The 69,072-nt window shown below is 57.9% G+C and overlaps 2 protein-coding genes across 2 annotated transcripts; both read left to right on the top strand.

Moving 5' to 3' along the window:
* The first annotated feature begins 8,483 nt into the window (after positions 1-8,483).
* CATIP (ciliogenesis associated TTC17 interacting protein) lies at positions 8,484-24,623 on the top strand. The gene is made up of 9 exons (XM_065413842.1): positions 8,484-8,565; positions 14,669-14,869; positions 15,799-15,854; positions 16,793-16,879; positions 17,618-17,788; positions 19,476-19,600; positions 20,524-20,600; positions 21,289-21,377; positions 24,411-24,623. The coding sequence occupies exons 1-9, from the start codon at positions 8,484-8,486 to the stop codon at positions 24,621-24,623; spliced, it is 1,101 nt and encodes a 366-aa protein (XP_065269914.1).
* Positions 24,624-32,299: 7,676 nt separating this feature from the next.
* On the top strand, positions 32,300-54,248 carry SLC11A1 (solute carrier family 11 member 1). The gene is made up of 15 exons (XM_065413374.1): positions 32,300-32,318; positions 35,283-35,410; positions 40,970-41,092; positions 42,238-42,357; positions 43,993-44,099; positions 45,007-45,077; positions 46,856-46,923; positions 47,899-48,054; positions 48,696-48,854; positions 49,484-49,573; positions 50,020-50,139; positions 52,517-52,666; positions 52,787-52,860; positions 53,359-53,512; positions 54,135-54,248. The coding sequence occupies exons 1-15, from the start codon at positions 32,300-32,302 to the stop codon at positions 54,246-54,248; spliced, it is 1,653 nt and encodes a 550-aa protein (XP_065269446.1).
* Positions 54,249-69,072: the final 14,824 nt, after the last annotated feature.

The raw sequence follows: 69,072 nt of genomic DNA, 5'->3' as shown, positions 1-69,072 counted from the left end.
CGTTTGGGGGCTTGGAGGTTCTTGTTAATGTCAAATGTTACCAATAGCTCACTTTACCTGTCTGCGACAGGGGAGGCAGGTGAGTCAGGTGAGTAGAGGACAGAGAGCCAGGACTCCTGGGTTCTATTCCTGTCTTTACTGTTGATTCCCTTTTGGGCTAGTCACTTCCCACTTCAGTACCTCAGTTTCCCCCCCTCTGAAATCACAATCCTACTTCCCAGTCTCCCAGGGACGTCACGCGTTCGTGACTCCGTGTGAAGGGTTTTGGAGACGTAAAAGCCCTACACGCTGTAAGCACTAAGTGGAGCTGGGTTTCTCCAGGGGGTTCTGGTGACTCTACTTTGGCTCTCAGGGTTTATATTGTTACCAAAACTCCCTTGATTAAAAATCCAGCCGCATCGGGGAGGAAAACGTGCTCTAGTGGCTAGAGCACAGGATAGCCGGGTTCCATTCCCAGCTCTTGCTGGGTGACCTTGGACAGGTTGCAGCACTATGTGCCTCAGTTTCCCCATCTGTGAAATAGGGCGAATACCTGCCTGACCGTGGTTGTGGGGCTCCCTCTTGTCTGTAAAGTGCCCAGAGGCTGCTGGCTGGGCAGTGCCGCAGAAGCACAGCGTTAGAGATGATACACTAGGTCGGGATTTATTCCATCTGTTTTTTTTCCCCCCTCCCTTTCTCTTACCGTTGGAAATAGATCGCCACTAACGATTCCAAACTGTGAGGCTTTAGCTGAGCCAGGCAGCACTGGAGGCAGTGGGTGTGGAGTAGGGTGCTCGGAGATGGGCTGGGAGCATGAAGCCTCTTGTATTCAGTGTTCTGTGTTCGCTGTGGATTGTAAAAATGCCAATAAATCAACCCTTTGGTTTTACTGTTTTTTAGTGCAATGGGCCTGTCGAGAGACAGAGAACTTTGTGCTCATGACAGCAAGGGAGTAATAGCGCTGGCGTAAAGCAGGCCCGGCCTGGGAAACCGCCCAGCACAGCTGTGCCAATGCATCTCAGCGCCAGCCCCCAACCTGTGCCTGCTATTCGTGGCACAGATTCCCTGGTCTGCGGACCCACTCAGTCCTAGCCTGGGGCATCTCCGTTACTCTCCTCTGCCTCTCCCGACGTGAGGCTGCCAGTCATGCTGAAGTGGAGTGTGTGGGGGGGGGGTTCCTATGGCCAGACTCCCCATTGGGATGATCCCATCAAGTTGAACAGAGGAACTGAGCAGAGAATTCCAGCCCATGCTCTCCAATTCTGTAGAGTGGGAGGGATAGCTCAGTGGTTTGAGCATTGGCCTGCTAAACCCAGCGTTGTGAGTTCAATCCTTGAGGGGGCCATTTAGGGATCTGGGGCAAAAATCTGTCTGGGGATTGGTCCTGCTTTGAGCAGGGGGTGGGACTAGATGACCTCCTGCGGTCCCTGGTATTCTATGATTCTATAAGCCGGGCTCTGGCCTAGGCTATAGGACTGCAGCCTACCTTCTAGCCCCCTCTGGGCTTCACCCCCCCTTGAATCCCATCTGGTTTTCCTGTATGCCCAGTCTGAGGCCAGCACATTCGCTTCACTGGTGCCTTACAGCAGGGGCCGATTCCTGAGCTCCAGAGAGAAAAGGTGAGTTTAACCCTTACACTCTGCTCCCCCCTTCCCTCCCTCCGCCCCAGAAGCTGCATGCGTTGATTGAATGAGAAAGAACAGAAACGCAGGCAAAGCCCATTCTCCAGGGTCCTTTAACGAGGCACCTGCCCCTCCAACCCTGTAACCAGCGGGTTGCTGGATCTTCCAGCTTGGGATCGATATTCCAACGTCCTGCTCCTTCTACCCAGCCTTCATGCAACTTCACTGGCCTCTGCCTGTCCCTGCGGATCACCCAGGCCTGTTTTCTGAGAGGGGGTGAAAGGGGCTCTCTCTCTACAGGGAGCCGATATCCAGGGGAGGGGGATCCTTCACCCCCGCCAATGCCCTGGTGGGAAAACTCCTTCCCGGTGCCTGTCATCGACGTTCTCCCAGCTGGCTGGGCTCCTTCGTGATCTAACCGTGCCGCAGGGCAGGGGTTAGCATAGGGTCTTCAGCATTCTCTCTCCCTGTGGTGCGGGGCTGGGCGGGATCCCAGGCTAAGGGGGGAAGACCCCCAGGGGCTGAGGGTGCAGGGTGGGAGGGATCTCCAGCTGGCAGAGCACAGGGGGGGCGGAGCGGAGCGGAGGGGCACAAAGCCCAGAGATGAGCCACAGGCCAGGGCAGATTTGTGCAGGACGGTGAGGAGGCCCCACAAGCACTGGGGGCAGCCAGCGGCGGGGTGGGCCGTGGGGGCAGAGCAGAGAAGGGGGGAAGATGGTTGCGGTGGGCTGGTGATTCTTGGTGGCATCCAGTGCCCCTTGGTCCCCCAGGCTGGAAGGGGGGGTGGGCTCCAGCTGGTCCCTTTGGCCTGCGTTCCAGGGGAGGTGAGCGCCCGTTAGCATCAATGGAGTTTGGGGGTTGGGTTGCTAGTGTTCTGCTCCGTGCAGAGAGCCAGGGCCATGCATGAGCCAGGCAGACCAGCCTCCCCAATCCCACGGGGGCTGAGGGAAATTGACACACACACACCCGACCTCGCTGGATCTGTGCAGTGGACCCATGACCTTCGCCTTCCGTGGCTGTTTAAAATCCAGCCCCTTTAACCGGCGTGAAATTCCATCCGCTGAGAAAGTCGGCCAGGTAACTGGCCCCTGGATCCTGTCCAGACAACTCCCTGCCAGGCTCCAGTGGGGCTAGAGATACGGGGTTAGCTGTCCCCGGACTCCACTCCCAGGGGTCAGGCTCTGGGCTTCTGCCCTTTGGCCTGTAGCCACCTGCACAGAGCTGCGGCGCGTGTATCTTCAATCCCAGGTGTGTCTGGCGGCCCCGGCCCGACCTAACCAGCAGCTCTGACCCCACAGAGGCTGCCTCTTCCGGTTAACCCGGGGTGGGGGATCCCGCCTGCGGCACAACCGTTGTTGTGTTATTGTTTAACTGCCAGCAGGTAGAGACCTGCCCAAAGGTGAGCGCGGGCCAGCGCAGGCCTGGGTAGTGACCAGACAACGGGGATGAAACAACTGAGGAAGTAGGAGGGGTGGGAGTAGGTGTGTGTAGACTGGAGAACGGAGATCACCACCTGCCTCGCCAGGACCAGCTGCCAAGGCTCTGGGGGTGTCGTGCCAGCCGTGAGGCTCGGGGGCTTTGGCGGAGAAGGCTGCGGCTGTCTGACTTGGGGGATGGAGTTTGTGCCATGCACAAGGGGCAGCTTGGGAGATGGCTGGGAGAGCTCATGGAGAAGGGGACAAGGGGTCACTCGAGGCTGGCACGGGGGGCAGAGCAGAGGCACGAGGATAACGTAGCTGATGGGTGTGGCAGGGCACCGTCAGGCAGGGCCTCGGAGAGGCAGCAAGTTGTAGCTGATGCAATGGAGAAGAGGGAACAGCGGGAAAGGGGTCTCGACAGCAGCATCTTGCATGGATTTGGGGGTGAGGGTGCAGCAGCCAAGCCACCCATTCCCCGGTGTCAGAGGTTCTCGGAAGTCGCAAGGCTGGTGTTCCTCGGCTCTGGGCGAGGTGGGGATCTCAGGGCAGAGTGGAGGCAGAGGCCTCCGCATTGGCTCTGCCTGGCATCCCCACAGCTCGGGTAAACTTCGAACAATCGACTTGGCCGCGTGCCGCGCCTTGGGGGAGGGGGCGTTGGGTTCGTCTCAGCCCAAAGCAGTGTATATCCACCAGCACAGCGCCCCCTAGCCCCCTGCTTGGGGTCACCCCCTGCTCAGCCCCACACATCCCTCTCTGGAGCACAGCCCCCCCTCCCCCCCCCCCCGGTACCAGGGCGGGGTATTAGAATCGTCACGGGCCTGGGGAGGAGAGTGCCCCCTGCTGACTCACAGGTCTCATTCGCTGCCATGTACCGTGGGTTTTCCCCTGGGAGTCTCCCATCCCAGTACTGATCAGCCCAGACCCGGTCTAGCGTCGCCCTCACGTCTCTTGCCGGTTGTTTACAGCCTAATTGCGGAATCGTGGAAATGTGGTTTTGTTTTTAATGGTGCTGAAGAAGCAACTCCCCTGTGCTAAGCTCCCCACCCGAATGGCTCTCTCTTGCGAAGGGGAGTCATTGCCCGGAGCGCTGGAGAAGGCGTCCAGGTCTCCCAGTGGATTCTCCCGAAGGGTAAGGCCCTTGCAGGGGGCTAGACCATGCTTGGCATCGGGGGGCCGAAAGGATCAAGAGCACGGTGCAGCAGAACAAAGGCGGCGGGCGGGCGGGATTGGTGCAATGTGTCCAGCGAGGAACAAAGGCTGCAGCCAGACGTACAGGATGGGGGGCTCTATCCTGGGAAGCAGAGACTGAAAAGGACCTGGGGGGTGCAGGTCGTGGTGGATAATCAGCTGAACACGAGCTCCCAGGGCAATGCTGTTGCCAAGGGGCCGAACGCGAGCCTGGGACGGATACCCGGGAAGCGTGAGTAGGAGAGAGGTTATTTTATCTCTGGATTTGGCTCTGGTGCGACTGCTGCTGGGATCCTGTGTCCAGTTCTGGGGTCTGCAATTCAAGAAGGATGTAGATAAATTCGAGAGGGGTCAGAGAAGAGCCATGAGAATCATTGAAAGGGCTGGAAAACCTGCCTTGGAGTGAGAGATCCAAGGGACCAAGCTGTGTAGCTGAGCAAAGGGAAGGTTAAGGGGTGTCTTGATCCCAGTCTAAAAGTACCCATAGGGGGAACAAATATTTGACAGTGCGCTCTCCCGTCTAGCAGAGGAAGGTCTAACACGATCCAATGGCTGGAAGGTGAAGCTAGACAAATTCAGACTGAAAATAAGATGTCCATTTTTAACAGTGAGCGTAATTAACCATCGGAACAATTCACTGAGGGAGGGGCATGGCGGATTCGCCATCACTGGCAGTTTTAAAATCAAGATGGGATGTTTTCTCAAACAGATGTTCTAGGGGACGGTTCCTGCTGGCCTTGGAATCTCTGAATCTGTTCAGCGGGTCCCTCCCTCCCATTCACGGGGAGCGGCTTCCCCCTTGTGACGCTCCCCTCTCCCTGCAGCCTCTTTAGCGCCGGCTCTGCTAGGATGACTGCAGGGTGGACTGAGGCCGCCGTCTGCCTCCCTGGGGTGTCCCAAGGCTGAAGCTGGGCCCAGTGCTTTATTCAAAGGCCAACAATCTTTTGTTTTTAAATGTCCTCCGTGTAAATTACATTTTTCGTAATTTCACCAAAATGAACATGATTGTTATAAAATTCAATCAAATTAGTAATTATTTGTTAATTAACTAGCGGAATAAGGAGCTAGACTATAAGTGACAAAATATTTTTCAGCCCCCCCCCAATGACATCTCTGTGACTGTTAGCCTGTTCTGAAGTAGCTGGGACATGGCAAGGCAGCCAATTGGCTGCCCGGTGCTTTATACGTGTCTATTGGAGGGTTACTAACAAAGAAAATGCCCAGTGGAAAGGGGGGTATGAGACTCGGCAGTTTGGGCCAGAAATGAAGCTTCAGCATTGGGAGGGGCATGTCCTTGTCTCTGGATAATGGCGGCGTGGAGGCAGGGACGTGTCAGTCAGGAGCCCCGGGAAGTGCTTCCTCACGCAGAGCCAGTCAAAGCCCAGGGCCTTCTTGGAATTTTTTTTAAAGATTTTGGCTTTTGAATAAGGAATTGGGAACCACAAATAACTGGGCCTAAGAACATAAGAACAGCCAGACTGGGTCAGACCAAAGGTCCATCCAGCCCAGCGTCCTGTCTACCAACAGTGGCCAATGCCAGGTGCCCCAGAGGGAATGAACAGAACAGGGAATCATCGAGTGATCCATCCTCTGTCGCCCATTCCCAGCGTCTGGCAAACAGAGGCTAGGGACACCATCCCTGCCCATCCTGGCTAATAGCCATTGATGGACCTATCCTCCAGGAACTTATCTAGTTCTTTTTTGAATCCTGTTATAGTCTTGGCCTTCACAACATCCTCTGGCAAGGAGTTCCACAGGTTCATTGTGCGTTGTGTGAAGAAATACTTCCTTTTGTTTGTTTGAAACCTAGTGCCTATTAATTTCATTTGGTGACCCCTGGTTCTTATGTTATGAGAAGGGTTGAATAACACTTCCTTATTTACTTTCTCCACACCAGATTTTATAGACCTCTATCATACCCCTCCTTAGTCGTCTCTTTTCCAAGCTGAAAAGTCCCAGTTTTATTAATCTCTCCTCCTACAGAAGCCGTTCCATCCCCCTAATAATTTTTGTTGCCCTTTTTTTAACCTTTTCTCATTCCAATACATCTTTTTTGAGATGGGGCGACCACATCTGCACGCAGTATTCAAGGTCGGCGTACCTTGGATTTATATAGAGGCAATATGATATTTTCTATCCTATTATCTATCCCTTTCCTAATGACTTTTTTTTACTGCCACTGTACATGGACCAGATGTTGTCAGAGAACTATCCACAATGACTCTCTCTCAGGTGGTAACAGCTCATTTAGACCCCATAATTTTGTTGACATCAGCTCCTGCCTCATCATCAGCCCTGAGCAAGGTGAGGTCTTAGTTTTGGCAAACACACCCCGAGTCATCTCCTCCAATTCCGCCTACATCTGAGGTGGGAAGGAGTGGAGCGTTCTGGGCCTGTGAAATAAATGCCACCAAACACAGTATAAAAGGAGGGAGAAATTTAACTTTCTGCATCTTAATCTCCCTTCCCACCCCCCAGCCCAGCAGTTCTCCCACGTTACTCATTTAGGACTGGCTGCTAGTTTATGGGTCAGGGAAGCCGAGGGGCACGGGGTGTTCACCAAGAAACTCTGGGCTGATTTGGGGGGCTGCAGGGTGTTATGCAAAGTTGGCATAAGAATGACCATAGTGGGTCAGACCAATGGTCTATGCAGCCAATCCTGTCTTCCGACAGTGCCCGGTGCGAATGAACAGAACAGGCCATCATGGAGTGGTTAATGAGCCGTGGAGGCACTTGGAGGGGAGACCTCAACCTGTATGCATGACACCCTCACCTTCCTCCTCCGGGGATCCTACGTGGTGGTGATTGAAAAAGCCTCTTGGATTGCTCTGTCTGCATCTGCGATAGATCCAGTATCTATTGCCGCAGATCCGGGGGAGTGGGGGGAACAGCCTGCTGGGAGCTGTAGGCTCCAGGGGCTCCCGGCTCAGAATTTGAAGGGAGGGTGGCTGTGACCTGTTCTGTTGGGGAGGCAGCCCCGAGGTTCCTGGGGGTCCGGCAAGGGGGAATGTTGGCCCCCCTGCCACGGAGAGCCCAGGGCTCGTCCCTGGCGAGGGGAGAAGTAAAGCTGAACTGGGAGCTCGTGGCAGAGAGGGGGCAATCGCAGTGGGATTGCAGCGGAGCAGCACAAGGGGGCTCCTAGCCCGAGGGCCAAGGGAGGGAATGGCCAGGTGGTCTCCTACGCTCGAGTAGCCCCTGGCTACTGGGGCGAGAGCTGGGCTGTCCCTGGGTTAGCCAACCGCTCTGCCAGACGTAGCACCCGGATAGCCGGGGCTGAGCCTTGCTGAGTTACCTGTCGGAGAGTATCGGGGCCTGCCTTGTTCTCTTCTGAACAGCAGGGACAGTCAGATCTTTGTGGGTGTCCACGTGGACAGAACACCTGCCCTAAAAGCACAGGAGGCCCCTGCCAGCTGAGCTGAAAGAGAATCTCCCTTGGCTGCCAGCAGTAGGGGGCATATGACACACAGTTGACCAGTTCTGATACCCACTTCGCAGAAGGTAGGGAACACACCATGCACATCGCCCCCATTAGTTTATGCAAAGCAACCCAAGTCCCTAAGGGAGGACAGTGTCCTGCACAAGCCAGGCCAGAGGTCGCAGGCGGGCTGGGAATCCAGCCAGACCCCCCTGTGAACAAAGCGGGGGGCTCTGTAAGCCATGGAAGCCCAGTGAAAACCAGGAGGCTGCGGACCCCGCCCCGCGAGACCATGACCCGCTCCCGGCTGTCCTGTCCCTTTAAGAGGCGGGGCGGGCCCGGTTGCTGCGGAGACCGTTGGATACATTGCAGGCGAGTTCTGCGCGTGGGGTGGGGGAGACTCCCAAAGCCACGTGGGGTTCCCCCTGGCCAGGGGTTCCGGGGTCACCCCGGGCGCTGCGTGCGGCCCTGGGGGGCGGGCTCCTTGTGAGCCCTGAAGGGAGGGTTAGGGGCACTCCCCTGGGGCGGGGCTGGGGGAAGGGCCCGATCTGGGGCTTGCATGGAGGGCTGAGGGGGTGGAGGCCTGGATGGGGGTGTCCTCCCCCCCCCAGGGGCGTGCACAGAAGGCTGGGGGGCTGCTCCATTGGGGGGCTGGATAGTTGGGGAGAGGGCTCCATCTGGGGCTTGCATGGAGGGCTGAGGGGGTGGAGGCCTGGATGGGGTGTGTGCCCCCCCCCCCGGTGCTGTGCACAGAGGGGTAGGGGCGATTCCCCTGCTGCCAGGCACAGGGGTCTCACTGTTTCTCCCGCACAGGGCCTCCAGCTGTGGCTTTGGAAGTGTCGCCTGGTCTTTCGCCAAGGGATGGATGACGCCGACTCGCCAGCGCCGGTGCAGAGGGTCCTAGCGGCCAGCGAGGGGGCCACTGAATTCCTCTCGCTCATCGGTGGGTGCCACTCGGGGTTCCGTTATCCGGCGGGGTGAGGGGTTCGCTGCTCAGCCACGGTCGCCCCCCGTGATGGAGGGGAGCCTGTGAACAGCAGCCGACGTGACCCGTTTCCAGCCGCTCGCCTGGCCCCCAGTGGCCCCGTGCACAGCCGTGGCTGCTGCCAGATGGGTGCGGGAGGTAATCTTGCTGAAAGAGACACACTTTCAAGCACCACGGCGCTCATCCTCGGGGCTGGGTACGTGTATGTGTGACTTTCCTGGCAGAGTCGTGTCTGGCCGTGAGCATCTGACGGCAGAACTGGTGTGCCAGGGGTCTCAGGCCGCGGCGTATTTACTGGCACCCGTGATTCCGGGATGACGCGGGAGTCTGGTGCATGCCATGTGCTTAGCGTGTGTGTGAGACCATGTCGTTCTCTAGTGACTGGGCCCAGGGACTAGAACAGCCTGTGATTTACAGCTAACACAGCTACTCCATGGCACAAAGGGTAGAGGCCTGTCTCTGGTGCAGACCATCCCAGGCTGCTCCAGAATGTCACCGTCTAACAAGCTAAACTATTACTGCATTCCTTTAAAAGAACATTCGGTGACGCACTGAAGAGCCAGTCTCCTGTTTGGCCTCCCATCTGTAAGGGATCTTTGCTGGGCTCCCCAGCCTGCCTTGACTCCCCCTAGTCCCCGCTGTGCTCTGCAGAATAATAACAATACTTTGCACTTATGTTGGAGGATTGCAGGGCCCTTCCAGCAATAATTAACCCTCAACAGCCCTATGAGTGAGGGGTTTGGGATGCAGGAGACTTGGATTCTGTTCCCAGCCCCACAGACTCACTGGGTGGTCTTGGGCAAATCACATCCCCCTGCTGTGCCTCTGTTTTCCCCATCTGTGAAATGGGAGTAATGAGACTGCTCCCTGGCACCGAGGGATTGTGGGGAGAGTTGGTCACAACATGTTTTTTTCCCCCCCTATGGAAAATATCTGTCAAGGTTTTGGTGAGACATTGGAATCTGACCTGCTGCTGCAGTGTCTCTGGGGTGTTGTAGTTCGGATGCGTCCTGCTCCTATTCTCCTCTAGTGTCTGGGCTCTCTGGTCAAACTACATCTCCCATGATGCACCATGTCTCCCCTCTCAGGGAGGGGCGCATCAAGGCGAATAGGAGCGTGAGTCTCCCAAACTACAACTCCCAGGAGGCACCCCAGGAAAGGAACTACTTCAGTTTTCAGGAATTCCGTTTTTTGATAAAGAATCAAAAGGTGGGAAGCAGCAGGCACTTTTCGTGAAAAGTCAAACACTGAATTTTCAGTTTCCATGAAAAATTTTTCAACTTGCCCTAGTTGTGAGACTCAGCTAGTTCCAGTTTGAGACCCTGGGGTGGAAGCTGCTGCGTGAACTCCGAGTATTATTATTTTATTGCTATTTTGCTAGGGAAATACTGTCATCCCATTTTATGGTGGGGTAAACTGAGGCAGAGAGAGAGAGATCAGATGGCAAGACAGTTATAGAACTAAGAACAGATCCCGGGACTCCTCGCTCTCAGAGCCCCCTCCCTCACCTCAACATCACACTCCCTGTCAAGAGTCAGGAATAGAACCCAGGAGTCATGACTCCCCACGCCTCCTCCAGCTGCCACAGATGCTGGAGTCGATCACATTGCTCAGCATCCCACGGTGTATTCTTCTGGTTTCACTTCTGCTTGAGATGCTGCTGTGGCTGATACCCCATCTCTTGAGGTTGCTGTGATTTCGATTTCAATGGCGCATTTGTTGTGGTTTTCGCTAAATGCCAACTTCCCTCCGGTTGCCGCGAGGGATGCCGACTCGCACCTGCGTCTTTCGTAGATTTCAAAGATAGGGGAAGGCTGGGTTGGGACCATCCCCAGGGGTCAGGGCAGGATTGTCCTTCACAGAAATCTCAGTGTTAGCAAATATTTCCTGCTAGCCTACCTGTCCCTTTGCTTTGCCCCATCCCAATCAATTTACAATCACTGTGAAGATAATAAGGTGATAAGTAATAGCATGGATTTGTCAAGAACAAATTGTGTCAAACCAACCTAATGGCTTGTTACCCTGTCAAAAAAAAGCTTTGTGGATGGGGGGGAAGCGGTACACATAGTTTATCTCGACTTTAGTAAGGCTTTTGATACTGTCTCACCTGACCGTCTCCTAAACAAACTAGGGAAATACAATCTAGTTCGAGCTACTATAAGGTGGGTGCATAACTGGTTGGAAAACCGTTCCCAGAGAGTCGTTATCAGTGGTTCATAGTCTGGAAGAGCATAATGAGTGGGGTCCTGCAGGGATCAGTTCTGGGTCCGGTTCTGTTCAACATCTTCATCAATGGCACAGAGAGGACACTTGTATAGTTTGTGGATGATACCAAGTTGGGAGGGGTTGCAAGTGCTTTGGAGGACAGGCTTAAAATTCAAAATGATCTGGCCAAACTGGAGAAATGGTCTGAAGTAAATAGGATGAAATTCAATAAGGACAAATGCAAAGCACTCCACTTAGGAAGGAACAATCAGTTGCACACATACAAAATGGGAAATGATGGCCTAGGTAGGAGTACTGCAGAAAGGGATCTGGGGGTCCTGGTGGATCACAAGCTAAAGGAGTCAACGGTGTCAGACTGCTGCAAAAAAAGCAAACATCATTCTGGGCTGTATTAGCAGGAGTGTTGTAAGCAAGACATGAGAAGTAATTCTTCCGTTCTGATTAGGCCTCAACTGGAGTATTGTGGCCAGTTCTGGGCACCACATTTCAGGAAATTAAAAGGTACAGTACCAAAAGTGAAATCCCGGCGAGCTGCGTGGAAACTTTTTAAAGACACCATAATAGAGGCTCAACTTAAATGTATCCCCCAAATTAAAAAACATAGTAAGAGAACCAAAAAAGAGTCACCATGGTTAAACAACAAAGTAAAAGAAGCAGTGAGAGGCAAAAAGGCATCCTTTAAAAAGTGGAAGATAAATCCTAATGAGGAAAATAGAAAAGAGCATAAACTCTGGCAAATGAAGTGTAAAAATATAATTAGAAAGACCAAAAAAGAATTTGAAGAACAGCTAGCCAAAGACTCCAAAAGTAATAGCATATATTGTTTTAAATACATCAGAAGCAGGAAGTCTGCTAAACAACCAGTGGGGCCACTGATGATCGAGATGCTAAAGAAGCGCTCAAAGACGATAAGGCCATTGCGGAGAAACTAAATGAATTCTTTGCATTGGTCTTCACTGTTGAGGATGTGAGGGAGATTCCCAAACCTGAGCCATTCTTTTTGGGTGACAGATCTGAGGAACTGTCCCAAATTGAGGTGTCATTAGAGGAGGTTTTGGAACAAATTGATAAACTAAACAGTAATAAGTCCCCAGGACCTGATGGTATTCACACATGGGTTCTGAAGGAACTCAGATGTAAAATTGCAGGACTACTAATTGTCATCTGTGACCTATCATTTAAATCAGCCTCTATACCAAATGACTGGAGGATAGCTAATGTGACGCCAATTTTTTAAAAGGGCTCCAGAGGTGACCCTGGCAACTACAGGCCAGTAAGCCTGACTTCAGTACCGGGCAAATTGGTTGAAACAATCATAAAGAACAAAATTGTCAGACACATAGATGAACATAATTTGCTGGGAAATAGTCAACATGGTTTTTGTAAAGGGTAATCATGCCTCACCAATCTACTGGAATTCTTTGAGGGGGTCAACAAGCATGCAGACAAAGGAGATCCAGTGGATATAGTGTACTTAGATTTTCAGAAAGCCTTTGACAAGGTCCCTCACCAAAGACTCTTAAGCAAAATAAGCAGTCATGGGATAAGAGGGAAGGTTCTCTCATGGATTGGTAAATGATTGAAAGACAGGAAACAAAGGGTAGGAATAAATGGTCAGTTTTCAGAATGGAGAGAGGTAAATAGTGGTGTCCCCCAGGGGTCTGTACTGGGACCAGTCCTATTCAACATATTCATAAATGATCTGGAAAAAGGGGTAAACAGTGAGGTGGCAAAATTTGCAGGTGATACAAAACTACTCAAGATAGTTAAGTCCCAGGCAGACTGTGAAGAGCTACAAAAGGATCTCGCAAAACTGAGTGACTGGGCAACAAAATGGCAGATGAAATTCAATGTTGATAAATGCAAAGTAATGCACATTGGAAAACATAATCCCAACTATACATATAAAATGCTGGGTCTAAATCAGCTGTTACCCCTCAAGAAAGAGATCTTGGAGTCATTGTGAATAGTTTTCTGAAAACATCCACACAATGTGCAGCGGCTGTCAAAAAAGCAAACAGAATGTTGGGAATCATCAAGAAAGGGATAAATAATAAAACAAAAAATATCATATTGCCTCTATATAAATCCATGGTACGCCCACACCTTGAATACCGCATGTAGATGTGGTCGCCCCATCTCAAAAAATATATATTGGAATTGGAAAAGGTTCAGAAAAGGGCAACAAAAATGATTAGGGGGATGGAACAGCTTCCATATGAGGAGAGATTAGTAAGACTGGGACTCTTCAGCTTGGAAAAGAGGCGACTAAGAGGGGATATGATAGAGATCTATAAAATCATGAGTGGTGTGGAGAAAGTGAATAAGGAAGTGTTATTTACTCCTCCTCATAATACAAGAACAAGGGGCCACCAAATGAAATTAATAGGTAGCAGGTTTAAAACAATCACAAGAAAGTATTATTTCACAACGCACTGTCAACCTCTGGAACTCTTTGTTGTGTTGTGAAGGCCAAGACTATAATGGGGTTCAAAAGGGAACTAGATAGATTCATGGAGGATCGGTCCATCAATGGCTATTAGCCAGGCTGGGCAGGGATGGTGTCCCTAGCCTCTGTTTGCCAGAAGCTGGGATTGGGTGACAGGGGATGGATCACTTGATGATTACCTGTCTGTTCATTCCCTTTGGGGCACCTGCCATTGGCCACTGTTGGAAGACAGGACACTGGGCTTGATGGACCTTTGGTCTGATCCAGTATGGCCGTTCTTATGTTCTTATGAAAGATGTGGACAAATTGGAGAAAGTCCAGAGAAGAGCAACAAAAATGATGAAAGATCTAGAAAACATGACCTGTGGGGGAAGATTGAAAAAACTGGGTTTGTTTAGAAGGCTGAGAGGGGACATGATACTAGTTTTCAAGTACATAAAAGGTTGTTAGAAGGAGAGAGAAAAATTATTCTCCATAACCTCTGAGGACAGGACAAGAAGCAATGGGCTTCAATTACAGCAAAGGAGGTTTAGGTTGGACATTAGGAAAAACTTCCCAACTGTCAGGGGAGTCAGGCACTGAACAAATTGCCTAGGGCGGTAGTCGAATCTCTGTCAGTGGAGGATTTTAAGAACAGGTTCGACAAACACCTGTCAGGGATAGTCCTGCCATGAGTGCAGGGGACTGGTCTAGACTGCTCGAGGTCCCTTCCGGTCCTACATTTCTATGATCGTTCTGACTGCAGTACTGCCTTCCCCCTGCAGCATGTCAGAGAAGCCATCTCACCTCTTGGCATTTACATCCTTGAGATATTTGCGGACCCTTCCCCACAACCCCTTGGCCAAGCGAGACAGAGCTTGTTAAATCTCTCCTCCAGTCCACTGATCAGCCCCCTCACTCTTCTCTGAACGCCCTGTCACGTAAACACACTGTTGTTGATGTGGGTGCACCAGACAGACTTCCATCTCCGTGGCGTTACTTAGGAGATGGGCGGCCTTGTGGCTAACGGACAGGACTGAGAGTCAGGACTCTTGGGTTCTCTTCCTGGCTCTTGAGGGGAGCAGGGTCTAGTGGTCAGAGTAGGCACTGGGATTCAGACCTTCTGCTCTATCTCAGCCTTCCTGTGTGACTTTAGGGCAAGTCCCTGCCTCCTGCTGTGCCTCAGTTTCCCCATGTGTTACATGGCACCGTAACACCGACCCTGCCTTGTGGGTCTCTGAGGCTTTACTAATGGATGTTTGAGACTCTTGGTCAGGCAGCAGGAGGGAGGAGTAGGGTTGAGTTTTTGTCTGGGAGGAGGCATCTGGCCATTCTGGGGGGAATGGATGGAGCCCCCGTCGGTCTGCGTGTGGCAGTGATTTGCTGTCGTCGTGTCCTGTCTCCCAGGCGCGGAGGAGCTGAGCCCCTGTCTCTTTGCGGAGTCGCTGGTCATGGTCTCGGAGAGCGGCCAGCCGCTCGGGCACTTCTCAATCTCGGTGCAGCCGGCCTGCTACGAGGAGCAGGGCGGGCAGGAAGAGGACTGCTACCTGGTCCATGCCGCCAGCCAGGGCACCATCAACGAAGTGCCCTGCAGCTCCTCCATCACGGGTAGGCCGAGGAAGCACCGCTGAGCTGGTGTCTGCAAGGGGGAGTGGGCTGGGGCAGAGAGACACCTGCTATGAGATGCCAGATGGGCCCCGATTCCCCCCCCCCCCGGCCCCTCTTGCTCTGGTGAGGTCCCTCATCCCAATCCTCTTGGCCCCATGCCGAGAAGAGGAGCAAGTGCTGCCCAGTCTTGGCCTGGCAAGAGGCAGAAGTGGCTGTAAGGGCCTGGGAGGGAGTAGGAGGGGGGGTTGCTCCTGGGGATCGCTGTCAGCCTCAGCACCTCCAGGCCTGACCCTCGCCAGCTGGCCCACACCTCCTTCCAGCGGTGTGGCCTGGAGCCCTGCACCAGCGCCCCTCAGATCACCAGGTGACGGGCGTCTGTCACGGGCGCGATAAGACCTTGCACCTACCAGCGCTCCCAGCCCCTGCCCGCCTGTGGCCGGGGGACTGGGGGACCACACCCTTGCCCCCTCCAGCACGGAGCAGGCAACCATTAGGACACCCCAGGAAACTCCCTGCATTAGCCGCCAAGAAGGAATGACAAGTGAAAATGGGCCGGGCCGGGCCGTGGCATGGAGATCCGGATACACAGTTCTGGGCCTGAATGTGATTGGCTCCCACCAGCGCAAACAGATCATGGGTGCTTCCACCGCCAGCTGGAGCAGGTGGACAAATAGTCCCTCCCTGATGGTCCTGTTATTCTAGCAGGGACATATCTCCGCTGGGATCCACCCTGGAGCGCCCATGTGCAGGGGCTGGGCAGCGGCAGGCAGACGGGGTACTGGGACTCCATGCAATACTGGGGTAGCCCTGGGCTCCCGGGACATTTCCAAGGCACCTGCAATCAAGGCCGGAGGGACCAGGCCGGGCCAGCGGGCGGGGAGAATGGAGCTGATCTGGGCTGAGCGTAGCTTTTGTTTCCTCTCCATCAGCTTACATATCAAAGCGGCTGGAAACCCTGGAGCAGCATCAGCAGGAATACGTGAAGGTAACTGCCCGCTCCCCTGCGGTCGCCGGCAGAGGGCAAGATAAACCTGCTGTTATCCGGCTCCTTTGCAGCCTTTTCTTCCCGAGGTAGATCTCCAGACAGTTCTCTGGCCCCTCTCTGGGTTGGAAGGAGCTGTCATGGGACTTACCCAGTGAGTCAGGGTTCAGCTGGGATTAGAACCTGGATCCTGCCTGCTCCTAGCCCCCGTGCTCCAACCACTACACGGCACAACCGCCTCGGTGTCCTGCTGCTGCCCCCTGCTCGGTGTTTGTATGTTTGTAGGCAGCGCTGCTGGCAGGGTGTGTTTCTCTCTCCCTGTTCTTTACGGGGTCGCTGGCTCCGTTCCCCTCCAGGCGTCACCGGCCCCTGCTGCCCACGGCCAGTCTCCGGGCAAAATCGTAGTGTTCGCAGTGGTTCCTGCACTGCGGATGATTGGCAGAAGAGACCTCTGGGCCCAGCAAGCCTGTCCCCTGCTGTCCTGGGTCAGATCGCCGGTCCATCCTGTCCCCAGACACCCTGGATCTGGTCATCGCCCCGGCTTCTCTGCCAGCACCCCTCCTTGATCAAACCATTGGTCTTCATGGCCTGGCACCATGCCTTGGGCCATGGCCAATACCTGTATCTTCAGAAGGTGGAACCTCCCATGATGCACTGGGCCAGTCATACAGTGCTGCCCATGGAAGCATCCTTCCTGACCCTTGCAGCACTGAAGCATGAGGGTTGGTCCCCCTCTCGCTGGGCGTCTGAGTGGGGAACAAGCAGGTGAGCCGCTCTGGCTCCAGACTTTACTGAGAGCAAATAGATGAGACCCCAGGAGGCCGGATTGTCCCCCGAGGGGATATGCCCCCAACACCCCTGGCCATAGCAGCCTACGCCCTGCCAGGTCCTGCACCCCTGCCCTGCATACCTCACTCTGCTGTATTTGCTCCCACTTGCAGTTCAGAGCCCACCCCCTGGACAGAAAGACCCACGTAGTGAAGCGCGGAGGCAGGCTGGTTGTCACGAAAATCATTGAGGAAGGAGAGGTGAGGCTGGAGGCAGGGGGGTCACGTCTGCAGGGATCTGAAAGCCTGGCTGGCCCCTTGTCCCCATCTGCAGAGCCCTGGGGTGGGGAGCTCCCTGTGGGGCTTCCCCTCACCCCCATCCCACACACCAGTTTGTCCTGAAACGCTCTCAACCCTGCTAAGCCTGTTCCACGGGCTGTGGCTGTCCCATGGCCAAACAGCAGGGGGCGCCATTGCCCGCGCCAGTCCCTGGCTCCCATTGCTGGGCTGGCGGAGATGGGGGGCGGAGATGGGGGGCAGGTCTGGTTGCACTAACAGGGCAGTCTCGGGGGCTTGCGGGGGGGGGGGGGGTGCTCTGAGTCAGCAGCCGGGGTCGGGTTCGTGGCCCCCAGCCTCGGAGTGGGGATGGCAAGTCTCACTAGGGGCGCAGGTTTCTGGGGGGAGAGATGGGGGCAAACCTCAAAGCACAGGGCCCCGCTCATCCTAGGGCTCCCTGCCTGGGTCCCTTAGCAGGAGGGGGCCTCACCTCCCAGCAGTGGTTCAGCCTGCATCATGTGCAGGGCCAGCCGGGGGTCTCGGGAGCTGAGCTGCCCCCTCCCTGGGGCACAGTTGTTGCCAGTGAATTTCTTTCTCCCTCTTGTTCCCGTGGCTGGGGGTGCAGGCTGATTGCAGAGCCGGCCTGGGATGCTGGGTCCTGAGGATCCCACGGGCCAGGCTGGGTCCCCGTCAGTCCCCTCCCCACCCCCCATCTCTCTGCAGCATGAGGTCCAGACCCAGAGCGTCTCCTACAACTGCGCCTCCCTGCACGGCCTCATCTCGGAAGCTGCCAACTTGCTGGTGCTGCGGGTGCTGGCCAGGCGAAGGGCCGTGCCCCAGAACACCACCTTCCTGGCCTTCGACACCGAGGCCCACGTCTGCACCTCCACTTACGTGAGTGCTGCCGAAGCTGCCCTCCACCCGGGCACAGCCGCACCCGAAAGCATCTGCCCCGGGGTGGGCGTTCGCCCTGCCCTGGGGGCAGGGACTAGGGGATCCTGGACCCTGACGGTGGGATCTGGGTGGGGAAGGGGCTCCTAGACAGTGGGGTGCAGGGTGGGTGAGCAAACTATGGCCTGGGGCCCACATCCGGCCCTTCAGACATTTTAATCCAGCCCTCGAGCTCCCACTGGGGAGTGGGCTCAGGGGCTTGCCCCCTCTGGTGCTCCAGACGGGGAGCAGTGTCGGGGCTTGCCCCATTCCACACGGCTCCACACGGCTCCCGCAATCAGCAGCATGTCCCCCCTTCCAGCAGCCAATGTGTAGGGGCAGCCAGGGGGTTCGGCGCGCTGCCCTGCCCCAAGCACACCCCTGCAGCTCCCATTGGCAGGGAACCGTGGCCAATGGGAGCTGCAGGAGCGGCGCCTGCGGATGGGGCAGAGCGCAGAGCCGCCTGGCTGCGCCTCCGCGTAGGAGCCGGAGGAGGGACATGCTGCTGCTTCCAGGAGCTGCTTGAGGTAAGTGCTGCCCGGAGCCTGCACCCCTGACCCCCTACGCCAGCCCTGATCCCCCTCCTGCCCTCTGAACCCCTTGGTCCCAGCCCGGAGCACTCTCCTGCATCCCCAACCCCTCATGCCCAGCCCCACCCCAGAGCCCGCACCCCCAGCTGGAGCCCTCACCCCCTCCCATACCCCAATCCCCAATTTCGTGAGCATGCATGGCCCACCATACAATTTCCATACCCAGTTGTGGCCCTCAGGCCAAAAAGTTTGCCCACCCCTGGTTTAGGGGGATCCACTGGGGAGGGGGTCTGGGTGTGGGAGGAGAATTGGGGGTCGTGGTGGGTTATCAGCTGAACACAAGCTCCTGGTATGACGCTGTGGCCTAGAGGGCTAATGCCATCCTGGGCTGTATAAATGAGAATTGCAAGGAGAAGCAGAGACGTTCTTACCTCTGGATTGGGCACTGGTGCGGCCACTGCTGGAATCCGGTGTCCAGCTCTGGGGCCCTCCGTTCAGGAAGGAGGTTGATAAATTGGGGAGGGGTCAGAGAAGAGCCAGGAGAATGATGGAAAGGATCAGAGAACCTGCCTTGTGGTGACAGCCTGAAGGAAGAGAAGAGAAGGCTAAGGGGGGACATGAGCCCAGTCTGTAAGTATGTACGTGGGGAACCCGTATTCCATACTGGGCATGGGGCTGGCAGGGACCGGTCAAACCCGAGCCAGTGGCTGGAAGTTGACGCCAGACACATTCAGGCTGGCAATAAGGCGCCCGTTTGTAACAGCGAGAGGAATTCGCCACTGGAGCAATTTCCCAGCCGTCGTGGTGGATTCTCCGTCACCGACAATTTCTGACTCAAGAGGGGCCTGCCCAGGAATAAAGATTTGGCCGCTTTTGGAGGGGCACTTTCTGTGCCCCCTGTAGCCAGAGGAGCTGGCTTCCTCCCCTCCCCCGTGGCTGGAGGAGCTGGCCTTGGAATCTACGAATCTGTGACCTTCCTCCATGTCTTCCCCCCCTTCCCCCCCCCCCCCGCAATATCTCCTGCCTGTAGCAGCTGGGGGGGGGGGGGGGGCACTGCCCAGCCTGAGGGTTAAAAGGGCTTGTCCTGCTCCTTGCTTCTCTCACAGTCTCTTCCTCTGCAGACCGCCATGGGCTTCCAGAAGCAGCTGGTGGGCATGACGGAGGTGGAGGTGTTTGTGATTGAGAGGGCCGTGTGCCCGGACGAGGGCATCCCCATGACCTGGCAGTTCTACTTCCTCTCCGACGGGTAGGAGAACCCAGCGGCCCATCACCCACCCGAGCCCTGCTCGGCTCCCGGGGCCCCTCCTGAGCTCTCGCTCTGCGGTGGCAGTCCCTGGCCGTCCGCCTCTGCCCTCCCTGGGGCCTGGGAACAGCCTGCCTGTGTCCCTTGAACGCTGGGCCCCATCCTGGCCCTATCCCTCCCGGGGCCTCGGCAGGGGGAGCCTTGCTCCAGGGATTTCCAGAGGTGGGCTTGCTTCCTGTCACTTATCTCCCAGGGCAACGGCTTCAGATTTAGTCTATGGGGGGGCGGGTGGGGGGTTCCAGATCCTGTCCCCCAGCCCCGGAGCCAGTCACCCCCTTTGTTTCTAAAAGGACATGGGCTGTTAAACCTCCCTGGATCCACGCTAGGGGAAGTGCAGTTCCCTGGGCCTCTCGCCCCGCTCCCGCTGCCAGCTCCCCTGCAGCCTTTGTGGGCCTGTGCAGACGGCAGCGGGAATCAAAGCCGGGACCTTGTCGCCCCGCAATCTCCGGTCGCTGTAGGGCTGCCGTCTGCCATGGGAGCCCATCCCTCCCTTGGGCTGCTCTGAGGGCAGCTGAGCCGGAGGGCGCCCCGGGCCGTGCAAGGCGTCCTGGCGCTTGCTCGCCCTCCGTCGACACGAAGGGGTGACGGCGGCGCAGCCAGGAGCCAGCCGCATTTGGCCCCTTGGCCGGGGAGGAGACCCCACGGCAGAGAAACGTCTGGCCACACAACTCCAGCTGCCCCCAGAGCGGTGGCGCCCGCCCACGTCCCTGTACATACAGGGGAATAACGAATCCCCGGCACCCGTCTCTGCACCAGGCGCAGGGACTCCCAGGTGCCCGTGGCGGGCGGCCCCACAGCCAGGCACGGGGAGGTAGAAGGTAACGGTGTATGACCAGGTCCTTCACCCGCTCCTCTCCATCACCCAGACATTTGGCCCGTCGTGTCCAGGTTGGGTCCCCGGCCACCATGCTGCTCCAGCAGCTGCCCGTTCTCATCGATGTAGGTAAGGAGCCTGGAGGCGGTCTAGGGGTGGGGATAGCGTCATGGGCCGGGGAAGGGGGTCCCATGGTACGAAGGGTACCTGGGTCTGTGCCGCAGCTCTCTGAAACAAGACTCCTTCTGATCTGGTTCCAGCAGCGGCTAGTCCCTCCCCAGGCTGCGGATGTGCTGTCAGACTGGGCGTCGGGGGGGGGTGTGTCACAGAGCGTGGGACACATGGGTGTTGGGAATCGCAGACACTCACCCTCTTCTGCCGTCGCTGACCCAGGCACCGGTGGGACCGGCTTGTGGCAGCACTAAGAGAGCTGGCCAGCGTGCGTCCCCGCTGCCCTCTGTGGCGAGAAATTGGAACCACCCCACTGTGTGTCAGAGGCCCCATACTGCCAACAGCTAGTGGGGACTCCTTGAGCTCACATCTTGGAGCAGGAGGCTCTGGGGCCCAGACCCTCAAAGGTAGATAGGCTGCTTACTCCCGCTGATTTCAGTGGGGCCTGGGCTCTCTCCCTGCTGCTGCCGTGAGATGGCGCAGGGCGTGCAGAATAGCGGCGAAGCTGGGAGAGGGGCCAGGGGATTGGTACAGCGGAGAGAGCCGGGTTAGCCCCTCCGGGTGCTGCTGGGCACGAGACACACGCTGGGCTCCCTGAACCCCGTTTTCTGAATCCCGTATCGTGAGACCTGCCTGCTCTCCCCAGATGAAGTGGAGCCCCGGCCCGTCTTCGAGAAGAAGCCCCTGGACTGGGAGGAAGACGTGCAGCTTTACTCCCAGTTCCTGGACAGGAAGGTGAGTTGGGGGCTGTGCTGAGGTCGGACCAGCCGCCCCCAGGATGCAGCTCCTGGCACGAGGGGGGCGGCCGAGGGGATGTTACTGGTCCAGCCTGCAGTGGAGATGCCTGAACGCTGGGACCTGATAGTGCCGCAGCATGGGAGAGGTGGGACCAGATTTGCCCGTTAGTTTGGGGTACGCTCCTTTATTCGGTAAAAAGCAACAGAGGGTCCTGACTTTAAGTCTTAAAGGTGCCACAGGACCCTCTGTTGCTTTTTACAGATTCAGACTAACACAGCTACCCCTCTGATCCTTTATTCGGGTTACTCTTCGGGGGGAGGGGGGGTGTTTCTGTACTGCTTGTGTCACGTGTGTTTTCATATGGAGCTCTACTAGGGTTACCATATTTCCACAAGCAAAAAAGAGGACACTGGGGGGGGGAGGAGCCCCGCTCTAGCCCCGCCCCTGCCCCACCCCCATCCACTCCCTCCCACTTCCCACCCCCTGATTGCCCCCCTCAGAACCCGCAACCCCCCCGCTCCTTGTCCCCTGACTGCCCCCTCCTGGGACCCCTGCCACTAACTGCCCCCTAGGACCCCACCGCTTATCTAAGCCGCCCTGCTTCTTGTCCCCTGACTGCCCCCTCCTGAGAACGCCCTACGACCCTACCTGTCCCCTGACTGCCCCGACCCTTATCCACACCCCCACCCCATATTCACACCCCTGCCCCCAGACAGATCCCCGGGGACTCCCATGCCCTATCCAACTGCTCCCCGCCCCCGACAGGACCCCCAGAACCCCAGACCCATCTAACCCCCCTGCTCCCTGTCCCTGACTGTCCCAACCCCTCTCCACACCCCTGCCCCCCTGACAGCCCCCCCAGACCCATCTAACCCCCCCGCTCCCTGTCCCTCCCAACCCCTCTCCACACCCTTGTCCCCGTGACAGCCCCCCCCAAAACTCCCGACCCATCCAACCCCCACTCCCTGTCCCCTGACCAGGGCCGGCTTTAAAGAGCCCAGGAATCGGGCTGCGCTCCGGACGGGGTTGCGGGGCTTGGGGCCGGGCCGGAGGTGCTCGGCCGGAGGTGCTGGGGCCCGAGCCGGGCCGGGTCCGGGCCGGGGGTGCTGGGGCCCGAGCCGGGCCGGGTCCGGGCTGGGGGTGCTGGGGCCCGAGCTGGGCTGGAGGGAGCCGCTCGGCCAGGGCCGCACCTCCCCGGAGCTCTCCTCCTCGCGCCCCCCCCACCGCCCCAGCTTACCTGCTGCTGCCTCCCGCTTGCCCCTACTTCTTTTCAGACTTCCCGCGAAGATCTGATTCGCGGGAAGCAGGGGAGGGGGAGGAGCAGGGGGGCGGAGCGTTCAGGGGAGGGGTGGAGGGGGAAGACAGCTGCGGGCCGGACAGCATGGTAAGGCTGCAGGGGATGGGGGGAGCCGGGAAGGGGCTTTGGGTGCCCGGCGGCGCTTGACCGCCGCTTTTCTGTCTATAAATAGCCGACCGGGGGGAAATCCCGGACATTTTTAAAAATCCCCCCCCGACGGCTATTTATAGACCGAAAAGCCGGACATGTCCGGGGAAATCCGGACATATGGTAGCCCTAGCTCTACTTCTCCCTTCTGCAAGTCCCCTCCCAATGGAGCTGTCCTGCAGGGCCTAGGTTCCCTAGGGCTGGGTTTCTCCGGCCCCAGGAACGGATGAACCCCCACCCACACGTACATTAACAGAGCAAGTCTGAGCGGACCGGGTCAATCAGCACTGTCAAGCTGACCTTTTATCTGTCCCTGGACTCACCGGGCTGGAGGAAGCAGCACTTTCAAGCTGTTACCCTTATGGGTCCCAGATTCCGCACGTCCCTATCCCCACTCTCACACCACAATTGTACTGGCAGTAACCTACTCGATGAGCAAACCCCACAGTATTTTGGGCGCTGCAGGGATCTTTAGCTTAGGTAGAAGAAGCGTTGCTGCAGACTGAATGGGGGAAGCTAAAAACACCAAAGAGTAAAGTTCAGCGAGAGAGAGAGAAGCAACCAACTTAACCATAAAAGTTATTTATTGAATAAGGCCTTTAAATCAACCTGGGGCTCCCAGCTGCAGAGGTGGCTGTGAGCCGCCGGGGCTCAGGGGCAAATTAAAGGGCACGGGGCTCTGGCCGCCGCGGAGCTCCGGGCCCTTTGAATCCCCGTCCCCTGCCGGGCTGGAGCCGGGATTTAAAGGGCCCGGAGCTCCCGCCACTGCGTGGAGCCCTGAGCCCTTTAAATCCCGGCCCCAGCCCAGCCGCTGGAGCCGCGGGTGGGATTCAAAGGGCTCTTGCTCCATGCAGCGGCGGGGAGCCCAGAGCCCTTTAAATCCCCGCCGCGGAAGCCGGTGCGGTCTGGCACGGCGTACTAGCTTTTGCCGATACGCCGTACCAGACCGGACCGGCTTACTTTCACCTCTGATCTTGTTAGGGTGACCAGATGTCCCGATTTTATAAGGACAGTCCCGATTTTTGGATCTTTTTCTTATATAGGCTCCTATTACCCCCCACCCTCTGTCCTGATTTTTCACATTTGCTGTCTGGTCACCCTAGATCTTGTCACCCTTGTCAGGAGGGCTCTAGGTGTGTCTCCCAATGCCCTTCACTGCTCTCTGCAAGTTTTTTTCCCCCTCTGATGGGTTTTTAGTTTAAGCAGAAGCTGAGGCGGGGCGGGGGGGGGTGTCTTTCATGAGTCAGGCTGGATACTGCACCCTGGTTCCCCAAGAACGCACAGCTGACTGGGATCAGAGGGAAGAGCAGGGACTGCGGGGGACAATGGGGGGAAGCAGGGGTCAAAGCAGAACCAGGCTGGGTGAGGGCACCGCGGAGGGTTTGCCCCAGCCCCAGGAGCTTTGGAGGGGCAGCCGAAGGCTGGATTGCGCGTCTAGCCCGGCGTGGGGGCGGCTGTTGCCAGCTCTGGAGCCGGGCCTGCCTGATCGCCGGTCTGCCTCGAGAGTGCGGGTTCCCTCCCCCGGCGCGCTACCCCGAAGCCGCCCGCGTGGGGCTGATGGAGGCGGGGCCTCTTTCCCGTTGCAGGAGGAGCTGCAGGCCGGCCACGCCTCCTACGCCCGGCGCCACCCGGAGCTGCGCACCCTGCTGGCCGACTTCCTGCAGCTCCTGCTGCTGCACAAGCCCGACGACGTCCTCACCTTCGCCGCCGAGTTCTTCGCCCCGTTCGCCAGGCAGCGCCCGCCGGGCAGCAGCTTCCAGGCCTCCGGCAAGCCCAGCCCCTTCCGCGGCCGTGTCTGAAGGGCCGGCCGCCTCCGGGCATTAAACTGGCGGGCAGCAGCTTCCAAGCACTGGGCTCTGTTCATTTAACCCGGGGCGGAAAGGGAGTCCGTGTGGGGCGGGGGGAGTCACTCCCAATGGGGTTGGGGCATCCTCCGGTCAGTTACATGGGAGGGGCTTAACCCCCAGACCCTCCGGCCTTGGACCACGGTCTGCCACATTCGGGGCCGGGATGGGGAGAACTTGCAACGGCACGGCTACGCCCCGGCCCCTTGGCTAGCGAAAGCCCGTTGAGCGTATCCACACCCAGCGCTGCCTCCATTCATTGCAGGACTGGTGCAGTGTGGGTAGCCGTCCCCCAGGCCCCTAAAGCAGGGGGTTGTGGGTGCAGTGCTCCCCAGGGGTGCCGCGACCGCACTGTTTACAGATGTGAGCTGGATAAACGAGGGGATTTTGGTAACGTGTAAAAGACCAGATGAAGTGAAACGCCTGGCTGTTGCGTCCGGTATTCGTCCGTTGGAACAAGACAGGCCCTGAGATCGGCCGGCCGGCCCGTCCCCTCGCCCCTGGCTTTATAACACACGGGAAACCACAAGTCAGCTGTGCTGTGCGATTTCAGCCTTGACTGGCTGTGAGCCTGCGGGAGGCGGGTGGAATGGAAGCCAGAGGTCTCTGACTCCGGCTGCATGAGCGGGTTAGGAGCCTGGAGCTGACTCAGCCCAGAAGGATCAGGCAATTGACCTTTCCTCTTGTAATGGGGGGAGCGGCTGCTGCCTTTGGCACGAACATGGGCGGCCCAAACTTCTGCAGGGTTTTGCAGGACGCAGAATTGCAGGTACAGGAGTCTACCCCGGCCATGCCCCTTTTGGTCCCCAATCCCCCTCTCCCTTCCCAGGGCTGCCCCTAGCAGAGGATGGTGGGAAGGGTCTGAGACAGGGTGAGGATAAGGGGGCTGCGGGCTGTAAGTGTCCCCCTTCCACCGTCACCACCGCCTGGGTAAACTGAGGTAGGCCAAGAGACCTTCTCATAATACCCATCTCTTCCAGCCCAGCTCTCAAGCCACTGGAACAGAGCTAAGTTGCATTCTCCCCAGGGGGTGGGGGGAAACTGAGGCACAGAGCGAGTCTGATCTGTCCTGTGTCACCCTGCAAATCTGTGGCAGAGGGTGCAATAGGTCCCAGCCCAGACCCTGAACCACATTCCTCCCCCGCAGAGCTAGGAACAGCCCCCTGGAGCGGAGAGTCCCCCCTCCTCTGCTCTAACTGCTAGACTGTGCTGCTGTTCCAGTGCCAGTGGGGCTCTCATGGGCTGGAGCTGGGGACAGGCCTCCTATCCATGTACAGGGAGGACAGAGAATTGAGCCCATTAGCCCAGAGCAATGGGCTGGGTCCAGCCCGCTGTCTCTGCTTGCCCTTGGCTTTCCCGAGACGTGGGCTGTAGCCCATGAAAGTTTGTGCTCTAATAAATGTGTTAGTCTCTAAGGTGCCACAAGTACTCCTGTTCTTTTTGCGGATACAGACTAACACGGCTGCTACTCTGAAACATGCCTGGAGGGTGATTCACCAGGACCGGACAGGAACCCAGCTTCCCGGGCGAGCAGTTCCCGGTTACTGCAAAATGTGGCAATCACAGACTTCCCCACAGAGCTCATGTGGCTGGGGGGGAGGCTGGTCTGGTGACACCCCCCCCCCCCGCAAGCTTGCTCAGGGGGCCTTTACAACACCCCAGCAGGATTAGCAGCGCCCTGGTGTGCCTGATCCCTGGGGCTGTGGGAGATGCTGCCAGGTGAGGTGCATGGAGGGGTGCTGCACCAGAAGCAGCCGCTGGAGGTGTCGGCTGCAGGGTGACAAGCGTGCTCAGGAGCAGTTCTGCCTCTCCACGCTGGCACTGGGCAGCCAGCCTGGGGGGGGTCCCTTTGGAGGGGTGTAGAACTGCACTCTGCAGGGGGGTCCCTAGACTTCCCTCCCTCCACCCCCGCTTGTCCTTGCATGGAGGCAGCCCCTTCCCCCCCGCCCCCCAGCAGATCCTGAATGACCCCTCGTGCAGCTTGGGTAGTGGGGGGGGGGGGGGAATTCAGCACATTTCTCCTCCCCTCCCCCTCGTTCCCCTCCCAGCCCTACAGCCCTCGAGCCGTTCGAGGCTGGGTGGGAGGGAGCTGTTTTCAGCTGAGGCCCTAGCCCCAGTACAGGGTGACGGGTGAGGTGAGCTGATGTGTGTGTCATACCCCCCGTAAGTGCCCACCTCCCCCGAGTCAGCCAGAGCTGGCTGGGAGGCAGCAGGTCACCGGGGCAGAAATGTTGCCTTGTCCCGACGATGGAGCAATCCAGGGAATCCCCCTGGCAAAGCTACTGCGGCCTCAGCTTCCTCCAGGGCGAGGCTTCCTGCTCCCAGGGGAAAGCAGTGTCCGACCCACAGAGCCTCCCCATATGGTCTAAAGAGCCCTGCGGTGGGGGGCTGGGGCAGGGCGAGGGGCTGTGGGTCCAGGGGCTCTTCCCACACACTCGATAAGATGCAGAACTTCCTCCTGCCCTGGGCTAGCAGCAATCCCAGGTCTGTTCGACCCCTTCCACCCCTACTCGTGCCCCCTTGCCACGTATGCCAACCCCCACCCACAACGGTGCCAAGTGCAACCCGCATGCGGCAGCCTGGAGACCCCGGTCTGGCTACTGCCAGGACCCGGCTGGGCCACCTGCCTCCGCCCCTTGGCTGCCCACACCAGTGTCAGCCGTTCCCCATTGTCTGGCACCCTTCGGGCGCTGGCCTGCTCCGCCCCGCCTGGCACAGGGTAGGAGCTTGGGCCATGCAGGGAGAAGGTGGCTCAGTAAAACTTGGGCTTGGCAGCCAGGAGCCTCCAAATCTAGATCCAGCCAGTGCCTGCATTTCTGCTTGAGCAAATCCTCAGCACTTCCCAGCTGAGCCCAGCCGGGGGGGCTGTCTGCAGATCCTGGTTGGAGGGGATCACGCGGCGGGGAAGCCAAGCTAGCTTCGGACAAATGGCAGGTCCCAGCCTAACCCCAAGCTGGTCTCTAAGAGCTAAAAGCAGAACCCGGTTCATCGTCCCACCCACAAAGAGGAAACCCAGCACAGCAGTTCCACTACTTTCGCGGGCTGGACTCGAAGCAAAGAACAAACTCACGGGAGCCATTTGGCTTGAAAGCCAGCGTCATGCGACAGGGGGTGGCTGCCTGGCTCCGGCTGCCTGGCTCCGGCTGCTGGGCTCCAGCCCCTCTGCAAACATGGCTGAATGAAGCCCCAGGGAAGGTGGGTGAGAGGGATTAGCCCTAACCTACCAATGGGGAAACTGAGGCACGTGGCGGGGCCGTCACTTGCCCAAGGTCACACAGGGAGTCGGTGACACCCACATCTTCTGCCTCTCAGCCCTTTCCCTCAACCGCATGGCCACCCATCCGCCCAGCATAGCAGCTGTGCAAACAACCCCAGCACCTACAGCGCTGGTGATTAGCAGCGCAGACTCCTGACAAGGGGGACGCACCCCCTGGGAACTGACAGTTGGGCAGGAAACTTGCCCTCGCCCCCATATCCTGCTGCCTCTTTCGCTGCCGGGGGGGAACAGGTGGGGGCCCAGGGTGCTGGATCCAGCGTGAGCAATAGCAACAGTGGCTGTAAAGACCTGATCCAGAGGGGGGCCAAGTCCCTGCCGGTGTCGGCGCGTCTCGGGGCCAGGCCCCGGGTGAGGCAGGGCCGCTGACTGGCTACTGTCTTGGGTCTGCACCGCACTCTGCAGCGCCTTTCCTGAGTGCTGAGCCAGGCAGATGCTTCGGCCTGGGCTGCGCTAGGAAGTCAGGTCGACGTAAGGCAGCTGACGTCACCCCCACCCCGTCAGTGTCTACACTGCAGTGTCGCTCCTGCCTGTGTAAGTCACCCGCCACATCGACTTCATCACTCCACCCCCGTGAGAGGCCCCGGGCTTGGGGCAACATGGTTAGGGCGATGCGGTGTCTGTAGACACCGTTACTTACATCGCCTGTTGGTTGTCAGCCCCGTTTGGGGCTCACAGCTGGAGCGCCCACACCCCCTGCCCCAGGGCTGACAACGTGAGCTGTCAGCCCCGGTGCAGGGCTCACAGCTGATGACCCTGCCGCATGCCTCAGTTTCCCCACCTGTCGCTCAGGGATAATCACAATGCCCCATGTCAGTGTGCGGAAAGGCTCCTGGTGAGGACGCGCACCGCCAACGGAAAGCAGAGTGTGCATGTGAACCCCTGCTTTAATGACAGCATTGGCTGTACGTTGACTTAACTTAGATTGGTTCAATTGTGTAGTGTAGACAAGGCCCTACCGGTGACCTGGGCAGGGCAGGCTGGGGACCTAGAGCGCCTGAGCGTATCACAGGCCGCTCCCAGGCTCGGCATCGGCAGCTCAGCCCTCAGCGCCTCCTGCACCCCAGCCTGTGCGGTGCACTCCAAATGCCACCCCAGTCCCCTGCTGTCCTGCCCCTCCGCCCGCTGCAGCTTTTCCCCATGCGTCGGCTAGGCCTGAAACCTCCCCCCGACCCGGTCCGGCCTCCGTCTTGGCCTTGAAACCCCTTCTTGAGCCGTGTGTCTTTCAGCACCTTCACTTCTTCCTGCTCCAGCAATCCTGAGTGGCCAACCCCCAACGCTGCCTCTCCCCTGCCACCTCCAGTCCCCACCCTGCCCCGCACCGGTGCAGCATCTCACTTCAATCCTTTGGAGCAGGTCCGTGCTGGTTTGGGTTAGTCTGCAAAGCCTCGTGCACACAGCTCAGGGGTCGTGTCGCACGTAGCGTGCGAGTTCCGTAACCAGACACCCCAGTGTGCACCACAAAGCCGGGGCCAGTGCCTCACCTTCCGCTCCCCTGCAATAATTCTGGGTCTTCACGCCGCAAATAGAGCGACCGGCACCGCACCTTCCTTTGCAACGAAGGCAGTGACCGCGGAAAGGCCCCGACGCTGCTCTGAGAATAGGAGCTGGAGTCAGAGGCTCCCCCCGGTCGGTACAAGCCTGTGGTCCAACATGCAGGGGCAGGATGTGGTCCCAAGCACTTACCCCAAATGGGATGAGATCTTTAACACTGCAATCAACGGGGAGGTGAGCAAGGACTACTCACGTGAGCAGGGTCAGGTGGTAAATTTGACGCTGAGCCAGGGCTGACCAGGGGTGTCCCTGCGCAGGATCAGGGCCTCGACCGTGCGATCGGATCGAAGCTCTTTCCCTGGAGTGTCTATGTCGTGCTTGTATTTCAGGCGCTGGATCACACCCACTGTAGTGACACCGAGACGTTCCTTGTTCTTTATTTGTTTTTCAGCAGCACCTACAATCGCCCATCATGGGGCAGCACCCGCTGGGCTTGGCGTTTTCAGGGCAGAAATCTTTCTCCATAAACTAAGGCCTGATCTACGGTTCAAATGTAGGTTGACATAAATACAACACCCAGGGGTGTTCAAAATCCACCCCCCCTGCATGACGCAGCTCTGTTGACCTAATCCCCGGCATGCAGACAGCTGGGTGGATAGAAGAATGCGTCTGTCGACCTAGCTGCTGTCGCTCAGGGAGGTGCAGGCTGTGTCTATGCTGTGGGGTTATGCCGGCCTAGCCACGGCGCTGTAGCCGTGCCGGTATACTGTAGACACGGCCTAATTTCAAAGCAGAAATCTTGATGTTTCTGAAGAGCCTGCAGCTTCCACTGAAGGAGAGAATTTGTGGTGTGGAGTTCCTAAGCTCACATTCAAGCAGTTTGTGAACTGGTCAAGTCTAAAAGTCCTGGGGGGTTTCTTTCCCTTTTATTTATTTAGGGGGGGGGGGAGTAAGCTACAAACATGTTAATGTAACATTACTGTTATGCATTAAACCAGACAAAATCAGGACGTTAAAGACACATAAAGGACACATAACCTTAACTCTGCCCCCAATCACATCTGCTTTACAATACAGTCCTTGCTAAATAAATCACACACTATTTCTCAGATAATATAATTATTTCTTTCCCCTAACAACTCTAGGGCAGAGACCTGTGAGCGTGTGATTAAGGACTATTTGGTGATGTGTATGCACAAGGGTGGAGGGGGCAGAGTTCAGGTGATGTCTTCAACCTTTGTTTTCTCATCTCCTGATTTTTGGCACATTTAAAGCTGTCATTGAACCAGATGAAAAGGGTCGTGCGTGTGTTTCTGTCTCCCCGCTGCCTCGGATAAGCCCTGTTCAGTGTGTGTCTTTCACAATGGAAATTGGTAAGTAGCCTGGGGTCCACCAAGGATTTGTACTAGGACCAGTGTTGTGCAACATATTCATGTATGATCTGGAAAAGGGGGTTAACAGGTGACAATGTTTGCAGATGATACAAAATCACTCAAGGTAAGTTCAAAGCTGACTGAGATGAGTTACAAAGGGAAAACTGGGTGACTGGGCAAGAAAATGGCAGATGAAATTCACAGTTGATAAATGCAAAGCAATGCACATTGGAAAACATCATCCCAACTGTACATATAAAACGATGGGGTCTAAATTAGCTGTTACCACTCAAGACAGAGATCTTGGAGTCACTGTGGCTAGATCTGTGAACACATCTGCTCAATGTGCCGTGCAGTCAAAACAGCGAACAGAATGTTGGGAACCATTAGCAAAGGGATAAAGAAGACAGAAAATATCATAATGCCACTATCTAAATCCATGGCACGCCCACACCTTGAATACTGAGTGCTGTGGGCAGATCTGGTCACCCCCATCTCACAAAAGAGAGATCAGACCTGGGAAAGGTGCAGAGAAGGGCAACCAAAATGATGAGGGGGATGGAACAGCTTCTGTACGAGGAGCCATTTAAAAGTCTGGGGCATTCAGCTTAGAAAAGAGACGACAAAGAGGGGATATGATTGAAGTCTATAAACTCATGACTGGTGTGGAGAAAGTAAATAAGGAAGTGTTATTTGCTCCTTCTCATAACACAAGAACTAGGGGTCACCAAATGAAATGAATAGGCTGCGGCAGCAGGTTTCAAACAAACAAAAGGAAGTATTTCTTCCCACAACACACTGTCAACCTGTGGAACTCCTTGCCAGAGGATGTTGTGAAGGACAAGACTATAACTGGGTTAAAAAAAAGAACTAGATAAGTTCCTGGAGGATAGGTCCATCAATGGCTATTAGCCAGGATGGGCAGGGATGGTGTCCCTAGCCTCTCTTTGCCAGAAGCTGGGAATGGGCGACAGGGGATGGATCACTTGAGGATTCCCTGGTCTGTTCATTCCCTCTGGGGCACCTGGCACTGGCCACTGTCGGCAGACAGGACGCTGGGCTAGAGAGACCGTTGCTCTGACCCAGTCTGGCCGCTCTCAGGTGTATGTCCCTCTCCGCCCTGCTGCTCCACACGGGACCCGCCATGCACAGCGTCGCTGTGTGTATCTAACGCTGAGGAAGGGCGCTGGATTCAAGTGCTGAAGTCTCCCCCCCCCCGTTTATCCACAGGCCAGGATCCCAGCCCCCCACCCCCGGGACAGGGAGGCACTTGCGGACTTCCCGAGGCTGCTGCGTCCCTGAGCTCAGCGCTGGCGGGGCGGGGGTGGGGAGAGGTACAAAGCTCGGCCCCCTCCCAGCCTGGGGCACTTCCTCCTCGGCTCCTCCGGCCGGCCAGGCGCGCCGGGCTGCTTTCCCCGGGGAGGCTCCGCGGCGCCGGGCCGGGCCCCTCCCTCCTTTCCCCGGATCGGGACCGTCGCACCCCAGCCCACATGGCGCCCCCGGAGCCAGGTGACCCCCCCCCCCGTCCGTTCTCCCTGCCGGACAGCTCCGGGCCCCCCCATCCCCGCTGGGGCCCCTGGGCGCAGCCTCGAGGCTGGACAGGAGACGGCCCCGGGTGGGAGGGTGCCCCGGGGTCCCCTTTTCCCCCGGCTCTCCACGCTCCAGGCTGGGCGCTGCGCTCCTCTGCTGCTCCCCGTCTCCCGACAGCCGCCAGCCCAGCCGGGACTCCTGCAGTCCATCCCCACGGGGCCAGGGCAGGGGCCTTCTCTACAGTCTGTGCCCCGGGTTTGGGTGCCGGACTCCCACCCTTGGGCCGTGTTCGGGAAGAGGCTCTCTGCCTCCCCTGGCACCGGCTAGGAGCCCCCTGGCAGCCAGGAGACGTGGTGTCCAGAGGCAGGGGGCTCAGGGACCAGCCCTGGGTGAAGCGCGATGGGACGTGGGGGTGAATGGAAGCCCCCCAAGAGCAGCCTTTGCGGGCATGACCAGCGGGCTGCCAACCGGCCCGGGGGCCCCGGCGCCCTGGTCTTGGTTCCCCTTCAATCCCTCCTCCCCGCTCGGTGGCAGCTGCAGAGATAGGCATGCAGACAGTGCGGGCAGCGCATGCCACCGACTTCTCTCTTCAGTTTCCCTTCTGAGGGAAACACCAGTGATGTTTCTTCCCCCCTGCTGAGCAGCTGTTTGCACCCATCCCCTCCCTAGCTCTTCACCTCAGCCTCTCCAGCTGCCCCCCATGCCCTGCTTCCTACCCCCTCGCCTCCTTTGGCCTCTGTGAACTGTGGGGCTGGACCAAACCCCGCTGAAGTCTGTGCCAGTCTTTCCAGGATCCAGCAACTCCCCACCCAGAACTAGTACGAAACCCGAAGGAAATCAAACCAGCCCAGCTGCTGGTGGCTCTAACATGCCGTTTGCTGCCCACCGCTCTGATCCGTCCCTTCCCCACTCTCACTGCTCCCAGATTCATAGACTCTAGGGCTGGAAGGGACCTCGAGAGGTCATCGAGTCCAGTCCCCTGCCCGCATGGCAGGACCAAATACTGTCTGGACCATCCCTGATAGACATTTATCTAACCTACTCTTAAATATCTCCAGAGATGGAGATTCCACAACCTCCCTAGGCAATTTATTCCAGTGTTTAACCACCCTGACAGTTAGGAACTTTTTCCTAACGTCCAACCTAGACCTCCCTTGCTGCAGTTTAAGCCCATTGCTTCTTGTTCTATCCTTAGAGGCTAAGGTGAACAAGTTTTCTCCCTCCTCCTTATGACACCCTTTTAAATACCTGAAAACTGCTATCATGTCCCCTCTCAGTCTTCTCTTTTCCAAACTAAACAAACCCAATTCTTTCAGCCTTCCTTCATAGGTCATGTTCTCAAGACCTTTAATCATTCTTGTTGCTCTTCTCTGGACCCTTTCCAATTTCTCCACATCTTTCTTGAAATGCGGTGCCCAGATGCTGTCCTGGTATCCCCAAAGTGCTGGGTGGCACTTTATAGCTCATTGGGGGCTGCCAGATAACCACCACTTCCCGGCAAGAGGCCCAGTCCGATGGTGGGGAGAAGGGGATCCCACTCCCATGGGAATGCAACGGGGGAAAAGCCAGAACTTTGCAGATCCTTGTAAAGAAAATTCTACTGAGCCCCTCTGTATATGTGTAACGGCAGCCAAATCACGTAATAGTTCGAGCCCCCATTCCCCATCTCTAAAATGGGGGTAATGGTCCTTCCTTTGTCTTATCTCTTACTGTGAGCTCTTCAGCTGGGACTGTCTCTTGCCATGTGCATGTACAGCGCCTAGCACAGTGGGCCTGCGAGCCTGGCTGGGGCCTTTTAATGATCTGGGAATATAAACAATAACAATTCCCCAAGTCCTACGCGGCGCGGATGGGCCCTTCCTCTGGGATTAATGGATTCGGTCCTTTTAAAGCCAGTTTTAACAAACTCCGTGTAGCCCCGAGAATCTCTCTGCTCCTTTAAAGAGAAACCCAGAGCCAGGCAGCTCCTCTCCCTTCTGCATTGTTGGGGTCCCCATAGGGCTGCTAGTCAGAGGAGGGGTGGGAGAAGGGGTAGCTGGGTGGGGAGGGGGGCAAGAGGGAGGAATAGACAGGGGCGGGTTCTCAGCCCTATTCGTTCCCTGCCAGCCCCGGGGATAGGTAAACCCTAACAGGGAGTAACCCTGCTCCAAACCAGGCACACACACTGTAACGGGGACTAACTCTAGCCTTATGGCTTGTTCCTCGGAGGTTCCCTGTAGGAGCCCCCCTGATGCAAGCCCCCAGTTCCCTCTGGCACAGAGAGAGGCCCCAACCCCTGCTGTACCCCCGCGTTGATGCTAGTGGGCCCCACATGAGCCGACACCAGAGTGAATCAGCCACAGTAGCTCTACCTGTTTGGAACCTGCCACCAGCCTTCTGCGGCTGGAGATCAGGAAACGTTTATTGGTTACCAAGGTGACTGAATAGCGGTGTACTGATTTTTCCTTGCCCTGGCACCCCCGGGAAGCTGCTGGAAGTTGAGGCGCAAGACACAGGTAGGGGGACCCAGTGGTGCCTGCAGCCATATGCACGTTACCCCCAGTGCGTTTGCATCCCATTGGCTGGGGCGCCATGGGGGGGGACAGGGCTGCTCAGAGTGGGGGGTGAAAGGAGCAGTTTGCCCCTGGCTCCCTATTTGAGAAGGACCCCAAAGTGAGTGGCGTTGTGATCCAGCATGCGAGGTCACATTATGCCCCCCCCTGGGCACTGTGACCCCATGCACCAGGTCGCAACGCCTGGCGCAGGGAGCGGGGCCCAGCCCCACAGCAGAGGAGCCGAGCCACAGCTGCGGGGTGAGTGCAGTTGTGCATATCAGGTGAGAGATTTCTGGAGGCACCCTCCAATATTTCAGGGTGGGAGCGGGGGGGAGGTTATGCCTTCCCACGAGGATGCTAGAGCGAAATGTACATGTTTGTTGATTCTCCTTTGCTTTGGCTTCCCCAGGCAGCAGGAGGTCCCAGCGGCGGACTCAGAAGGGCCAGAACTACCGCACAATGGGAGCCCCAGAATTGCCACCGCGCCAGGATCAGACGTACCTGGATGAGAAGATCGCCATCCCGGATGTGGGAGGGGTAGGTCCCACCAGTGTCTCGGCAGGGAGGCCTGATCTCCCCACTGCCACAAGCAGACCAGGCACTTGAAGTGGGGAGGCAGGATAGGCCAGTCCATTGGGCACCAGGCTGGTCGTCAGGACACCTGGGTTCTATTTTATTGTGGGCCAGTCACAGCCCCCCCCCTCCGTGCCTCAGTTTCCCCTACTGTACACAGGGGATCATGCCGTTGGCTTTCCTTGCTGCAGTGTTTTGAGAGCTCTGTGTGGACAGCTCCTTGTGGAACTGCTGAGCTCTATAACAGTGACCTAGAGCCGCCCTGGTCACTAATAATAATCATCTGCACTTCGTCAATAGCGTTTTTTTACTTCTCAAAGCTGGGTGGCGAGTGGCATTATCCTCACTTTACAGATGGGGAAACTGAGGCACGGTGCTCTGCGGCGACCGGCCCAAGGTCACCCAGCAAGTGAAAAGCAGGACTAGACCCCAGGTCTCCTGCTGCCTGCATTGGAGCATTCCCCACTAGAACACACTGCCTCCCCTCGCTGGCTTTTCCTCGGTCCCTCTGCTGGTCCCCACTGACATCCACGGACCCCAAAGCTCCTCTGCAGTGGGGGGTTCCGGGCACAGGGGATCTCAGGGCAGCATATTGGCCTGTGATTCCCGTCTGAGCCGAGCCCGCAGTGCTGTTCTCCAACACCAGAAAGGCGAAATGGAAGACGTTTCACTCTGGTCCTTCCAAGCCGGTTGCTGGTGAGAACATTGGAGGGGTCACAGTGGACGAGAAGCTGGATATGAGTCAACAGTGTGCTCTTGTTGCCAAGAAGGCTAACGGCATTTTGGGCTGTATAAGTAGGGGCATTGCCAGCAGATCGAGGAACGTGATCGTTCCCCTTTATTCGACATTGGTGAGGCCTCATCTGGAATACTGTGTCCAATTTTGGGCCCCACACTACAAGAAGGATGTGGAAAAATTGGAAAGAGTCCAGCGGAGGGCAACAAAAATGATTAGGGGTCTGGAGCACATGACTTATGAGGAGAGGCTGAGGGAACTGGGATTGTTTAGTCTCCAGAAGAGAAGAATGAGGGGGGATTTGATAGCTGCTTTCAACTACCTGAAAGGGGGTTCTAAAGAGGATGGAGCTCGGCTGTTCTCAGTGGTGGCAGATGACAGAACAAGGAGCAATGGTCTCAAGTTGCAGTGGGGGAGGTCCAGGTTGGATATTAGGAAACACTATTTCACTAGGAGGGTGGTGAAGCACTGGAATGCGTTACCTAGGGAGGTGGTGGAGTCTCCTTCCTTGGAGGTTTTTAAGGCCCGGCTTGACAAAGCCCTGGCTGGGATGATTTAGTTGGGAATTGGTCCTGCTTTGAGCAGGGGGTTGGACTAGATGACCTCTTGAGGTCCCTTCCAACCCTGATATTCTATGATTCTATGATTCTATAACAGCCCAGCGCAGTGTTTTCGCTGACACACCCATGAGAGGCTGCGCTGTGATGGTGACCTGCCGTGCTGAGAACTGGGGCAGGGCTGGCTCTCGTTTGGGGGTTTAAAAGGAAGGGATTTCTTGACATTACAAATGCCGGCCTCGTGTCTCGACTGCGTTTCCTGGGAGCCTGGCGTGGGCTGGGACATCGCCTGCCGTGCAGAAGTGAAACCCGCTTAGCTGGGGGCCGGGGGGAAGTGACTCTTGTTCAGACTGTTTAGTGCTCTGTTGTGTTACCGCCCCTTGAACTCAAATGCCTGGAGGGTAGCTGGGAGAAAGGCTGTCGGGGTGAAAGATTTAACAGCCCAACCTTTCAGGTAAGGCCTCCCGGTGCATCTCTCTGGGTTTCCAGAGAACTTCCCATCAAACCGCAGGGAAGACAAGAGCTGACATGCCTGGGATTGTCTGTGCTTAAAAAAATAAGCAGAAAAAAAACATTGTAAAAAAATCCCTTCGAGCCGTTTTCATCCCTCATAAATGGGCCTGTCCCAGTGTTATCCCTTTGCCCGTCACCTTGACAAACCCCAGCCAGGGACTGGAGCAGGGCTCAGCTGCAGCACGTGGATGGGGACCCCTGCAGCCCCTGCAAAGCAAATGGGGGTTAGGTGCTGGGTTTGCTGGCTTGGCCCCTCTCTGGGGGGAGCTCATGGGGCAGGGCCTGGAGGTGGGCTGGCTCCCGGCCAGGCCAGGGTGGTGGTGGGTGACCCAGAGTTCTCCCCAGGTCCTGGCACTGCACCCATCACCAGGTGCTGCTGTCCTGGGTGACATGAGCTGAGGGATGAGGGTCCTAGTGGCTAGCTTCCAAATCCCAGGGGGAATTAACCAGCCTCCTCACAGGAGCTGCCTTTCTTCTTTCTGGGTGGGTACAACCCCACCCCCGCTTCACCCCGAGGCCCTGCCCCCGCTCTGCCCCCTCCCCCACAGCCCCCCCTCCCTGCATCTCTTCCTGCCCCCGCTCTGCCCCCTCCCCCACAGCCCCCCCTCCCTGCATCTCTTCCTGCCCCCGCTCCGCCCCTTCCCCACGGCTCCACCCTCACTGCACCTCTTCCTGCCCCCGCTTCGCCCCCTCCCTCTCAGCCCCCCCTCACTGCATCTCTTCCTGCCCCCGCTCCGCCCCCTCCCTCACAGCCCCACCCTCACTGCACCTCTTCCTGCCCCCACTCTGACCCCTCCCCCACAGCCCCACCCTCACTGCATGTCTTCCTGCCCCTGCTCCGCCCCTTCCCCACAGCCCCACCCTCACTGCACCTCTTCCTGCCCCCGCTCTGCCCCCTCCCCACAGTCCCACCCTCACTGCATGTCTTCCTGCCCCTGCTCCGCCCCTTCCCCACGGCCCCACCCTCACTGCACCTCTTCCTGCCCCCGCTCCGCCCCTTCCCCACGGCTCCACCCTCACTGCACCTCTTCCTGCCCCCGCTCTGCCCCCTCCCCACAGTCCCACCCTCACTGCATGTCTTCCTGCCCCTGCTCCGCCCCTTCCCCACGGCCCCACCCTCACTGCACCTCTTCCTGCCCCCGCTCTGCCCCCTCCCCCACAGCCCCACCCTCACTGCACCTCTTCCTGCCCCCGCTCCGCCCCTTCCCCACGGCTCCACCCTCACTGCACCTCTTCCTGCCCCCCCTCTCTGCCCCCTCCCCCACAGCCCCACCCTCACTGCACCTCTTCCTGCCCCCCCTCTCTGCCCCCTCCCCACAGTCCCACCCTCACTGCATCTCTTCCTGCCCCCACTCTGCCCCCGCCCCACGGCCCCGCCCTCACTGCATCTCTTCCTGCCCCCGCTCTGCCCCTGCCCCACGGCCCCCCCTCACTGCACCTCTTCCCGCCCCCGCTCCACCCCCTCCCCCACAGCCCCCCCTCACTGCACCTCTTCCCGTCCCCGCTCCCCCCCTCCCCATAGCGTACCCCGCCCTCACTGCACCTCTTCCTGCCCCCACTCCGCCCCTTTCCTTCCCTGCTCTGCCCTCTTCCCCAAGACCCCACCCTCACTGCATCTCTTCCTGCCCCCGCTCCACCACCTCCCCCACAGCCCCCCTCACTCCATCTCTTCCTGCCCCCGCTCCGCCCCCTCCCCCACAGTCCCCCATCACTGCACCTCTTCCTGCCCCCGCTCCGCCCCCTCCCCCACAGTCCCCCATCACTGCACTTCATCCTGCCACCGCTCCACCCCCTCCCCCACAGGCCCCTCTCACTGCATCTCTTCCTGCCCCCGCTCCACCCCCTCCCCCACAGTCCCCCCTCACTGCATCTCTTTCTGCCCCCTCCCCCACAGCCCCCCTCACTGCATCTCTTCCTGCCCCCACTCCACCCCTCCCCCACATCCCCCCCTCACTGCATCTCTTCCTGCCCCTGCTTTGCCCCCACCCCACAGCCCCCTCTCACTGCACCTCTTCCCGCCCCTGCTCCACCCCCTCCCCATAGTGTACCCCGCCCTCACTGCATCTCTTTCTGCCACCGCTCTGCCCCCTCCCCCACAGCCCCCCTCACTGCATCTCTTCCTGCCCCCGCTCCACCCCTCCCCCACATCCCCCCCTCACTGCATCGCTTCCTGCCCCCGCTTTGCCCCCACCCCACGGCCCCCTCTCACTGCACCTCTTCCCGCCCCTGCTCCACCCCCTCCCCATAGCGTACCCCGCCCTCACTGCACCTCTTCCTGCTCTCGCTCCGCCCCTTTCCTCCCCGCTCCGCCCTCTTCCCCAAGGCCCCACCCTCACTCCATCTCTTCCTGCCTCTGCTCCGCCCCCTCCCCCACAGCCCCACCCTCACTGCACCTCTTCCTGCCCCCGCTCCGCCCCTTCCCCACGGCTCCACCCTCACTGCATCTCTTCCTGCCCCCGCTCTACCCCCTCCCCCACAGCCCCACCCTCACTGCATCTCTTCCTGCCCCCGCTCCGCCCCCTCCCCCAGACCGCACCCTCACTCTGCCCCTTCCCCCAAGGCCCTGCCCTCACTGTGCCTCTTCCCGCCCCCACTCCACCCCTTCCCCCAGGCGGGGGTATGTGTCCAGGGCGCCGATCTCCCCTTGGTGCCAGGAGTAGGGGCTGCCTTTGCCTGTAGACCCTAGTGCTGATGGCCTGGACACGGCCAGGCTGGTCCAATCCCCACCCTCTGGTCGGGGCTGGAGATCCTCCGGCCTGCACCATTTCGTAAATCAGAGAAAGTGAGAGACACGAGAGCAGAGAGATGCTGACCTCAGCCAGGGTTAAGAAAGAGGAACTGGCAGACGGGGTGAGGGGGCAGCCTCTTCCCGCACGAGAAGGGATGGAAGGAACTCATGGGTCAGGGAAAAGCAAGCGGGGGTGGATGTGCCACATGGGGGCCACGCACAGGCCTGTGTGACGTAGTTAGCTCGACCTAACCCCCCTTGCGGGCACGGCTCGGGCAATGGAAGAATTCATCCGTCAGCCGAGCTGCTGCTTCTGGAGGGGGAGGATTTGCTACAGCAACGGACAAAGCCGCCTCTGGCACCGTAGGAAGGGTCTATGCCACGGCAGCCGAGCGGCTGTAACACAGACCTCCTCACGGACACCACCGAGCGGCAGTGGGGCTTGAACCCCCGATCGCCAGTCCCGAAAGCAGAAGGCCCTGCCAGCCGAGTTAGATTTGCGGCTACACGGATGGGCGTATGATGGTGCATTGGGAATAGACCCTGTCTGATACCGGGCGTGGGACAGGCCAGCTCCAGCCGCGGGCTATACGGGGACCGCTCTGGGACTGATTCCCTTGGCCAAAGCCCCGGGTGTGGTGCTGCCGTCTCTAGCCTCTGCCGTTATAGCCAGCTTCCTTTAATCAGCTGCTGGCACCTCGGGTAGGGTGGGGGATGTGGCAGGATGCTGCCCTCAGGTGTCACTCAACATGCCTGCGTAGCCCATAACTCCACGCCTGCCCCTCCCCAGCCGCGCCACCCCAGCCTGGGCTGTTAAAGTGCCCGGCGCCCAGCGTGGCACATGCCGGCTCATCCCACCCCTGCCACATAGCGGGATTGATCCTGCCGGATGCTTCGGAGCCGCACGTCCCCTACGCCGAGCAGCCGGGAATCCAGCCCAGGGGGCTCAGACCTCTGCCCTAACCGCCGGTGCAACTTTCCCTTCACAGCCCGGCTTCAGCTTCCGGAAGCTGTGGGCTTTCACCGGCCCCGGATTCCTCATGAGCATTGCCTTTCTGGACCCGGGGAACATCGAGTCGGACCTGCAGTGCGGGGCCGTCGCTGGGTTCAAGGTGAGCGGGGGACGAGGGCGCGTTCGCCAGCGCCACCTGTGCCCACTAAAGCCAGGATGGGGCCCGATAGATGGTGCATGACCTGGAGCAGCACAGGGTGGGGTGCGTGCCACTCAAACCACCCCGGGGGAGATTCTCCAGCCAGTCACAACGGTCCCTTTGGCCACTTCACCCCATTGCTAGTAGCTGGGTCCTTCTCTCCCACCCTAAACACCACACTGAGGATGAAGAACAATTAGAACTTAGGTGGCGCTGGCCATCATCCGTCCATCTGTCCAGCCCATCCATCCCACCGTCACTTAGACTGTCAGCGCTTTGGGACAGGTCTGTACAGCGCCTTGCACTACGGGGCCATGATCCCAGGTCTGGGGTTTTCAGGCTCTACCATAATAACCCCCCAGCAAGCACTGATCATTAAGGTAACGAGCTAGCAGGTGTATGCAGCACACCCAGCCGCCCCACGCAACTGAGGCCCCGGCCCCAGACCCCCATCTCCGCTCACGCTGGCTCTGGCGTGGATTCCTTGGGGTCTGGCTCTACTGTGGTTGGTTCAAAGTCTTGTCTGGGACCTTCCCAGACCCCTAGGCCAGGGGGTTTCAACCTTTTTCTTTCTGAGGCCAACATGCTATAAAAACCCCATAGCCCACCTGTGCCCCAATAATTGGTTTTCTGCATATACAAGCCAGGGCTGGCGTTAGGGGGTACAAGCAGGGCAGTTACCTGGGGCCCCACGCTACAGGGGTCCCCACCAAGCTACATTGCTCAGGCTTCGGCTTCAGCCCCATGCCCTGGGCCCCCAGCCGAGTCTAATGCTGGCCCTGCTTGGAGGTCCCCTGGAAACCTGCTCGAGGCCCCCAGGGGGCCCTGGACCCCTGGTGGAGAACCCCTGCGCTAGGCTACCCCTCGCCGACCCAGAGTCATTCAACCTGCCCCAGTGAAGTCAATGGGAGTTTTACCACTGACTCCCCTGGGGACAGGACCAGGGCTGGTGTGTTTAGGTGACTCAGCCAGCGCTTTGCTGGGTCTGTAGCTTCTGTCTCCTGCTAGCTCCATGGGCTGGGCTGGGCTGGCTCCTGGAGCCCCTGCTCAGAGGCTCTGGACGTGCCCGGTCTGACCCCCAACAGCCTGTCCCTTTATTGCTCTAGTTGCTGTGGGTGCTGCTCTGGGCCACCATCCTGGGGCTGTTGTGCCAGCGGCTGGCGATCAGGCTGGGTGTTGTCACGGGACTGGACCTGGGCGAGGTCTGCTACCAGTACTACCCAAAGGTGAGTGGTGAGCCGCCGTGTGGGCACCACGGGTCGCAGCTGGGAGCCTCACCTTGCCGGGGCGGATCTAGGGGAGCTTTGGCCACTGGGGTCCGGAGAGCAGCGAGCACGGGCTGGGCTGCGGGTGGCGCCCACGGGCTGCTCACGTTGGCATGGGCACGTTGGCTGGCGAGACAGGAGTTCCACAGCCGTTTGTCTGGATTCCTCTGGCCTCGGTCACCTGCCCCACAGCTCAGATTCGTGCCCTGCTTTGCAGCATCAAATGCCTGCTTTGGGGTTTTGAACCCTTGGGTGGATTTGGGGTCACTGGAAAGTGGGGGCGGGGGGGGCTGGCGGTACTGGACAGAACCAGCTACAGTGCAGGACGGTGCTTTACAAACGCACACTCACAGTGTGGGCTCTGGTGATGCCCCTCGGCCCGACCCGCAGCCCCCTGCTAGCCCAGTTCTGCTCCCCCCCACAGCTCTGCGATGCCCCTCACTCCCGACCCGCAGCCCCCTGCTAGCCCAGTTCTGCTCCCCCGCCCACAGCTCTGCGATGCCCCTCACTCCCGACCCGCAGCCCCCTGCTAGCCCAGTTCTGCTCCCACCCCACAGCTCTGCGATGCCCCTCAGGCCCGACCCGCAGCCCCCTGCTAGCCCAGTTCTGCTCCCCCCCACAGCTCTGCGATGCCCCTCGGGCCTGACCCGCAGCCCCCTGCTAGCCCAGTTCTGCTCCCCCGCCCACAGCTCTGCGATGCCCCTCACTCCCGACCCGCAGCCCCCTGCTAGCCCAGTTCTGCTCCCACCCCACAGCTCTGCGATGCCCCTCGGGCCTGACCCGCAGCCCATTCAGTGAACGTGGGGATCATTCCCTGGAGAATTATACAAACGTTAAGGTCACACTGAGCCCATAAGATACGTGGCTAGAGAGACTCCTAATTAACCCTGGGCAAACGGCCCTGGGACACTGAGACGCAGAGCAAGGCCGCGCCAGGTTCTTCCTGGTGGGGGGAGCTGAGCAGAGTATGGGGTTACTGTCAAGTGGAGTAGATGGTTACCTCGCTACGCTCCCAGGTAGCTCCAGTGAACAGCAGGAGCGGACAAGCCCTTTAGGAAGCGGGAGGCTGTTCGCCCGTCAGAGCTCTCTGCAATCGGGGGTGAGGAATCCAACCATATATTATACCCCAGAGGAGAGGGGCTTTATCATGAGGTCGCACCGGCGACTCTAATGATCCCCAACCCCCCAGAAAATCAGACCTGACCCACCCCTCCTACTATCCCTACTTGTAGCAAAGGAGCAGGCAAATGCAAGGAGAACTGTGGGCTTGTGGTTAGAGCAGCAGACTTGCAATCAGGACTCCTGGGTTCTGTTCACAGCTCTGGGCAGGGGTCTAGTAGGGGAGACTGGGACTGGGGACCTCTGGGTCTATTGTCAGCTCGGAGGGGGCACTGTGTTGTTAGAACTGGGAGCCAGGACTCCTGGGTTCTATTCCCAGCTCTGTGCATGGCACTGGGTATGTCTCTGTGCCTCAGTTTCCCAATCTATAACATGGTCACATGGGTGTTGTGAGGCTTGATAGAATGCTCTGAGGTCCCTGGCAATGCGAGGCCGTCAGCCAGTTCCTGACTGTGGCGCTGGCCCTGTTTGCTGCAGGTACCGCGCGTGCTGCTCTGGATCACGATCGAGATCGCCATCATTGGTTCCGACATGCAGGAGGTGATCGGGACGGCCATCGCTTTCAGCCTCCTCTCAGCTGGACGGTAACAAGCCCCCATGCTGCAGCCACAACTCCTGTGTGCTAGGGGAGCCGGGCCTAGAACCCGGGACCTTCAGCCCCCAGTCTGCCAGCTGAACTAAAAGAGCGCACCCTGAGCTTGCAGCAGTAGTGAGTCCCTTATCCTGTCTGTGGGTGACATCCCAGGTACAAACCAAGCTAGCGTGTTACACAATCCCTCTAGCATGCCGGATCCTTGCGTTAGCGGCGCTGATTCCTAACCCCAGCGACCAAATGCAGGACCAGCTGGTTTGAAGCTAGGCAGGATTAGCTAGAGATCTCAGAGCTGGGGTCTGCCTGTTTTCCTCAGCCCCGTGCCTACACTTGGGGACACCAGCTCTAGGCTCAGGCAGTCCTGGGCCTTCTCCTGACACTTCCTGTGGGTTTAGAAGCGGGACCCAGAGACAGATTTTAGTCGCTGTCAAACCAGGCTGCATTCAAGCCAGACCCCTCCAAAGCTGTGTAGCCCTGTTACCAAAGTCCCGAGCCAGCTGGGCTCCATCGCTGGCAATGTTTGACGCAGGATGGGATGTGCTTCTAAAGATCCACTCTAGCTCCACCAGGAGTGAATTCAGGAAAGTCCTGTGGCCTACCGGGTCAGACTAGGTGGTCACAACGCCCCTTCTGGCCTGAGGCTCTACGAATCCAGAGTCCCTCTGCAGCCTGCTCTTAGAGCCAGAGCTCCAGGGCTTGGCTGCACCCCAGCGCGTCGCGTTCCCTGAAGGCTTGTGCGCCGGAGACAGAGTCGCTCAGCTGAGCCTTTCACAAGCAGAGACGACCCCTCCCCTCGCCTTCCTCTAGCAAGGGGGCTGCCTGTCCAGCACAAGACGGCGTCAGGAGTGAGCCTCCCCCGGCTTCGTCATAGCAGTAACCCCTGTGATTTCCCCCCGCAGCATCCCCCTGTGGGGCGGAGTCCTCATCACCATCATCGACACCCTCTTCTTCCTCTTCCTGGATAAATACGGTAAGTTCGGGGGGGGGGGGGGAGCTGCCGGTGCCACCTGCCCGGTTTACATGGAGGGGTTAGGTTAGGAAGCTGCAGAACAAGGAGGTTTTTCCCAGGCTGGTCGGTTTCACGCTCTGTTTCTAGTCAGTTTCCTGCTCCCTTTCCCAGTGCGGCTTGCTGCTCTTCGTAGCCCAGCCCTGGCCGCAACACTTAACCCAACGCCCAGCTCCCCGCCACGCTCCCTGTGGTGCGGCTTCGCTCCTCCGTGGCGTCCACCCAGCCAGGACCCAAGTCAGAGGGCGGCAACCTCCCAGCGGGGCGGGAGGGAGTCACAGGTGGCCTGGTGAGATCTGCACCGTGGGGGCTGCCGGCAGGGAGGGAGCGAGGGGGCGGGAGAGGGGTGGGTCTGACACAGCGTGGCCCATGTTGGGAACCACAGGTCTGCATCACACAGGCTATGATGGATCATGCTGCAAGGGGAACTGACGGGCTGGAGGGAGGTTACTAGAGGACAGCCTTGGGACCAATCTGATTTTAATTAATGACCTTGGCCCAAAAAGTGGGACTGGGCTAATCAAATTTGCGGATGACACAAAGTCGGGAGGTATGGCCAGGATCAGGTGGAAGTGACAGAGGCAGAGAGAGACCTGGGTGTATTGGTCAATCACAGGATGACTGTGAGCTGCCAACGTGACGCGGCCGTGAAAAAGGCTCATGCGGTCGTCGGCTGTATCAGGCGAGGTATTTCCAGGAGACAGGGAAGTGTTAGGACCATTACACGAGGCACTGGTGAGACTCATCTGGAATACCCTGTGCAGTTCTGAGCTCCTGTGTTTAAGAAGGATGAATTCAAACTGGAAAAGGTGCAGAGTAGGGCTGTTAGGGTGATCGGAGGAATGGAAAACCTGCTTTCTGAGAGGAGACTCAGAGCTCGGCTTGTTTAGCCTGACCAAACGCAGGCTGAGGGGAGAGGTGACTGCTCTCTATAAATACATCAGAGGGATAAATACCAGGGAGGGAGAGGAATTATTTAAGTTAAGTGCCAATGTGGACACAAGAACACGTGGATATAAACTGGCCATCAACAAGCTTTGGCTTGAAATTGGAGGAAGGTTTGTTCCAAGTTCTGGAACGGCCTCCCAAGGGGAGCACTGGGGGCAAAACCCTGAACTGGCTTCAAGAATGAGTGTGATAAGTGTAGGGAGGGGCTGGTATGGTGAGACTGCCGACAATGGCATGTAGCCGATCTTCGACTGCTACCAGCAAATATCCCCAACTGCCGGGGATGGGACACTGGATGGGGAGCCCTGAGTCACTCCAGGGAATTCTTTCCCAGGGGGTCTGGCTGCTGGGTCTTGCCCACATGCTCAGGGTCTAACCAATCACCAGATTTGGGGTTGGGAAGGAATTTTCCCCCCAGATCAGATTGGCAGAGACCCTGGGGGGGGGGGGGGGGTCGCCTTCCCCTGCAGCGTGGGGCGCGGGTCACTCGCTGGTTTGAACTAGAGCCAAGGGTGAATTCTCTGTCACTTGAAGTCTTTGGACCATGCTCTGAGGCCTCAGTGACTCAGCCAGAGCTCGGGGTCTGTTCCAGGGGTGGGTGGGCGAGGTTCGGTGGCCTGCGAGGTGCAGGTCAGACAAGATGATCACGATGGTCCCTTCCAGCCTTTGACTCTCCGAGTCTATGAGATTGTCCCCAAGCCAAACGTGCCGCCTGGTCCCAGTGGCTGGCTCTGAGCTGCCTGTCTGAGCATGGCTGCAGCGTGCAGCTCCCATGTTCTCCATTTCCCCTCCAGGTCTCCGGAAGCTGGAAGCCTTTTTCGGTCTCCTGATCACTATCATGGCAGTGACCTTTGGCTACGAGGTAAAGAGACATTTCCTGGCTGCTTTGCCCAGCCCTTGCGTGTGAGCAGGGGAGGAACGGCCCAGAGTTCACACCACAGAACTACCTCGGGCCGTGATCACAGGCTGAGACTCCACAGAGGTCCCCAGTGACCGAGGGAGAACAGGAACATCCGACTGGGTCACTGAGTCCAGTCCCCTCCTATCACGGGCAACCCCATCAGCTAATCCCGCTCACAGATCTCTCGAGCTCCCTCTTACACCCGGTTAAGTTCCTTGCACTTGTGCTCAGCGAGCGGGCAGAGGTGGGGATCCGAGCTGCCCGCGTTATGGAGGGGCCACTTACAGACCCGTCTGGCCAAAGGGAAATCTCAGTGCACTGGGCACGGCTGGAGCCAGGAGGGGCGGCGCTGCTGCTCTGGGAGGCGTTCGGGGGGAGAGCAGACAGGCGCGTCTTTCCCCTCGCCCGGGCAGCCCTTGTGCCACCTCCAGAGGCCTGCTGCCAAGCACAGCAGCTATGTGGGAGTTAGGTCTTTTTACAAGGGTGCATCAGCTGCAAACCCTTCCTTTGACTGGGGTCCCTGTTTGTCCCACAAGCTAAGCCGGGGGATGCCTGGTCAGTATTTGGATGGCAGACTCCCCTCCAGGGAGGACGAAGTGGCAGCAGATGCTTTTCCCTGGGAGGTGCCGCCTTGCAGCTGCTTGCAATCGTTAGAGACCGTGGGCTTCGGGGTGTCGGCCCTGCGTCCTGGCTGGGGCGTGTCTTTGCCCCCCATGGATTGGGGTGGGGATTCGTGTGGCCGTGCGCTGTGATGGAGCTGCCGTGACCTCGTCCGGTCCGGTGAGGACTCCTGTGTCATGGAGCTGGGGAGGGAGACTGCTCGCTCACTGCCGCTTTGCCTGGCAGGCCGGCGTTAGCACTGCCAACAAGGGCAGAGTGGGCCGTGGAGCCAGAGCCATGCTTCTCCTCACTCGCTCTCCCCTCCTCTGTCCCCAGTACGTGGTGGTACGGCCTGCCCAGACGGAGGTGCTGAAGGGCATATTCTTCCCCTACTGCCGCGGCTGCGGGCGGGAGGAGCTGCTGCAGGCCGTGGGCATCGTGGGCGCCATCATCATGCCGCACAACATCTACCTCCACTCCTCCCTGGTCAAGGTGAGGGCTCGGAGTGGGCGCCCGACCCTGCCGTGGGCGCCAATCAGCTGCCTTCCCTCTTCATCCTGGGGGGCACTTCTGTAACCCACAGGGGGCCCGGTGTGCGCATGATGGAGTCACAAAAACAACAAGGAGTCCGGTGGCACCTTAAAGACTAACAGATATTTGGGCATAAGCTTTCAGGGGTAAAAAACCTCACTTCTTCAGATGCATGGAGTGAAAGTTACAGACGCAGGCATGTGGAGTCAGCCATCAGCGGCATTAGGAGGCCATGCGTGCAATACCTTGACCTGCCAGCGGGGGCGATGTTGCACTCCCAGCCCCTGCTCCAGCTGGGGTGGGGATGCTACCGACCGGAGAGCGAAGCCAGGGGGTGGATACTCAGTATGTGGGAGCGTGGGTGGGACCCAGGGCAGCACCCTGGGAACAGGAAACAGATGCTTGGCTCCTCCGCCCAGCTGGGCGGGGCATCAAGCCCCAGGCTGCACCCCACCCCCTGCCCCATGATAGCCCCATGAACCATCTGAGCATGCCATTCCCGCCACGGGCTCAGGGCTCCCCAGACAGCCAGTAGCCCTGTCCCCCCCGCCCTGGCCTAGCCAGCTGCGTGACGGTGCCCCCCGCTGTGTGCCCCCGCCCAGACCCGCGAAGTGACGCGCTCCCAGAGGCAGGAGGTGAGCGAGGCCAACAAGTACTTCCTGATCGAGTCCTGCATCGCCCTCTTCGTCTCCTTCCTCATCAACCTCTTCGTCATGGCCGTCTTCGGCCAGGCCTTCTACCACCGCACCAACCAGGACGTGGTGAGTACCCGCCACCAGGGGGCAGGGGCGGGCCTTCTCCCCTACACCAGGCCCCGCGTCCCACCACCCTCTCTGATGAGCCGCCGGCGTGCCTGCACTTCCCAGCAGCTCCAGCGGGGGGCAGCACCTGAGCCGTACACCCCCCCCACCACCACCAGCAGGGGTGCGAGAGGCTGTGTGATCATCCTCAGCTGAGTTTAAATCTTACTGCCCCACCAGAGCCCCTAGCGACTACCAGCACCAGCTCCCTTGGGGACTAGAACTCTCAACCTTCCGCGCTAAAAAGCCAGGCCTCTACCCCCAGGAGCCAACAGGGCAGCTCCCCTGACCTCCAGCCACATCTGACTCATGGTGGGCACTAGAGGGCAGCAGGGAGCACACCCACCCAGCAGCGATTGGGGCCACCAGCCCCCGGGATCTGATAGGCTCTTGCAGGCGCGGCTGGTCCCCCGTCGCCCGCTCGGCCCCGGGCAGCGTTGGATGCGGGGAGGCGTGGTCCGCTGATTGCTCAGCCCGCTGTAGGGCCGGCCTGCTCCTGTCCCCTGCCAGTGCCCTCCTGCCCCCACCCCAGTGAGGTCATTTGCCAGGCAGCCTCCTGACGGGTGGGCCCCGCGCCCCCTGTGTTTCAGTACAACGTTTGCGCCAACAGCAGCGTCAGCCAGTACGCCCCCATCTTCCCCAGGAACAACGAGACGGTCTCCGTGGACATCTACCAAGGGGTGAGTCGGGGGCACAGACACCCCCCTGCCCTCCCCCCCGGGAGCTGGGGCTGGGCTGCCGGGATGGGGACGCGTGGGGCTCAGCGGCTTAGCCCCATGGGAGAGGGGGAGGGTTTGCCCATCCTGGCCTCCCAGGGCAGGCTCTTTTTCTGGCAGCGCCCCCTGCACCGGCCTCAGCCTTCAGGTGCCCACAATCCTCTCCCGGGTCCCTGCTGGAGCCATTGGGGTCCGTTCTATTTCCCCTGCCCCTCGTACCCTGCCCCGCCCATCGCTGCCATCTCTGAGAGCCGGACCGAGGGGTTACTGCTGAGCAGCCTCCCACTGCCCCGACCTGCCAGCCTGGCGTGGGAGAGGCCGGGAGCAGATCCTGGCCCTACCCCACAAGGGAGGACTTGGGGTCCCTCCTTGGGCCCTGCTAACACAGGCTCTGCTCTGTCCCCCTTCAGGGAGTCATTCTGGGCTGTTACTTCGGCTCCGTTGCTCTCTATATCTGGGCCATCGGGATTCTGGCAGCGGGGCAGAGTTCCACCATGACCGGGACCTACGCTGGGCAGTTTGTCATGGAGGTGAGAGATGGGGGCTGGGCTGGGTTGGTACCGGCTGGGGGCGGAGCCAGCGCTTCCCCGGAGGCCCTTATTGCTGCAAAGAGAAACTTCCAGCTGTGATCCTGCTGCCTGCCTGAGTCTGCAGAGAGCCTGCTTCCAACCACGTCACTGAGCCAGGTGTGAACTGCCCCATTCTCCCCAATGGGGCGTTGACTCTGGAGTCTAATGACACCAACAGCCGCACCATTTAACTATTTCACTGCTGATCCTCTTACCAGAACGCTGGGAGTTTGGGGTCATGGGTGGAGCTAGAGTAAATGCCCCCATGCCTGCCCGCTCTCTGTCCCCTAAAGGAAGCAGATTGGAAGCGCTTGCTGGAAGTGGGGTCTGTCTCTCTCCCCCTAATCTAGGCATTTATACCACACTCCTCGGCTTGGTGCCTGGGCGCCTGGGACGGCTCCACAGGGGAAAAACCACAGGGGGGTTATCGGGAGTTCGCTCCATTTCTCCTCAGCCCCTTCCCCAGGACAAGCAGATGCAAGTGTCTGTAGGCTGGCGGGAATACTAAGGCGCAAAGGCAGGGTGAAAGGAAGACCCTGATCTCTTGCAATTCCCAGGAACTTTCTGCAAATTCCAGTCTGCAGAACTCAGGTTGCCTCCCTAAAACTCCCACTGCGCTTTCACTTCGAGACATCAACCCGTTACCTCCCTTCTTCAAACCTGTCGGGCTGACTTGTTGCGCGCTGCTGCTGCGCTCCACCCCCGAGGCAGCTGCATTTCAGCAGCCACTCAAGCGGTCTCTGTGTCTGGAGCTTGTCGCTAGGTTGTAATCTTTGCACAAGGGGAGCTGAACCTACCTGAGACTCATTGACTAATGTACTGCCCAGCGGCGCGGTGACATCTAGGGCTGGCTGGGGGGACTGCACAGACCTAACCCAAGCAAAGGTTTGCGCGTCCAGCCCTGCACGCAGCTATTTCTCCCTGTCCTAGCAGCTCAGAGAACCAGGCTTCCTGGCTCTCTAGACACGTCGGCTGGCCCAGCCGCTGCACTGGGCCAGTGGGGGTTGGTGTCGGGGCATCAGGGACCTGGCCCCGCGCTTTTCCCAATAATGGAAACATTTAACAGCCGAGTTCGGTTTGTTTTTCCTAAAACTTGTGAATGACTCGGACGCTCTGAGGGAGGAGGAGACGAAGAGTTAGAGCCGGGGAGAGGACAGAACCACGTGAATAACGGCCCCTTGTGTACAGCTCGGCTGGCGCCCTTCAATCCCGCAGCCCCTCCCCGCTAGCCCAGCCCTGGGCTCCCCCCGCCCCAACTCTGTCAGTGCCTCATAATCCCAATCCACAGCCCCCTGGGCTCCCCCCACTAACTCTGCCGGTGCCCCTCACTCCCGACCCGCAGCTCCTTCTGCATTTCATAGTGTTTCCTCCCCCCCTTGCTGGGCCAGGCCTTGCTTTCCCCGAGCAAGACCCTTGTTCACGTTGGCCGTCCCATCCCCAGACTACGAGGGGATGCTCTGAAACACGGGTCGGCTCACGTGTTCGCTAACCCAGTGTGGACGTGGCCGGCGACCGGGCGCTTTAACCCGCGTTCCCTGGGCGGGGTGACCCCTGGGGGTGGGTGAGGAGCCTAGTTCACGTGTGTTTGAAGCCCAGCTTTGCTCCATGTGGCAGCGCCGTCCCTCCCCACCAGGGGGAAAGGAAACTTGGGAAAGGAAACTATTTTTCGCTGAGCTCCTGGGGCTGGAGGGTCAAAGGGGGGCGGGGGGGTGTCTATTCAGCACAGGACGTTCCAGGGCTGGACGGCCCGACCCCACAGGGCGGGGCGTGTCCTCCGCTCCCATTGCAGACTCTCGAGAATTAATCGTGCCCCGGGGGGGCTGTATGGATGGTGGGTTCTGAGCACTGGAGTGAGTGCTGGGAGGGTGACCTGAGGGTGGTGGTGGGCGATCGGGTAGCGGGGGCTGAACTGAGGTGGTGGTGGCGATGGGGGCTGAGGGGCTGACCTGGGGGGGCTGAATTGATGGGGGTTGGGTGGGGAGAGAACTGATGGGGGACAGGATTAATGGCTGGGCAGAGGTGGGAGTCAGAGCTCCTGCAGCTGGGACCAAAAATCGCTGTCTCCAGCGCAGGCAGGAGATTGGCCCACGCCCACGCCCTGGGGGGCGGAGTCCAAACATCAAGACCCTGCCCGGAAAAACGCAGTAGAATCGCTTTGAAAAATGTTGTGAGTTTTGGAGCCAATCTCCTGTTTTTTGATCTCTGGACGTTGCCAGTCCAGCCATTGCAGGGGCAGATCCGGCTCCAGGGGCCTCTCCCCCCAGTGACCCTGCAGCGTCAGGCCCCCGGCATCGTTCTCACCCACTGACGGGGCGTCCCCCCCTTTGTCCCTCCCCAGGGGTTCCTGCAGCTGCGCTGGTCCCGCTTTGCCCGCGTGCTCTTCACCCGCTCCTTCGCCATCCTCCCCACCGTCTTCATCGCCGCCTTCAAGGACGTCAGCGACCTGACGGGGATGAACGACCTGCTCAACGTGCTGCAGAGCATCCTGGTGAGAGCCGGGCCTGGACCTTGGGCGCAGCTGATTCGGGGCAAGGGGGTAGTGGGGGGTGGGGGCAGGTACCTGGGAGCAGGGTCCCCTCCCCTCTCACCCTGCCCCTCTGCCTTGCAGCTCCCCTTTGCCGTCCTCCCAGTTCTCACTTTCACCAGCATGCGGCCACTCATGCAGGAGTTCACCAATGGCATGTGAGTATCTGCCCGGGCCTGGGGGTCCCACCTCTCCGCCGGGCCAATGGCTGGGGGCGCAGGCAGCCTCCCCAGGGCGCCTGGCGTCCAGATCCCCCCAAATGCTGAAATTAACAAGCAGCAGAACCCCGGAACTTTGGGGGTTGTCAGGACCTGGGGGCGGGGCATCCTTCAGCCAATCGCGTGGCTGGGTTGGGGGGAGGGTCACAGGTGGGTGCAGGTGGGCAGGCCGTGCTTGCCATGTGCTCGCCGGGCCCCCTTGGGCCTGCAAGAGCCGGGCTGGCAGCACAGGGCACGGGAGCTACGCCCTGGCGCACGGCCCCACACAGGCAGGCTCAGCCGTGCATCAGACCCTCCCGCACTGGTGCACCCCCCTGCACGGGACAGGAGGCAGGGTGGAGCGGGGCCAGCCCATGCAGAGTCAGAGAGGCTGGACCCCCACCAGGCAGCTGTCGGGAGGGGGCCAGGCCGGGCTCACGGGTGCTCTGGTCTCCGCAGTGTCGGGAAGGTGCTGATGATCCTCATCACCGGGCTGATCTGCGCCATTAACCTCTACTTCGTGGTGATCTACATCCCTACGCTGGGCAGCATTGCCTACTACATCCCCCTGGCCTTCGTGCTGGCTGGCTACGTGGCCTTCACCGCCTACCTGGTAGGGCGGCTGGGGGCGGGGCCTGTGCTCTAGGGCTGGGGGATCCGGTCCTGGGCTGGGAGGGAGTACTTGGTGGGGGGGGATTGTGAGCACTTCGGGGGCTCAGGACCTGGGAGTTCTCTGCCAAGCCGTGCACCTCATGTCCCTCCCCAGCGACCCCCCAGTGCCTGACTCCAAAGGGGACCCCCTACTGGTCAGATAGGGGAACAACAGGGGGACCCCTCACAGAGCCGCTCCAGTGATCAGAGCAAGATTGGGCAGCCCCTGCCCGCACCCACTGGTTTTCAGGGGCACCTGCTGCCTACAGAGCTGGGACAAGGGCTGGTCAGAGACGGGCAGACCCTAGCCTGGGGCAAGTCAGAACCAGCTGCCACATTATCCAGCCCCCAGGCCCCAGTCAGTGGTGGGCTTGGTACCAGGCTCTGGTCGGTCTCTGGAGCGTGGCTCAGGTCAGGGGCTCTGATCCCACCGCGCAGGCTGGACTCTGGGGCAGAGAGTGAGTGGGGGTCACTAGGTCATCTCCCCCCTTTGCTCCAACACCCCCAGGCTGCTCCATCCGCCCCCAAACCCAGCGTTCTGTCCCAATCAGCAGCTCAGCTGGTTTCCCTCTCGCCCCCCGTAGATCTGGGTGTGCTGCATTGCACACGGAGCCGACTTCCTGGCCTGCGGACGCCACAGCCAGTTTTCCTACGGGCTCCCCTCCACCGACCCCCCAGGCGGGGCAGGGCCCCGCTGACGCGTCGTGCCCTGCCCGCTGGGCACTCGCGCCACAGGACTGGGCTGCCTCTGGGTTTGTCGCCATCCCAGCAGGGAAGGAAGCCATCGCCACGCAGTCACCGCTACCGGCAGGGCCGGGGTTCAGGGCTGGGCTCCCCACTCCCCCCATGGACTGACGGACATGCAGCATCCCAGGGCATCTCCCCTTCTCAGCAAGCTCAGGGCGTGGGGGGACGGCACTGAGCAATTAGCACCTTCGCGGGCACCTGTGATCTCACACACACACACACACCCCCTGCCACCACAGCTCTGCTGGTGCTCCCCAATCCTGACCCACAGCCCCCTGCTATTCTAGTCCTGGTCCCCCCGGAGTGCTGCCGGTGCCCCTCAATCCCGATCTGCAGCTCTTGTTTAAGGTCCAGATCCTACATGTGAAATAATGACCCTAAGTTCACACTGATTGTGGAGGTAACTGAGCCCTCGGGGGATCCCACTGTGAATAGCCCTTGCTGGCTGGGAGGGGGAATGGGCTGGGAGGGGCCGGAGCTGTGACTGGAGTAAAAGCTGCAGTATCCCAGAAGAAGATTCATGGAGAAGGAGTTCAAGTTGCAGACCCTGCCAGCCAGGCACCTCCCCGGGAAAGTGCCGCTCTGTGAATAAACTTGATTTCAAGGGTTCCCTACAGGAGGGTCTGGTCATTGGCTGGTGCCCCCGGAGGGAGCAGAAACGAGCCACCCCTGGAGCCGAGCTGGCCCCACCGGCCAGCCTGGGCCTCAGTCTGAGCCTCCCTGCAAGAGTCCATTGTCACCCTTCAGTGGCGGCCAAAGGTCATTGCCCAGAATAGGAACGTTTTCCGCATGCCCATCACTTCCTATCCCAAAGCACGTCCCAGGGCATCCTGGGATGCAGCCACCTCTGGGGTGGAGGACAACAGGCATAGTGCAGCAATGCTAATCAGCAGCAGAGGGGACTTTGGCAAATGCCCTGGGTTGACTGGCCAGGCAGAACAGACAGGGGTGTCAGGGTCTTGCCCCCGACAGGTCCCCTCCCTGGAGAGTGCATGGAGCTCAGCGTATCTGCTTGCAACGGAGGAAGGCTGGGTAGGGGCTGCAGGGCTGTGAATCTAGGAATTTCATCCCTGCTGTTTGGCGCACGGGGCCACCCCCTCCAGCTGGACTCCCAGGCCCAAAGGAATCCAGCTCTCTTCTCGCTAAACTGCTGGGTCACAGTGGCCTGCTAGGGACTGCACGGTTTTGTTTAAGTTGCATTTGTTCCTGGTTTTGCTGTTTCGTGCCGCATGAAGGGGCCCTGAAAGGGTTAAAAAAGAGAGCGGGGTGAAGGGGTCTGCTCGGTTTTTCCCTTAGAAATACCAGGAGCATCACGTCTGGTTTTGCAGGACGGCTCGGAGCGGCGTAGTGCGCCTGACAGCGGGGTGTGGAATCTTTACCAAAGGTGGTCACCTTTGTCCCAAGTGTGTGTCAGGCATTGGAGTTAACCAGGGTTCACCGTAGCAAACAAACCTCACCTGGCTAAAAAATCCCCTTTCCATGGCTCCACTCTCCTGCTCTTGTGATGTCAGACCGTCGCCCGCTCCCTGCTCAGCCACAGGACGGGCAACACTTGAGCATCTCCTGTTAAAAGCCATTGGCTGACCTAGAGCTGGCTCCAGTCCCAAACCTGCCAGCCCTCTTCAGAGACCCAAACAAGGGCCCAACCCCAACCTGCTTTCAGCCCCCGTCTCTTCAGATCGCTGAGTTCGTGGAGCTCTGGAATGCAGCCGTAGCCTGAATCCGGAGCGAAACCAACAAGAGACTTTCCATTGAGGGGAGTAAGCCTGGCACGTGGGAGCACCGGTCTCCTCCTACAGCTGCGCCCATCCAGGGAGCATGCAGGGGTCTTGCCCAGAGCAACTCTGAGGGTCCCTCAAGTGCGGCAACAGAGGGGTTAACCAAACCGTTGGCCCCAAGGGCTTAGTCGACCGGTGACTCTGCCTGATCAGGGAGCTCCATGGGCAACAGGGCAGGAACCCTAGAGTTCGGTCTCCTTTGGAGCAGATCAAGAGGTGAGGCCCAAGGGGACTACAGGTCCCAGCATGCATTGCAGTCAGGTGTGTCCTATGGAGGGGCGGGCTCTGACTGGGGAGTCCAGACCTGTGGATTTGTCTCCCTGAGGGTACCCCGGGAAGCAGCAGCTCTCCAGGCTGGCTGTGGAAGGGGAGCGGGGTGAGCTGGGAGGTCCCACCCAGGGTGGAGCTGGAGGCAGGGCAGGGATCCTGAGCAGATGCCCAGGGTCTCTGGGATAGTCCAGGGGCTGCTGTGCCTTTAGAATGACTGAATCAGGGGGCACCACCTGTCCCGTGGTGAGTGATGGGAGCAGGTGCAATGGCTAAGCCAGCTCCCCTGGGCTGGCAAGGAACCTGTGGCAGGAGGCTGGAGAATGGGCTCCCTGCAAGCAGCAGGGAGAGGGTTAAACAGGGCTTGGCATTCCCCTTCTTTGCTCAGCACTCCCCCAAGGCCCACGGCTCCCCACGAGCCGGCCTCTGGAGCCATGCGCAGCTTTCCGGAGCCGGCGGCTGCCCCCCCAGCACCGTTAATTGCTAACAGCTGCATCTGGGAGCCAGCAAAATCGCCTCAGTCCCCAGCCCAGCACTTGGCACTCAGGCCTAAGTGAATTAGCAGCCCCCAGAGATGCTCCTCTTCCAATTAGTGCTGAGAACAGAGCCCTCCCCTGGGGCCCTGGAGTGCTAATAACCTGGCAGGGAGCAGCAGGGAAAGGCCCAGCAGGTGCCCTCCAGCCCTGCCCAGTGTATTTCCCACAGCCCATTTGCTGGGCCTTTGCCCAGTTTCAGATCACCTGGGATCTGCCAGCCCCAGGTAATTACTTTGTTTAAATTACTTCATTTAAAACCTTGGTGTAATTCTCCAGCCCTTGCATTTGTCCTGCCTTGGCAGCTTTGCATTTTCTTTGCTAGCTTGGGTATAACGTAGGCAGCAGCTACACCTTAGAAAATCATTCCAGCCCAGAGAGCGTGATCAAGGCAGGACAGACTGTGCTGGTGAAGAGAGGAGCCCCAGCAAACAGCATTTATCCAGGAGCTAACTCCTCCGCTTGCAGAGAACTGGCAGGCCCCACCAGTGAGCCCTCAAATATCCTAATGACTTTGTGTGTGTGTGACTATGTGGCTGGTGGGAACTGACAGCACCACTGACTAAGGGAAGGCCCCAGCTGCAAGTTACAGAGTGAACAAATGAGTGGCAGAGCAGGGACTAGACCCCAGGAGTCCTGATTCCCAGTCACCAGCTTCTGGCCTCAGCTGCTGCTTCCTAGCTGAGCCATGGTAGCTGAACGTCACCCAGCAGAAGAGAGTGACTCCAGGTGTTGCGGCCAGAGCTGCTAGGCAATTCCATACACCTGGTTCTTCAGCTCCCAGACCACCAGCCTCTGGCCTGTGAGCTAGAGGAGATCTCCTGCAGCTGCCTCCAGTAGTAGGTCTCTTGTCCTCTCTGTGGGGAGCCGTCTTGGCCACACTGCAGCATTCCCAGCATGGGAGATGTAGTCCAACCAAGGAGCGCAGCCTAGAGAAGAGAATGGGAGGATTAGCACCTGAACTACAACTCCCATGCGCCACTGCAGCAACATTTCGCTGTCTAAACATTTCACTTCCTGGCTGAAATATTTTGGCTCAGAATTTCCCACCCCCACTTCCCGACCAGCCCCACGGAGTGCAATGCAAAAAGTAAATCACCAGGCAGACTTCTGCAGGGCACCTTGCACACCATGGGGCCCAGAGCTCGGTAGCTGCCTCTCACTGCTGTGGTCATAGAAATAACAGAGTTGGATGATGCAAACGGAAATACTTTTTGAACCCTGGGTGTATCATTGTAGTGTCTAGAACCACAGGGCTGGAAGTGCCATGGGCGATGGGACGGATCACTTGATGATTCCCTGTTCTGTTCATTCCCTCTGGGGCACCTGGCATTGGCCACTGTCGGCAGACAGGACACTGCGCTAGATGGACCTTTGGTCTGACCCAGTCTGCTGTTCCTATGTTCTTAACACAAACATTCAATCATCACAATTAATCCTTTAGTTCTGCAAAGTACAAAAAATTGTTTCTTTAAGGCGATCTTTTAATTTGTCAGTTTCTTCCTTGATGTGCCCTGGGGGGGAAGGTCAGGCTAGGACCTCTGAGGAAAAGTTAAAACATCTGAGCATGTTCAGAGTTAGGGAAAGTAGACTGAAGGGGGGCCTGATAAGTCTTCAAATCCGCGAAGGGCTGTTCTAAAGAGTGTGATCAGTGGTTCTCCACATCCCCCGAAGGCAGGAGCAGCAGTAATGGGTTTAATCTAACCAGGGCGATTTAGGCTGGATATTAGGACAAACTCTCAGGGTGGTGCAGCTCCGGAATGGCTTCCCAGGGAAGTTGTGGAATCTCCGACGCTGGAGGGTTTTCAGACCAGGCTGGACAAACCCCTGTCAGGGATGGTCTAGGTCCTGCCTCCGCACCACGGGCTGGACTTGGTGACTTCTTGAGGTCCCCTCCAGCCCGATCCGATGAGAAAATTGCTGAGACCAGCTGGGCCATGGAAGAAGCTGGGTCTGGTCTGCTCCTGCTGCAGAAAGGAGAAGAGGAAAGGCCCAGCTGCTGGGGTTCCCTGCTGGGACCTTCGAGCCCAACGGTTACCCGAGGTCACGCGAACAAGCCAGGCGGTTCAGAACAGAGACCAGGAAATGGCCCAGGGTGTCATTAGCCCAGGGAACTCCCTGCCACTAGTGAGGCAAGTGGTTCGGTGAGCGACGAATAGGGCTCGGGGGGGTGTGTCATTCAGAACAGCGGCTGCAGGGCCACGGGCCAGAGTCAATTACGAGGCTGGTGTAACCGCAGGCGGGAGGGTGTGACTGCCCCAGCATGGCCCTGCGGTGCCCTAAGGCCAGGGGCAGCTCCCGGGGGCTCCCCCAGGGAAGGCCTGCTTGGCAAGATGAGCACGTGGCAAATCTGCCCCCCAGCCTGGCAGGGGAGGGGGGGAACCCCGCCCTCCCCCCCGCTACCCAGTCCCTAGAGCCTGGGCTCCTAAAGGCAGGGCGCGGGGCTCGCCTCCCCCTGCGGCCCTGAGCTCGCTTGAGCCAACGGGCTCGCTCTATAGCAGGCGGCTTGTCCTGCGCCTTGCGCGCTTGGGAAGGGAAAGGAAATTTGCACTCGGCCCCTTGCCTCGGGCCTCCATTGCTGCCCCCCGCCGGAGGAGGCCGCGCAGGGCCCGGGGCCCTGCATGGTGGGAGGGGGTGTGTGTGGTTTGCAAAGGCCGGGGTCGGTACAAAAGGGGGAGGGGCGCCGATCGCTGCGCCGATTCCTGCCCCGCGCAATAAGCGACGCAGGGCGCAGTTTGCGGGGCCTTCGTGGGGGCGGCTGCTCTCTCCCTGCCCCATCCCCGGGCCGGGCCCTGGCAGCTCCCGGTCCCGCTCCCGCTCCGTGCGCTTCCCTCGCGGCCCCTGGTGTCTCCTCTTCGCCCCGGGCCGGGAGCTGCTCTTGCTAGACGCTCCCTGAGCTGTTTCAAGGCTCCCCCCGCCCCGCTCCTCCCTCCTTGCCCCAGACCCCGAACTCCTCACAACCGGGGCAACTTTTAGCGGCTCCCCAGCCCCCCCCCCCCCATGGGTCCCACCTCCTGCGCCCCTGCCCCTCTCTGCAGGGGGGTGTCCAGTGCGAGCCCCCCAGCACCCTGGGGTGAGGGGCCCCCTGGAATCCCAGCTGCTCAGCCCCAGCTCCCAGGCTCAAGCGCTTGTTTATGTGAAGAATTTCTGCGCCCTTAAAAGGGCGATGGCTGGGGAGGAGGGAGGCGTGGGGACTGCGACCCTCCTACCACATTGGGCCTGGCAGGGGGATGCACACACCTCGGCTCCACCCCCCTTGTGCCCCCAAGGGGAGAGCACCCGGCCAGGGGCACCCGAGATTGCAATGGGCTGGGGGCAATTTTAGGAAAAGGCCATTGCAATAACCCCATGGCCGTGTAGGCAGAGTCCCCCGCCCCCTTTGCACAGCTCGGGGGGGCTGCCAGATCCTGGCTGCAGCTGTGGGCCCCTCTAGGAGACCCCATCTGGCGTATTGTGCTAGGAACCTGCCAGCGAGCGCTGGAGCCGGGGGAGGGGGTTCAGAGAAGAGCCAGGAGGCGAGGTGAAGAGAGTATGAATTTGGCTAAGGGGCAGGGGCCCTGGGGGCAGCTGGCGGCTAGCTGGAGGGTAAAGCTGGGCCCAGAGTGGGAGGGTGAAGTTAAGAAACCCAAACGTTGGGCAGGAGCAGCTTCCAGAGGGGGAGAGGTTTGGGAATCCGACCCCCAAGGGCAGGACAGGAAGCTGCTCAGGAAAAAGCCTTGCAAACGCGCTGCAGGGAGCAACCCTGCGCTGGACGGGAGAAAGGGACCAGGTTCACGTCTCCATCTCTCCAGGGCCTTACCCACAGCCCAGCCCCACGGTGCTGGGGGCTTCTGGGGCACTTACACATTGATGGAACAGTCGCAGCCTTCCCTCCCTTCCCAGCGAGGAGGAGAAAGAGGGGGGTATTCAGTGTGTCTTTGTGAGAAGAGCTTATTGAGGGGAAACCAAGTCACCAAGGGGAGTTTTGCATTCAGTTCCCTGTATGGTGTGGTCCATGGTCCTTTCTCTCCAGTGGCAGTGAGTTCCACCGTCTGGGGCCGGCTCCCAGGACGGTTCTGTCTCCTGCGCTCACTAGCTCCCCTACAGGGTGACGGTGTCACTGTCCATGGGGACCTGGCTGGCAGAAGGAGGTGTCTCTCTGGGGCCAATCCCATTGGGGGAGGAGGGGGCAGGTGTGAGTATCAGGACAGAGACCTTGCACTGGGCTCTCTCACTGAGGAGCCAGTGCAGGGTGCTGGGGCAATGGGCTCATGGCACCTGGTGTTGCTGGGCAGGCAGGCTGTGGTGTCTGGCCCCGCTGGAGCTTTCTCTGGGCGGGTGGCTCCGTCCAGGGAGAGAACGGCCTGCACTGATCGTGGTGGGAGGTCCCATGTAGGCAGGGCACCATGGCCTGGCCTGGGTCAGACAGGGCAGGGCGCAGGTGTCGGGCCAGGTACAGATGGGAGGGACGCTTGGCCAAGCCCCCTAAGGCCCAGGAATGGCCAAACCGCGGCCTGCAGAGTTTTCTTGGGTGACCCCTCTTGGGGCTTTATTGCTGAGGTGCTTCTTGCAGACACTACAAGCCCCAACATGCAATGCTCCCCTCTGATGCTAGTGAAAGCTGCAATGCATGCTGGGAGCGGTGGTCCCTGCCAGTCGCAGCTCCAGGTAATTGATGGGGGAGGCTGCCAGGCTGTCGCCCCATTTCGCACCAGCGGGATTGGAACAGAGGCTGGGGGGCTGACTGCACTGCCGCACAGGCTGGGTTTGGGGGACAGAGTGGGGCTGGTCGATCCACTGTCTGTTCACCCACGGGGGGCAAGGCAGGTGCAGTGGGCCCCCCGTAGTCTCCCCACACAGCCCAGACCCCCCTCAACTCCTTGGGGCAGATCCTCAGCTGGTGTGAACTGCTGTAACTCTGTTGATCTCAATGGAGTGACACCAGTGTACAAAGGGGCTGAACCATTGACCTGTTTCGTTTCCCCTCCCTGCCCCCAGCCCCTGCTGAAACGACCCCGCGCAGAGGGCAAAGAGTGTCTGGAATCCCCCATGCGTCTGTACGCGCCAGTACGCCGCCCGGCCCAGCTTTCCAGCAGAGGGGAGGGAAAATGAACAGTAGATTCCAAGGACAGCAGGGTCCATAGTGATCACCTCGTCTGACCCCCTGGATAACCCCAGCCAGAGACCTGCCCCCTGAGTCGCTCCTAGGGCAGATCCCTTAGAAAACCAGCCCGTCTCGATCTAAAGATTGTCAGTGATGGAGAACCCGCCACAACCCTCGGCCAATTGTTCCAGTGGTTAATTACTCTCCGTGTTCCCCATCTACACCTTCTTTCCAGTCTGAATTTGTCTAGCTTCAACTTCCAGCCACTGGGTTGTGTTATACATGTGCCTGCTAGACTGAGGAGCCCGTTATTAAATATTTGTTCCCCTGGTTGGTACTTGTAGACTGTGCTCGAGTCACCCCTTAAGCTTCTCCTTGTTAAGCTAAATAGATGGAGCTCCTTGAGTCTCTCACTCTAAGGCGGGTTTTCCAATCCTTTGATCATTCTCATGGCTCTTCTCTGACCCCTCTCCAATTTATCAACCTCCTTCTTGAACTGTGGGCCCCAGAACCGGACACGGGACTCCAGCAGCGTCGCACCAGTGCCCAATCCAGAGATAAAATCACCTCCCTGCTCCTCCTCGGGATTCCCCTCTTTATCCCAGGATCACATCAGCCCTTTTGGCCACAGCGTCACACTGGAAGCTCCTGTTCCGCTGATCAGCCGCCAGGACCCCCAAATCTTTTTCGGTGTCAGTGCTTTGCGGGAGAGAGTCCACCCGTGGGCATATGGCCGGCGTTCGTTCTTCCTAGATGCAAACCTTCACATTTCGTCGTATTCAAATGCATAATGTTTGCTTGTTCCCAGCTTAAAGAAGAGAGATTTATTTACTGGCAAGCTCCACCAGCCATAATGCCGATGAGTTTTTTTTCACCCTGTGTCTTAGACTCTTGCATTCACTTACTGCACTGAACCCAGACGCGTGAAACTCACTCCCCTCAGATCTGTCAGTCCGTCCCTCCCCCGCTTCTCCATGTCACGTGGTGTTTGTAATATCCTTGCCACAGGCCCCATATCGCTGCTTTGCCCCCGGCTTGGTCCTGCAAATGAGCTCTTTGATTCGGTCTGTTCGGTTTGCGCTGGAAGGCGGTGACATCTGTCTGTCTGACCCAGCACTAGGGATCCTGTCACCATGACGGCTCAGTGGCAGCAGTTGTGTTTGATTACGGGGCCCGTCCTGCAGGCCCTGCGCACTTGGGATTTAACCCAAAGCCCTTAGAAAGACTCCCGTTGATTTCAGGCAGCTTCGGAGCAGGCCCTTCTGCTGCACCACTGAAGCCAAGAGGATATTTGTGTGAACGTAGCTGCCGGATCGGGCCTGGCAGGCGTGCTCGTTTGCCAATGATGCCTCCGCAGGCAGCTCTGGAGGACATAATTATTGTTGCTGTTTTATGGATTTATTGGATATGGTCCTTCCAGGCAACTTTTCCTCCCTGAATACTCGTTAGTATGTAATTACGTTGATTACGGTAGCACTTAGGGCCAGCGAAGATCAACCCTCCACTGAGCTAGGCACAGTACAAACATAGAAGTAGGTCTGGTCTACACTACAGACCTATCTTGGTATAATTACGTCGCTCGGGGGTGTGAAAAACCCACACCCTAGAGCGAGGAAGTTACACCGACCTAACCCCCCATGCAGACAGTGCGGTGTGAGCGGGAGAACTTCTCCTACCCACACCGCTACCGCCTCCTGGGGAGGTGGTTAACTGCCCCAATGGGAGAGCTCTCTCCTGGCGTCTGCATTGGAGCGGCTGCACCGCTAGGTAGCCCTGCCCTCAGATCCAGGCCTCGCGCCAACGAAGGTCCACACTCGATGGACGATACAGAGACGGTGAAAAGGGGGATGTAACAGAGAAGCCGAGGGCTGATTTGCAGACAGACCTCATGAGACAAGAGGGAAGGGTGGACTGGGGGTTTAAAGGGACCTGTGAAGAATTGTAAAACACCGTCATGGTTTATTCCCCAAAGGCGCTGGGAGGTTTCGTTATTGTTGTATATAATTTCCCCTCCTGCTTGTTTCTTAATGTGTAGGAATCTCACGTGGACTCTCTCCGCGTTGTGCTAGAGGATTGACTGGAGGTTTGCAGGGGTTGTTAGATCGCACGCCTTAAATACACGGGCTGGAGGGGTAAATGTAACAAAGATGCCCTTTCTCCCATGCGTTCATTGGGCATCAGAATGAAGCAGGTTTAAACAGTCTAATTAGAGCAATATCGTGGGAGTCACTAGGGTGGCACCATAACATGTCATCTCACACCTTCGCTTTCTCCGCCCGTGAGCCATCTTTGAAGGAATGCTGCATTGGTGTGAGTTTGTGATTTCAACTCCTTTTGGAGGCAGCGGTGGCAAGCAGCAAGGCAGTTGCCCCTTTGCCTGAGTCTCTCTAACTAGAGTCGGTTCTTGGGGAAGCTGCTCCCTGGGAACCGGGCACCAGTGGAGGGGCTGAAATCCCTGCAAGAGGAATTTGGCTGTGTATCATTTGTGACCACCTCTGTTCCAGGACTGGTTCAGGTAGTGTTTAAAACAAAAACAAAAAACATGTTTTGGTTTCGCTGATTCCTCTTCCCACGAGAAGCCAGCCAGCAAGGCCTCAGCAGATGGACGACAATAATAAAAATCTCATCCCATTCCAGTTGCTCAGAATCTAAACAGACGGAGGAGTGAGGAGGGGAAACTGAGGCAGAGACAGAGAAGTGACTGGCCCAAGTCACCCAGTAGGTTAATGGCAGAGATGGGGGTATTGTCAGGATCTCTTGAGCCCTAGGGTAGTGCCCAATTCACTGGACCATTCCCTATATGGGGGGAGGGATAGCTCAGTGGTGGGGGGAGGGATAGCTCAGTGGTTTGAGCGTTGGCCTGCTAAACCCAGGGTTGTGAGTTCAATCCTTGAGGGGGCCATTTGGGGATTTAGTTGGGGATTGATCCTGCTTTGAGCAGGGGGTTGGACTAGATGATCTCCTGAGGTCCCTTCCAACCCTGATGATCTATGAAATATTTAGTTACTGTGATACTGACTTCTTTGTAAAGCATTTTTAGATCTGCTGATAAAACACTAAATAAGAACTAGGTATTTATCATTATTGTGACTGACTCGTGCTCTGGCCGTACATTACTTACTGCAAGGCTCCCAACTGAGTATAAAACTACCCGATCTACGTTCAGAATGCTTAACGGGTTTCAAATCATTTTACATTGAATTTTCAAAGGCTTGTCCTTGCTTTTCAGGGGTTCCCAGGCCACAAGGGGCCATTCTGACAGCTGTAGCCCAGGCCAGAGAACTTCCCCGCAGGAATTCCCAAGCAGAGCTTTTAGCAAACCAGCCAGTCTTGAGTTAAAAACTGTCCGTGATGAAGAATCCACCCAGGGCCGGCTCCAGGCACCAGCCAAGCAAGCTGGTGCTTGGGGCGGCAGATTGTTAGAGGCGGCATTCCTCCCAATCCTAGGGCAGCAGGGCCGCTTTTTTTTTTTGTTTTGTTCTGCTCCGGCCGCCCTGTAGTGGGCGGCGGCACGGAGGACTGGAGCGCCCTGCAGCAAGCCCGGCAGGGCAGTCCTCGTCCTTCCCTCCCAGCCGACCGGAGCAGAGCCCTTCTGGCAGGCAGCGAGGCGCAGCGGGAGGGGCCGCGTGGCCACGCCCCGCTATAGCCCTGGCCGCCCCCCTTCTCTCTCTCTCCCGCCCGCTCCCTCCCCCTCCCCCCCACTAGCCGGTCCCCCTGCACCCGCGCTCTGGCCGCGCCGCAGGTTTTTTTGTTTTTAGTTTTTTGCTTGGGGTGGCCAAAAAGCCAGAGCCGGCCCTGAATCCACCACAACCCTTGGTAAATTGTTCCAGTGGTGAATTACTCTCATCTTTCAGAACGTGCGGCTTCTTTCCAGGCTGAATGTGTCTCGCTTCAACATCCAGCCATTGGGTCGTGCTAGACTTGTCTCTGCTAGACTGACGAGCCCGTTGTTAAATATTTGTTTCCCACGTAGACACTTATAGACTGTGATCAAGTCACCCCTTAACCGTCTTTGTTACGCTACATAGGCTGAGCTCTGTGACTTTCTCGCCGTAAGACAGGTTCTCTGACCCTTTCATCATTCTCCTGGTGTTATACCAACAAAAACTAGCAGGATCTTATTAAAGGGGACAAGATAAAGATGCCACATTTATTATGATAACAATTTGATTTATGACCAATAACTAATATCTTAATCCTTATACACACACATTATACCTAATACCTACACACACACACACACACACACATTCACACACACACACATCCATCAGATGTTCTGCAGCTGCTGCATAGTTACCAGTCCTGCTTGAGTCTGTGGCTTGAGTTTGCAGCTTGGGTTCGTAGCTTGTGGCGGCTAACTGGCCAGGAAAGCCGGGCACAAGGACGAGCTGGGTCTCTGTTGGGCATGCACCGATGCCCTTCCATGTTGGCAGCAGAATGTTACCCTCCTCCAAAGTTTTCCATCTCACCCATCCTTTTTGTAGGCTTTAGTTTGAATCCAGAGTCTATAAGTCTTGCTGTGTCACGCTGCCTCTGGGTTTGGTGATTGATCACCCGTCAATTGCAGACATGACTTTCAGCCTCGGACCGGGCTTTGATCTTCCTTCTATTGTACCTTTTCTTTTTAGGGTGGATTCTTCTTACTTTGTTAGGGCTCTTGTCTGCATCTTCAGCCGTTGGTGTTTGAACTCTATTTAATCAGGACAGGCTGGGGCTGGAGGTTGATTCCATCATCCATACATACCTCATTCACACATCTAAACTAAACTAATAAGATTACAGCAGGGTTTGCAAAAATGAAGGTTGCAGCAAGCCCTTACAAAATGGAGTAAGCGTTTTAAAATGGGGTTTGAATTACAATATGGCAAATAGTGAACAGAAGTTACAATATAGACAAGTATAATGGATGGCAAACAGTGAACAGAACTTACACTGTAGGCAAGTGTAATAAATGGTGAACAGAAATTACAATACTGAAACAGTGCAAGTCTCAGTGATTTAAGCAGGAGTTGGATTGATAGTGAAACTTACAAAGGCTATGACTGAACAGCTATGGCTCTTAACAAGCATCTTAACTGTTAATTAGCCAGTTATTGGGGTAACCGGTTTTATGAATGAATGTTGTTTCATTCATAAAACTTTACTTATGAAGTTACATTAAGAAAGTAAACAATTAAAAACAATTTCATTCATGAGTCCTACACTGGCTCTTCTCTGACCCCTCCCCAATTTATCAACCTCCTTCTTGAACTGTGGGCCCCAGAACTGGACACGGGATTCCAGCAGCGTCACACCAGGGCCAAACACAGAGGTAAAGTAACCTCTCTGCTCCTCCTCGAGATTCCCCTGTTTGTGCATCCCAGGATCACATCAGCCCTTTTAGCCACAGGGTCACACTGGGAGCTCGTGTTCAGCTGATTCTGCACCATGACTCCCAAATCTATTTTTAAATCACTGCTTCCCTAGAGAGAGTCCCCCATCCTGTAAGTACGGTCTGCACTCTGTGTTCCTAGATGTTCACATTTACAGAGAGATTGTTGGCTTGAGCCCAGTTTACCAAGCGATCCAAATCACTCTGGGTCAGTGACCTGTCCTCTTCCTTATGTACCCCTCCCCCCTCTTTTTTTTTAGTGTCCTCTGCACACTTTATCAGGGATGATTTTATGTTTTCTTCCAGGTCATTGATAAAAATGTTAAATCGCGCAGGGTCAAGAACTGATCCCTGCAGGACCCCCTTAGAAACACACCTACTCGATGACGATTCCCTGTTTACAATTACATTTTGAGACTTCTCCGTTAGCCAGTTTTCAATCCCTTTAAAGTGTGGTGTGTTCATTTTATATCATTCTAGTATTTTAATCAAAATGTCATGCAGTACCAAATCAACGCCTTACAGAAGTCTGTCTATTACATCAACGCTAGTACCTGTATCAACCAAATTTATAATCTCATCACACATCCACATACAAATCAAGTTTGCCTGACAGGATCTATTTTCAAAATGGTTAGCTATTTACTTAAAAAGAAATTGATTGTTGGGGCAGTAGCTGTCTTTTTGCTCTGTGTTTGTACAGCACCTGGCGTAGTGCTTTCTGGGTCCATGACTGGGCCCTAGGCCCTGCAGTAAGAAGTAATACAAATAATATCAAGAACTAAAGAGGATACTCGCTTGGGAGGCATTGCAAATATCACTGAGGGCAGCAAAAGGGTGCGATGAAGATTTGAAACGCAGGAGGAAAATAAAATGAGGAGAGCTGGTTGAAAAACGCAAGGAGGGAGGGTTAGGGGGACATTTCAGTGAAATAGTTTTTAAAAAGTTTGTCTCAATTTTCCATGGAACCTTTTTTGATTTTTCAGCATAAATTCAAACACCCAGATATTTTTGCCAAAGAAGAAAATATTGCTATTTGGAAGTGCTGCTGTGGTGCCTCATGGGAGTTGTAGTTTGCATGTCTCATGCGTCCATTCTCCTCCATGGGCTGGGCTCCTTGATTGGACCACATCTCCCATGGTGCACCATCTTTTGATTGCGCCTCTTGGAGAGGGGAGTGCATCATGGAAGCCTATAGTCACGGTGCATCATGGGAAATGTAGTTTGGCCAGGGAGTCTGGCCTATAGAACAGAAAGGGGAGATGACGTGACTGAACTACAACTCCCATTAGGTATGGTGGCAGTGTTTTCAAGTCAAAACACAGAGGTTTTCAGCGGAAATGTTTTGTTCAGGTTTTTTGTGGTTTTGGGTTTTTTTTAGTAAAAGTCAACCCCCCAATTTTCTGTTGAAAAACAATTTCGACAGACATTTTTCAACCAGTCTTAAAAATGAGATTCAGCTTGTGGGAAAATGTTGTTCAGAGCCCACAAAAAATGTAGAGGGGAGTTGGGAGAACGGTGCGTTGCGAGAAATGGTTAAAAGAGAAAGCTCTGTCCAGCGTTGTTACAAGCTGGAGAACACGGTGAGCAGAGAGCTGCTGGAAGGAGGATCAAGCCCCGGAGAAAGAGGAGTTATTTAGGATGGCTCCTGGGGATCTAGATAAGAAAAATGGGATGAAATGACAATGGGAAACGTAAGCTGAATGTCAGGGGAAGCTTCTGATGGTGCAATCCATGGGG

Source organism: Emys orbicularis, chromosome 11, assembly GCF_028017835.1.
Source record: "Emys orbicularis isolate rEmyOrb1 chromosome 11, rEmyOrb1.hap1, whole genome shotgun sequence".
Classification (NCBI taxonomy): Eukaryota; Metazoa; Chordata; order Testudines; family Emydidae; genus Emys; species Emys orbicularis.
The sequence above is the reverse complement of the archived record's forward strand: the minus strand, read 5'-3'. Positions and strand labels throughout refer to the sequence as shown.

Excerpts from the sequence above, each read along its gene's own strand:
- CATIP (XM_065413842.1), top strand. The coding sequence starts at position 8,484 with ATGGATGACGCCGACTCGCCAGCGCCGGTGCAGAGGGTCCTAGCGGCC. Across the intron at positions 8,566-14,668 it reads TGAATTCCTCTCGCTCATCG|GCGCGGAGGAGCTGAGCCCC; the intron begins GTGGGTGCCACT and ends CCTGTCTCCCAG. Across the intron at positions 17,789-19,475 it reads ACGTCTGCACCTCCACTTAC|ACCGCCATGGGCTTCCAGAA; the intron begins GTGAGTGCTGCC and ends CTTCCTCTGCAG.
- SLC11A1 (XM_065413374.1), top strand. Across the intron at positions 45,078-46,855 it reads CCTCTTCCTGGATAAATACG|GTCTCCGGAAGCTGGAAGCC; the intron begins GTAAGTTCGGGG and ends TTTCCCCTCCAG. Across the intron at positions 53,513-54,134 it reads TGGCCTTCACCGCCTACCTG|ATCTGGGTGTGCTGCATTGC; the intron begins GTAGGGCGGCTG and ends CGCCCCCCGTAG.